The sequence below is a fragment of the Camellia sinensis genome, chromosome 9 (genome assembly GCF_055761805.1).
Source record: "Camellia sinensis isolate YWXY chromosome 9, ASM5576180v1, whole genome shotgun sequence".
Classification (NCBI taxonomy): Eukaryota; Viridiplantae; Streptophyta; class Magnoliopsida; order Ericales; family Theaceae; genus Camellia; species Camellia sinensis.
In genome coordinates, this window is record NC_138969.1 from 45744248 (window position 1) to 45816336 (window position 72089).

Consider the following 72089-nt stretch of genomic DNA (forward strand, 5'->3'; position numbering starts at 1 on the left):
GGTGAATTTGATCTACAATTAAGGCTCAAATCTACTAACTTAATGATGGCCCCATATAGAGAGGATATGTGGCACTCACATCAAAGCTCGGGTTGCTATATAAATAGGGGCAAATGTGCTGTAAATAAGAGAAGGAATAAAAAAAAACAAACGACAGAAAATAAAGGAAAGGAAGAGTGAAAAACCGAGAGGAAGAAACTTATAGTAGGGAAGTTCTGATAGTAAACTAAGGCTAAGGGTTATAATTAAGGTGAGTTATGTTGTACCTTGATTTACCATTATATGTTTTACGAATGTTTTGAGTTATCATAACTTATTTTATACAAGTTATATTTATTAAGTTATATAAATAAAAGTTATGTTTTATAAATATTTTAGTCACGTGGGTTACTTTCTAAACTCTATTTACTTAAAAAGAAACCCATGGATATGTTTGTTTAAATTTTAAAATATATTTGACTATAACCTTATAAACAATTATGTTTTGTAAGTATCACCACGGGAGTCCCATGCCTTGGGAGACTTAAATAACCACTGGCCTTTGTTTGACGACTTTGTGGTCCTCTGTTTGTCATGGATCCGTTGACCTCTGTTCTGACTGTCACTTCTGGGACCTCTGCTCTGTTCTGTTTCATACCGTGGTTGTAATTATTTATTTACATGATTTCTGTATTCTGCTGCGTTAAATAAATTTTCATTTAAATTAAATTATGCAAATATTTTAGCCTAACCAGTTATCCATGGTTATTTTGTATTCCCTACACTCTTGGCATAATATTTCTCACTCTGCTGTGTGCTTATAGCTGTTACCCTTTCAGGTGACGAGATGTAAGGGAAAGCCATAACCCCACAAAATGGAACCTGCACATGGACTGATGTTGAATCACTATTTTATCTTTCTTTTTTTTTATATTTCTGCTCCCTTTTGTTTCTATTTGGGGTTGGTCACTAAATGATAAAATAATGAAAGCCCTAGAAATGTATTTCCTCTTTCTTAAATAGTAACATGACGTAAAATTTCTGTTTACTTATTTTTTATTTCCGCTTGCGCAGCTTAATTTGCTACGAATAAGAATAAGTTAGTAAGTTGCGATTCCAACCCTAAGCCCCTAGGGTTGGGTCGTGACAGTATTTATTTTATGAAAATTCACAGACTGATAGGTGTTCGGTCTAGTGTACAACATAATTTGATATTGAGTTTTGGGTGTTTAGGCCACGACTTGAGATTAGTTTGTTGGGTCTACTTTGATGTATAATTGGGTGATGTTTAACTTATGGGTGAGACCCATGATTTAGATTTAATTTAATTTGAGTTGTTTAGTGATTCATGTTTAACTCTCTGATCCTTTTTAATTATGTGATTTGTAGTAACCACATTGGGAGTTGTTATTATTTATTATATAGGGGTTATAATAAATATTTGATAGTTGATTTTATGGTGTGCAACATATGGTGAAAAATTATATATTTTATAAAGAATGAAAATGTATATATTTCGCAGTGAGTAAAATATTATATTTTGTGGTGTACAAAAAGCATAAGGATCCTCTAGAGTAAATCCCTGCAGTGATCTCCTAAAGTGTTTAATCCAACGGCTGAAAATAAAACTCATCAAAACGACGTCGTTTTGGTGCGTAGTTTGAAAATAAAAATAAAAAAATTCAGTCAGTTCAAAATTCCCTCCATATGGTTCAACTATACCAGATGACGGGAAGAAGAAAACAAAGAACGAGAGAGCGAAGAAGAGATAAAGAGGCCGTTATTTCTTGCATCCCATCGCCCCGCCGTGGCCGTCACCCTATTTGTCTTCTTCTGCTGGAGTTGAATGCCCTGGCATAGCCTATCAATGGACCTATCTCTACAAAAATGAAGAACAGCCTTGCTTAGAAGAAGAAAAGTGTAATAAAAGGTCAGAACATTTTGGTCGATGCCAGTGTAATTTAGATTTCAGCATCTTCCTTTGCCAGATAAATCTAGCCACATTCGAACCATTGGAGATAGAGCTTAGGGGCAAAACGCGTTATTTAACAGCTTCACAATTGTTAGATTATGGCTTTGCTTCTAGAATAATTTTCTTAGACCCAGATCAGACAGATAGCTTTGGAAATAAACTTGCTCATGCAGTACTTTGTGTATTGGAAGAGCATCATCCATATATAGAAGCAATAATTGATAACAGACCACCAGAGTGGAAAGGAATATGGTGCAATCCTGCTAAACATAAGATGTACCTCAGAGGGACCTCTATATTCCCAAGATACCCAGGACTTCTCAATAGGAGACCTTGGCCATGCAAAAGATTTCCGCTCAGAGATCAGCTCAATAAATTGAGGAAATTTGCCAACAATCCTCTATTTGCATATAATGGAAATTATGGACGTCTAGTCTGTGAAGACAGAAATCAGAAGATATATTGTAATTTAGCTATCCCTGGATATCCCTTTAGCAAAGAGACATTCGTCGATGAAAGTCAGTATCCCAACTATCAGCATAGCGTCTCCCATGAGTCACTAGTAATGGGAGAAAATGACCAAGAATGGCACGATGAACCACCCATGGGGGATGGAGATGACTTTTACAACCAACTCTCAGGAGCAGACCTGGACAATCTTTCAGACAGAATGTGTGGGTGATAAATAAATAAATAAATAAATAAAAATAGTGCACCTCGAAATTAATTTTTAAAAAATAAAATAATTAAAAAATAAAAAAATAAAAAGACTGATCTTATAAAATAAAAAGATTGAGCTTATAAAAGTAAAAAAAGAATTAAGATAATTAAATAAATAACATTAATAATTTAAAAATAAAACAAAAATTAATAATAATTTATTAAATTAAAATCAAATTAATAACTGTTTGATGAAAAAGGATGATATGATGTATCACGTCGTGGCTGGCAGTGGCAGTGCACAGTCTGTGTGTGTGTGGCTAGCCTTTTTTTTTTTTTTTTTAATTTCTTACTTCGTTGTTTGATGGGAAAGTGTACCTAACATGAAAGAAAAAAAAAATTATATATATATATATATATATTTACTAAGTTAGAAGGTAATACTGGGCCCGTGGGGGCTCACCACGAGTCCCATTTTGATAATCCGAACCGTACAATATGTAGAACTCTTCCATTACTATATGCCTGTAAAAAATCACGTTAATCGGATATCGCTAACTATATGATCAAATCAATTTGGTATAAAAATGCATGGTGTTATAGTTAATGGTTGACAAAAAAAACTAATCCGATCATATATTTATAGATATCCGATCAACGTGATTATTCACAAACATATAATACTCGACGAGTTGTACACATTGAACGGTTCCGATTAGCAAAACGGGGCCCGTGATGGCTCCCACTGGCCAAAGAGCACCGTCCAAATGGTTGCCCGAAAAGGAGGCAACCATTTCCTAAAACTTTGACATGCCACCATACAGCCCCTACCTACTATTATAGTACCAGCCTAGCCTCAATTTTGAGCCATTGCATTGCAAATTTGCATCTCCTACAACTCAAACGGATATATATAAAATAGTCATAATTCAAACGGTTAGAATTCAAACTACTATAAATATATTTCAGTTTTCAAAATAAATTTCACAAAAAATCATTCTCTCTCTCTCTCTTAAACTCTCTCAATCTCTCTCAACTCTCAATTAATTTTGAAATGCCATCCCTAAGTGGCTATTGCATTTGTGCAACAAGAAACTTTTAGCAGAAGAAGAAAATTTCTATATTGCATTCGCCAGTCGGTAACATTAATTAGTTTAATTAAATTTATTAACTACTCATTTTTTTTCATTAATTATTTATGCACATATATTAATTATTATTTTTTACTAATTAAATTTACACATTATTTAAATTAATTGTTAATTCTTATATATTTTTTTACTTGCATTACTATGGATCCTAATATGCCTAATGTTTATGTTGATGTTGATACATATACTACACCACATGAATCTGTTGATTCTCCTAATATCCCTCTTCCAACAATTGGATCATCATCTAGGAGCAGAAGTAGTAGTGTTTGGGAACATTTTGAAAAAATATCTATAAATAATCCTGATGGCACAATTACATTTAAAGCAAAATGTAAATATTGTGCACGTTTACTTAGTGCTACATCTGTAGGGGGTACTAGTCATTTAAAAATGCATTATAACAAACATTTACAAAGTAAACAACTTGATATTCAAAGTCAAATGCAATTGGGGCTTCATCAACTGGTAATTTGCAAACATTTTCATATGATCCTATACGTGCACAAAATTCTATGGTTGATTATATTATTAAAAAGGAACAACCTTTTAGTACTAGTGAATGTCCTGATTTTACCGAAATGATTCACGAAAGTTTTGCACTGTAATATCAAATTTTTTCAAGAAATATTACTAGAAACAGGATTTTAAAGAAATTTGAGGATATTAAAAGTGAATTATTTGATATCTTTAAAAATTTGAATGGAAGAGTTTGTTTAACATCTGATCTGTGGTCAAATAATGGTTTTGAAGATCAATGTATCACTGCACATTTTATTAATAATGATTGGAAATTAAATAAAAGAATTATTTCATTTAAATTAGTTGAACTTCCATACACTGGTCATTCGCTTAGTGTAGAAATAAGAAATGTATTATATGAGTGGGCTTTACAAAATAAAATATTTACGATTAGTTTAGATAATGCATCATATTATAATCAAACTGTAGCCCATTTAAAATCAACTTTACAATTACTTACTGATGGTGATTTATTTCATATTCGTTGTTGTGCCCATATTTTAAATTTGATTGTTAAAGAAGCTATGCATATATACGAAACTTCTGTACTTGTAATAAAAAATGCAGTTGTTACCATTATGTCTTTTGGTAATTGAATTTCAGAATATACAAAAATTTGTCAACGAGAAAATATGTCATTTAAAAAATTAATTTTAGATGTAGATAATAGGTGGAATTCAACATATAATATGTTAAAAATAGCTTGTAAACAAAGAAGAGCAATAGATTAATTTTTTGCAACAACATCAATAAAAGGAATACTAACACCCACTGAACTTAATTGGCGCTAAGTAGCCTTGTGTAAAGCTTTTTTAAAAGTTTTCGATACTTCAACAAAATTATTTTCTTATATATATATATTCCTACTTCACCATTTGTTTTACATATGTTAGCAGAAATAATTAAAATTTTCATAAAATATATGGGTAATGAACTTTATGTAACCATTATTACTTCAATGAAAGAAAAATTTGATAAATATTTTCATCATTTGCCTCATCTATTAGGTTTAGCTATAATAATTGATCCTAGGTGTAAAGAAGTTGGTTTAAAAGAATTTTTAGAGCGTATTTTCGCTAATCAAATATAGTTTGCCCCTATTATGCAAACATGCAACAGATTATTTCAAGAATACAGGGCAACTGCAACTGCAACTGCAACTGCAGCTGCATCTGCATCTGTAAATACACCTACACACACTACACTAGCAGTCCAATCTCGAGGCGGGAGATTAAGTATTTTCACAGCAATAAAAAGTAGAAGAATATCTCAACATACAAGTGTTAGTAATTCTGAACTACAACGTTATTTGGAAAGCCTGTCAGTGGATGATTCCGAAAATTTTGACATTTTGGAATGGTGGAAACAAAATGAATCTATGTGGCCTGTGCTTTCACAGATGGCCCGTGATATACTACCCTTTCCTATTTCTACAGTTGCTTCAGAAATAGCTTTTAGTGCGACGGGTGCTGAATGACTACAAGAGCAGGCTTTCATCCGAAATGGTTGAGGCATTGATGATATTCGGGGATCATATGCACGCGCTTACAAGAAGACAATGTTTTAGTGAAAATGAGTGAATTCAATATAATTTGGATGACATATCATCGGGCAACGCGACTGAAATGTCTGTCTCCTCCGATGATTGATCAATAATTTATTTTTTACTATTTCATTTCATTTCATTTTTTTCTTGGTTCTTTTTTTTTTTTTGTATTAGATTATTAAGATGAAGTATAATGCAAATGATTGGTAGCCTAGTAGGAGCCAACTTAGTTGGGATGTACTTGACCTATAGTGATGCAATTGCTATACCATCATCAGTAATCTACACCTAATTTATTTAATAATATCAATTTTTGTAATATTTTATTTCATTTTGAAATAAAAATTATTCATTCAATAAATGTTATATAAATAATTTAATATTGTAATATTGAAAGTTTCAATTTCATATATATATAATTATTCATTTCGAAAGAAAAAAAATTACATAATTGCATACTTTTTTAGTTATAAGTTCACAATTAAAAAAACATAAGTCATATAATTAAATTTAAATATCACCATAAAACTTTACATAACCAAACAAAATATCTCATTAATCGTAATTAAAATACTCTAGTATAATTAATTTTTTTTTAATTTTTTATTTCTAATATTAAAAAAAAGCTCGACTAGGCCCGGCCCTAGGCCCTATTACGAGTGGGCTTGGGCTAGGGCTAGGGCCTGGGCCCCACTTTTTGGCCCATGGCTCGGCTCGGCCTGCTAAAAAGACGCGAGCCCACAAAGCCCGAATGGGCTGGGCCGAGCCATTATTACACCCTTAGCTGCAACATGTGGAAGGAGGAGGTATTAGTGGATACCACTGTTGGATATCACCTATTTATGTCTTGTAACATCCCGTATTTTGAGGTATTAATATTTAGTGAGTGGTATTAATGGTTTTTTTATAATAATTTAATAGTGAGATTTTTAAATAAGAGTCTAATTTTAAATTATTTATTTGTATTTGTCTCATCCTTTTTACATCTATCATATTGTTATTTATTCTCATATAATAATAAATCAATTTTTCTTACCATTCCCTATTATGTGGAGGGGAAAAAAAAAAAACACAGCAAAACAACAAAACTGTGGGCAACAACCCACAGTCTTGTCACCTACCACACTAAACCACCCATTTCATTTTCTTATAAATTGAGCCCCCTTTTTCTCCTCCTTTTTATCCGTTCCTCAATTTCATCTTTGTCTCTCATTTTTTCATTTCTCCTACTTTCGGCTCTCTCTCTATTTGTGATGTAAATTTTAAGTTTAGACATGGAAATATTTAAAATGAGAGTTAGTAATTTTACAAGAGATCAAAATTATTTCTGGAGATCCATGGAGCAATTTCAGATTTATGGTAATAGAATTAATTATTTTGAGGTAAATTCGGGTTGTATACAATATGCTCTATTTAAATCTCTTTGCAAAGAGTTCTCTATTTTTAATTATCCTCAATTTGTAATCCACTTGATTATTGTGGTTATTAATAGATTTTGTAAAATCATTTGTTGTCAAATCGTCGATATTCTAATCATTTGGTAAAATTTTCTACAACTATTTCTGTGTTAAAATGGTGATTTGTCTGACTACATGACATGGAAATACTCCGTACATGGATCGAGTGAATCTTGTTGATTGTTTGCACCAATATGCCCGGATAAGCGTGGAGCTTGGGTAAGGTGGGTAAATAAATGAATTTATTCACAGGTCATGTACTGAGTAGGACCGGGTATTTGGTCCTAAATAAATTATGGTTGATTTGTTGTGCAATTTGATAAATTGCTTGATTATCATATCATTGATATAATGTCATAAATTGTTGGATTCCTGTTAATTTATTCTATATCCGAGCCTTGTATTCCTGTCGTATTGTATACTTCCCAAATTAATTTATTTTTCAGGTGCGGAGCAAATTTTAGCAGAGATCAAAATTGAGATTATAAAGATTTATTAATACAGAGATTTGGGACCCACCACTGTAATTATTAAATTTGGAGATAGTTGTAATATTGTTTATTTCGGAGATAAATGTACTATAGAATATTTTGGAGAACACGGTACAACTTGGAGACAATTTTGTAGTTATTATTTTTAGGAGCAACACTTGTATATATTTTTTTAAGGCTATTTTAGCGTATTTAACGACCTAGCAGTGGGGCGTTGCAAAATGGTATCAGAGCATACGGATTAAGTCTTACATGAGATCTATTGGGTGGTGAGTATTAAAAAAAAGAAAAAAAAAATTATTTTTATATCAGAGTGTGTAGCGGAACCGTGTTATTGGGAGTTTTAGTTGAGATTAAATTTTGGAGCATTACGGATTGGAATTTCAAGGAAGAAATTATTTTAAGGGGGATAGATTGTAACATCCTGTATTTTGGGGTATTAATATTTAGTGAGTGGTATTAGTGTTTTTTTTTTATAATAATTTAATAGTGAGATTTTTAAATAAGAATATAATTTTAAATTATTTATTTGAATTTATCTCATCCTTTTTATATCTATCATATTGTTATTTATTCTCATATAATAATAAATCAATTTTTCTTACCATTCCCCATCACGTGGAAAAAAAAAATACAACAAAACAACAAAAACCGTGGGCAACAACCCACAGTCTTGTCACCTACCACACTAAACCACCCATTTCCTTTTCTTATAAATTAAGCCCCCTTTTCTCCTCCTTTTCATCTGCCCCTCATCTCTGTCTCTCATTTTTTCATTTCTCCTACTTTCGGCTCTCTCCATTTGTGATGTAAATTTTAAGTTTAGGCATGGGAATATTTAAAATGAGAGTTAGTAATTTTACAAGAGATCAAAATTATTTTTGGAGATCCATGGAGCAATTTCATATTTATGGTAATGGAATTAATTATTTTGAGGTAAATTCGGGTTATATACAATATGCTCTATTTAAATCTATTTGCAAAGAGTTCTCTATTTTTAATTATCCTCAATTTGTAATCCACTTGATTATTGTGGTTATTAATAGATTTTGCAAAATCATTTGTTGTCAAATCATTGATATTCTGATCATTTGGTAGAATTCTCTACAAATATTTCTGTGTTAAAATGGTGATTTGTCTGACTAAATGACATGGAAATACTCCGTACGTGGATCGAGTGAGTCTTGTTAATTGTTTACACCAATAAGCGTGGAGCTTGGGTGAGGTGGGTGAATAAATGAATTTATTCACTAGTCATGTATTGAGTAGGACTGGGTATTTGGTCCTAGATAAATTATGGTTGATTTGTTGTGCAATTTGATAAATTGCTTGATTATCATATCGTTGATATAATGTCATAAATTGTTGGATTCCTGTTAATTTATTCTGTATCCGAGCCTTGTATTCTTGTCGTATTGTATACTTACCGAATTAATTTATTTTTCAGGTGCGGAGCTGATTTTAGCGGAGATCAAAATTAAGATTAGAAAGATTTATTAATATAGAGATTTGAGACCCACCACTGTAATTATTAAATTTGGAGATAGTTGTAATATTGTTTATTTCAGAGATAAATGTACTATAGAATATTTTGGAGAATACAGTACAATTTGGAGACAATTTTGTAGTTACTATTTTTGGGAGCAAAACTTGTATTTTTATTATATTTTTTTTAAGGCTATTTTAGTGTATTTAACGACCCGGGAGTAGGGCGTTACATGTCTAGCGCTCAAGCGTCAGTTTCCACGCTCGAGCAGACCGTGCATCTTTATAAGGTCGCAGCACGCCGAAAAAGTCACTTTTTACTTTTCTCTCTCTCCCTTTATGCCATTGTTAGGGTTTCTTGGACCTTAAAGCTTGGATTTCATCTAGTTACACCATTTTCCTACCCCTAGTCCTATATAGCAAAACGTAGAGGGTTGCAAGGGTTCCATTTTGATTTGAGTGGATCATGTTTTCGTCGTCGGCGGATTTTCGACTTTTCTACTCTTCGCTTCAAGAGGTAGGGATTCTTGAGCTTCTCCTCAATACTTCCTTATAGATAGACTTGTGGTATTTTCATTATGTTAAAAACCACTGTTGGTGGTTGATTTTGTTAAAAAGCATATGGATGGATTTGGGTTTAAAATAGTGAGTGTGTGGGTTTATATATAATTGATTGTGGGTTACAAATCATGTTTAGAATGTAAATTGGGAAGGTTTGGTATATCGTTTACTAACTTGGAATGTCAAAGAGAAGTTTAATGTTGAATAGAAATGGGGTTGTGATATGGTAGTTTATGAATGATTGAGGTGTCTGGATTAATGTTGGTGGATGTGGCCATTGTGGTGCTTGTTGGGATTTGGGGAAGTAAAGTTTGATTTTCAAAATAAAATGAGCAAGTTATTTTTATAAACCTTGAAGGGTTTACGATGAACGAGATGATGGGATTTCTTATGGGCGTATTTATTATTTCTGAATATATGATTAACGTCTATAGTTTTGTCCGTAGTCATTGGTGGAGGATGGCATTGCTTGTTGCTAGAAATGGCCTATGAGTATTATGGTAGAATGGGTTATGTGATGTAATACGTTGTATTGTCATTGATAAAGGAACATTGTAAATGGACGATTCTATTGTTAAGCTATGAATTATGTTGTTAAGAAAAACGGGCAACTGGAACACTTGTAAATGTTGTTACAATTGAGAAACGAATATTGACTAGTTATGTTTTAGTACCCAATGAGGTCTTTTGGGAACGTTTGAAATTAAAGGAAAACCCATGTGAAACTGTGGTTCGTGGTGTATATTTTTAAAAAATAGAAATAACTTTAATGCAATTAATGGATTTGTGACTATTATGATGATAATTCAACTAGGTGTATGTATTACACCCGTGTAGTATTCTGTTGATTTGTTTGTTATGCTTTTGGATTGTGATGATGTTCTTGACCGTGGTTTCCTCGTCCCTTTCGATTTGCATCCGGTAAAGTGTGAAAAGGGGGTTCGTTTCCCGCCGTATCACAGCCGGCAAAGCATGGCACGTTATATAAGTTCTTCGTTCCCTTCCAGTTCGCACCTCGGTAAAGTATGATCTGCGGAGCACCTCCTTCCAGGTGAGGCCGGTAAAGTGTAATGTGTTATTTGCCATCCGTGCTATAGGCCGGTAGAGATGGAATTCGCAGCATGTATTACTTCTGTTACCTCATTTTGTATATATAGATATATGGTTCTAGTGTTGTGGATCTGCCATCCGTGTTGCAGACCCGTGGAGATGGAATTGGAAGCATGTGTTGTTCCTGTTATCTCGTTTTGTTTTATATTTATGTATTGTCGGTTATTCACATCAAGAAGATGAAATTGGGAGTATGTATTACTTTGATTATTTAGTCAGAAGGTGTATATGTATTAACAGTTTCTTACCGGTCTTTTATCCGTGGGTATATGGTCAAGGAAGGTTGTAGATATCTGTATTGAGATATAAAGGAAGGTGAATGGTTATGGAATATTGAGAGATGGGTTAAGAACCATGAATTGCATGTGGAGTTATATTTTCAGAACGGTTGTTTAAATGAGGTTCCTTTTTGTTAAAGTGAGAAGGTTTATCAAAGAAAGAATGAGGTTTCAAATATTTTCTTTTTAAAAAAAAATGATGGGAATGTGAAAGAGAATAATTGGTTTTCATGCTAAAAAGTGTCAAGAGGAACGTTTTGAGAAACACACAGTTATATGTGTATACTTTTCATATTAAATGTCACATTGCGTATATGGTATGACTTGATGCATTCATGATCATTTTTATCTATGTGTTGTGATTGATTAGGATCTTTGGGATCCCTACTAGGCTTAGTGCTCATCCCATGTGTTGATTAACTTTTTCAGGGGCAAGACTGGAGGGATCATTTATGACTTGAAGTCTTTAATTGTTGGCCACGAGGCCCTTTATTTGTAGGCCGAGTGCCATGTGTTGTACAAGGGTAAATACCTTTTGTCGTATTTATTATTATTCAATATAAACCTAAGGGCATAATACCTTGTCATATTTATATCATCATTGTTGTCGTGAGAGAATGATATTGTTTATTATTGTTTATCCTCAATTAAATGGAATTAATATAAGGGATTTGGTAATGTTATTCGAGTAATAAAATGTGGGGCGTGACATGAAGAGTGTGTAGCAACGGGTTGTTGAGAGTTCAAAGGAACTTCTAGATAGAGAAATTGAGACGAATAAGACGCAAGAGTGCACGCCAAGGTGTGGCAAGTCTCTTTTCTCTATGGTGGTTTCTTTAGTTCCATGGCACAGAAGGATAGAGTTGATGTAGATCTCTCAGGTGAGCTCGATGCAAGGAGACCAGAAGCCATGGATACGAGCACTATGCAAGAAATTGCATAGCTAACGATGCTTTGACAGATGAAGCTACTGTCAACCATCAATCTACTAAACAACAAATCAGGGATTGCAAAGGCACAAACGACAAGCATATGGGAACGCTAGGAGGTTGTTCAGAAGTGCAGAGGGCAAATGTTGATAGTTCAAAGGAAAGGCTCCGAGCAAAGAAAACTGAGGATGTTGATGGGACAAACAACGAGTTTTCTGTTACTCCAATGATTGGCCGTGCGAGGTGATACATGTCAGTCAATGGTATCCTTGGCAGGGAGTGCAAGACATCCAATTAGGGGGTGTCAGATACCTTGGTTATGCAAATTCAAGCATAGTAAGTGAAGACATCCGAGACAGGAAGTGTGGAAGAGATCTGTGAGAGATAGGAGCAGAGGCTCTCTCCAAATCAGAGAGTGGTGTAAGTTGAGTTGAGGATGTAGGATTCTCTCCTCCTCTTGTATCTCTGGTGTGTTATCTCTAGCTTCAAGAAGATGAAAATGTCTCAGTAAGGAGATGCAGACTATGCTGAAATTTGGGCGTGACAAGATTAGCAGCAGTGTGTGCACTAGATCACCTCACATTGGTTGAGGGGGTGATTTGTTAGATATCACCCCATGTGAGGGGTGATCTTTTTTCATGTGTTGCAGCATATGGAAGGAGCTGGCCATGTGGAGAAGGAGATGGCCATGTGTTGCGCCAGTTAAGCTCTCCAGCTTCCTCCATCTTGGTGTATAAATGAAGAGGCTGAGAGGAGAGTTAACAGTAAGAGAAAACTAAGAGAGAGTGAGAGATGTGAGGCAAAGAGACTGTCTCTCTGTGTGTAAGAGAGGAAGACGGATGAGTGGGTGAGTGAGGATGGTGTAAGCTCCTCCTCTATTGTAATCTCTCCATTGTTATAGTGATAATCGGTTACTCTCCCGTAGACGTAAGTATTGAGGCCAAACCACGTTAAATGTGGTGTCTCCTTGGGTGTGTGTGTTTTTCTGATTGGTATGATTTCTGGAAGGTCTTGAGCAGGATCCTCGATCCCCAACAACATGCACTGTACAAAATAACAGCCCACTTTTTACTTATTTCACTGCATTGTGTCTCATAGAGAAGGTATGCACTGTATAAAAAATTTCCTAATTTTGTACATATTTCAATTAATCTCGTCGTGTCGTCATCACTCTACCACTACTAACAAAGGCACAATTCATTGCATTGTGTCTCGTAGTAAAAAAAAAAACCCTAGTAAAAAACATAATTAGCATTAGACCAATTGGTTGTGTTTTTCTGGGGAGAGAAAGCAATTGAATGAGCAAAAGTGTTGTCAAAAACCATTTTGAAACAATTTTGTTATCAGTTCACTTTTTTTTTTTGTAGTAGTAGTCCTTCCAAAACAAACAAAAAAAAGATTTGTAGCAAAATATATACAAACAATTTAAATACACAATTGTGACAAACATTTCATCATGTTCATATCCAAAATTTTGAAAATAAAAGCAGAAGACAATCAAAACAGTACAAATTATTTGTATCTTTTTGTCATTTTTCTCTTATGTTTTCTTTTTTCACAAGTCCCTCTCCAAATCTTAAATTCAAACAAAGTCTAAAGTTTTTTGTTTTCTATTCTCCGTCGACGGTGGTGACACCTGCCCAATTTGCAAAACTATTGGTTCGTGGAATGCTGCGGAGTCTAGTGAACAAATCCACTTGAAACAAAACAGTAGAAATGTTTCCTTCATCGTCTTCCCAAGTAATTGCTCTGATTTTGTTAAGTGGATGATCACCACTCATGTAGATACATCCTGCAAAAACCCAATCCAAAAACACTTTCAGCAATTTTTTTTTTTTATTTTATCATCCCCTGCTTTCTTGTAGACGCAAAGAGAAGAGAATAGAACGCATCAACCCATTTGGTGTTGTTTGAATGGGTGATTATAGGTTTTTTATCATTATTATTTTAAGAGCATGTGAGAAATGTATGATGTAACTTTTAATTATAGCTTATAAACCTATTTTCATCTTCTATATTTACATTATTGGATTTTAATTTGACAAAAGTGTTAAAGATTTGGCTCTGATTCACTTTGTCAACAATAGTTGCTGATTGAAAACAAATGAAGAAGCTAAAGATTTGGGCAAGAGATTCAGCCAAGCTACTCATGATAAGGTAGCTGATCTTGTTGGTGGCTGCCATAAATGTTGTCGGTTGCCATAAATGTTGTTAGTGGCTTGTTTAAGACTTTGGCTCTCCCATTGCATCTATAAATGGATAGTGAATGGGAGGAGTGTGGTGTGGTGAAATCAAAAAGTGTAAGTAAAGTGTAAGCAACTAAGTGAGTGAGTGTGAATTGAGTAAGAGTAGTGTCTCCTCCTCCTCCATTGTTGTAATTTTGTATTTCTCTCCATATAGTGAAATCCGCTGCCCGTGTACTTAGGTGATTTGCTGAACCACGTAAATGTTTGAGTGTTCTTGCTTGTGTGCTTGTGTGATTGTTTTTTGCTTCCTAGGCACAACAAATTGGTATCAAAGCAATGTTGTGCGAAAAACAAAGCGTTTTTTTTGTAAACTGAAAATTTTGAAGTTGTCGAACGGGTTTTCAGCATACCACAACATACGTCTCGATGAGAGGAGTGCAGACCCAGAAAGAACGGTCAAAATGGAGGTTTGCCTAAGTGGTTAAGGTTGAGCATTGCTCTCCCTTGGCCAAGGTTCAAATCCTTGGTGCAACATATTGCAAATTATTTTTGCAACACTGTCACATCAACACTAGGTGTCACCCCAGTCACTGTCACGTTTGAACCACGTGGCTGTCAAGTCATTGCCACGTGTCGAGGCACGTCATCAACAGCTCACCCGCCATGTCATCGCCACGTCAGCACATCTGCCACATCATCACCCCAATCAATCAAAAATTTTGAAATTACAAGGAGGCCCCTAAAAGTTTGGGAAATTATATTTCAATCCCTAATCTTGTTAAAATTATAATTTAGCCCCTAAAACTTCAATAAATTGTAGTTAGGTCCCTGGAGTTTTGGGAAATTGTAATTTGGCTCCTAGATTTGGAGAAATTTCATTTAAGTCCCTGGAGAGGTAGAGAAAATGCTTTCCTAGCTAAATCAACCGTTCTTAACACAAACGCAAATTCTATTTTTGAGATTTGGACTCGAATTTTCAGTGAAGCTTTTTGAGAGCTTAGAATTTACCGTGTTCTGGAAATTTCAAGCATCCGCTATTGTTTGTGGTGGAGATTTTTTTAAGAAATCTCAATGGCAGAATCTACAGAGAGGAGATCAGCTGAGTTTGCAAGCATCCTCGTGGCTGCAAGTAGCTCTGGGCGTTGGACCCCCGTGTCCCACGCTAAGTTTGAGGTAGAGAAGTTTGATGGTAAAAACAACTTTGGCATGTGGAAATGTGAAGTAAAAGATATGCTTGTCCAGATGAACCTGCACTTCACTCTATGAGACAAGCCAGATGACTTGGACGAGATAGAATAAGAGAAAGTGAATCTCCTAGTCTGCAATTCCATCCGACTTTGCCTTGCGAAAGAGGAGAAACACGCATTCACATAATATGATACTGCAAAGGAGCTTTAGAAGGCATTAGAAGACAAATTCATGACGAAGAGCATTGAGAACTGGCTCTACTTGAAGAGGAGGTTGTTTCGTTTCGACTACAAGGTATTTTGATGAATGAATGCCTGAACAATTTCAATAAAGTTCTTGCCAATTTGAAAAACCTGGATGTTCAAATCAATGATGAAGATAAAGCACTGTTATTGTTAAATTCCTTGACTGACACAGATCTCACCACCACTTCACTGTGTGGTAAAGAAAAGATCAAGTATTTTGATATTTCAAACACCTTGGTAAATAATGAGTTCAGAAGGAAAGATAAGTCTACAAGCAGGGACTCAACATCAGAGGCATTGACAGTCAGAGGCAGGATGAATAACAGAAGATATACAGGGCGAGGAAAGTCTCACTTAAAATCCAGAGAGAGATCATCAAATAGAAGACGTCTTGCAAAAGACAAGTGTGCTGCTTGTCGCCAGAAGGGGCATTGGGTAAAAGATTGTCCCAATAAAGACAAGAAAGAGGAAAGGGTGAACGTTGCACGAGATGGAGATAATGGTGAAGGATCAGCCTTCATAGTTTCATCACTTGGCCATTTTGACGAATGGATTCTAGATTCCAGATGTTCCTACCACATGTGTCCTAACAAGCAGTGGTTCTCGAGCTTACGAGAGTTCGATAGAAGAGTTGTGCTGATGGGCAATGACTAAGCTTGCCGAACAAAAGGGATTGTGTAGACACCCCATTTTTGACCGACCTTAAGACTCAGACGTCGCCAGTTGAGCACTTGGTGATATTGCATGTTGTGCTTGTTCAGAAGTCTCAGAGTCGCAGCTGCGAGCCCTGCCTCCGGACTTCCGAACCCTCTTCTGTGCCTTGCCTCGGTTTGCGAACCAGACTCGGTTTTCTCAGTTTCTTTTCCTGAGGGGAGGGAGAGGTCCCGTAGACCATCTCTCGGTGGCCGTAGGCTACATTTCGTGGCCGTAGGCCATTTTGCCCATTTCGGAGTCCGGTTTCCGATTTTTCGGAATCGTTGGCCGTGTGCCTCGGTTCGGGACCTCCTAACCATCTCCGTTTGCCCCGATTTTTGGCATACCTCCTATTTACTCCCCTTCGAGGGACACTGGGGTCTGAGAAACCCACTTCGTGGCCGAGTGCCACTTTCGGTGCTTAACAGCCCATTTTTCGGGATCCCGAACTGCGTGCTTTAGTCCCCGAACATTCGTTTTGCATCGGTTTTTGTTCATTTTTTGCAGGTACCTCTGTTTTATCACCGGAAAGGTCACTGAAGGGTGGGAGGCCAGTAATTGTTGTAGCAACCAGTTATATATCCTCCGACGCCCTCCGACGCCCGTTTTTCACCTTGGGGCCACTTTCTTGAACTTTGAACCACATATCTGTGATGTACACACTTGGGAGGATCCTAAAAGTTGGTGGCCGGCCAGTAATGTTTCCTGACCCTTTTGAACCCCTCCTTCCGGGCTAATGTTGAACACCTTGGGGCCACTTTCTTGAACTTTGAACCACATATCTGTGATGTACACACTTGGGAGGATCCTAAAAGTTGGTGGCCGGCCAGTAATGTTTCCTGACCCTTTTGAACCCCTCCTTCCGGGCTAATGTTGAACACCTTGGGGCCACTTTCTTGAACTTTGAACCACATATCTGTGAAGTACACACATGGGAGGACCTTAAAAAGTGGTGGCCGGCCACTATTTCAACTTGACCGTTTTGACCCCTAGCCGGCCGGCTAGGTGGGGTGGCCGGCCGGCCACCTGGAGCTCCAAAAAGGGGCCGGCCATGTTCCTTGCAACATCAACTTTACAGCTGTATAGCTGTTTCTCCCAGAAAATATCCCAATCCGGGGGATATTTTGTGGGGGAAAACTTGCCTAATTTTCCCCCACCTTTGCCCCTCCTTTACTCCCCCTTTTTTGTCCATATAATCAGCTGGCAACATTGCATACAAGAGTTAGAAAATTTGCTCCTCAAGCTTGAATACAAAACTCCCTCTCCATCTCCCTCATTTCCTTGAAAACCTTCAAGTTCTACACTACCATTTCTTCTACACCACCAAGCTCTACCACCACCACTCCATTCCAGCAGCAAGGGGAGGAATTCCAGCAGCTAAGAGGCAACAAATTTGGTCCAAGAAGCAACAAAAGAATTGGTCTTCAAGGGTGAGTTGCAATTTCCCCTTTTTGGCCCATTTCTTGTATCTTTTGCAAGCCATACATGCTTATTGTTTTGAGCTCCGACCAAAACTGAAAAGGTCATTTTTTTGAGCTCATTTTCATATCTCATTAAGGGCTCAACCCTGTTTGAGCCCTCCATCTTGCACTTGCTTCAATACCCTCTTTGTATGTCAATATTTTGCATGCTTTTTCTAACCTAAGTGTGATCTATTTTGGAGTTTCTCATGAACTGTAAGTAGGCTTATTTTGAGCCCCTCTTCAACATTGAAGAAGGGTTCATCTTTGTTTGGGACCTCCATGTACCACTTGTCTTTATATCCATCTTTGGTCCCCCATTCTTGTATGACTTGGCAGCCTATCTTGGTTCCATTTTTGGTCATTTTATAGAGCTATAAAAGTTCTTATTTTGGCCCATTCTTCATGTTTCATTAAGGGCCTTTCATGGTTTGAGGCATATTTTATACATTTCATGTTATATCTCTCTTTTAATCCCCATTTTTTGCATGATTTGTTAGCCTATCTTGCTTCGGTTTTTGGCCTTTTTACAGTACTAAAAATAGTCTTATTTTGGCCCATTCTTCATATTTCATTAAGGGTCTTTGGCCGTTTGTGGAATGTCTTGTATACCTTATGTTATAGTCACTTTTGAGCCTTATTTTGCATTGCATTCCTAGCATGTTTGTATACTGTTTTGGAGTTTTTACAGTTCTGTAAATGGTCATACTTTTGGTCCCTCTTCAATGTTGTAGAAGGAAATTTTTCAGTTTGGGCTTTGCATATACCACTTGCCTCTTTGGCCACCTTTTGGCCCTTTTTCTTGCATGGGAGTGCAGCCATACCTGTGTTTGTTTTTGGGGTTTTTACAGTTCTGGAAAACATCATATTTTGGGCCCCTCTTCAACTTTGTTGAAGGGCCCTAACCTGTTTGAGGACAGCAGCTGTGAGTTGCTTCTTAATCCCATGTTTAGGGCCATTTCTTGCATGCTAGTTTTGCACTGTTTTTGCTTGCTATTTGGCCATGTTTTGAACTGGAAAAATGCTTATCTTGAGATTACCTTGCTTTTGTATTTTCATTGCATGTCCATATTGTGCATGTTTGGTATGGCTATAGGCCATTTCGGGTGCCAAAATTCATATTTCGGGACTATTCCATGCATCGGGTGTGTTTTCGCCTCATTTCGGGACTGTTTTCCCCCACATTTCATTGCTAAAAATCCATTAGCATGCTTGCATATCATTTTCCATGCCATTGCATTGCGTATGCCATTGCCTCGGTTTGCGTGCCCGTGTGCACGCATTTCGAGGCACTTCATTTTCATCTACCGGCCTCTTATGTGAGTGTGGCTGAGGCTCTCTCATGTTAGTATAAGTCCATGTTGCATTCTATATGCCATTTTAGCCATATTGCATTGCATATGCCATTGTCTCGGTTTACGTGCCTGTGTGCACGCATTTCGAGGCACTTCATTTTCATCCATCGGCCTCTTATGTGAGTGTGGCTGAGGCTCTCTCATGTTAGTGTAAGCCCATATCATATTTTCATGTCATTTGCATTGCGTATGTCATTTTCTCGGTTTGCGTGCCCGTGTGCACGTATTTCGAGGCATCTCATTTTCACAGCATAGTGCATACTAGGTTGTATCTTAGATCGCATTCATGCATTTCCTCGGTTTGCGTGTCCGTGTGCACGCATTTCGAGACATCTCATTTTCATAGCATTGTGCATGCTAGGCTGTATCTTAGTTGCATTTCATGCATGTCGTGCATATTGCATTGTGTTCGGAATAAGAGTTAGCCCGGGCACGAGAAACGAGGTGCGTTTCGTACTCCGAGTGACGGAACGCGTCTCAATTCCCCAGTCACCGACACTCCGGATTATCCATGATGGAGTTAGGTTTTAGCTGTGTTTTCATGTGCATTCATTCTATATTGAGTTGTGCAATTCGACTCCTCGGCCATCATGCCTCGGTATGCGTGATTGGTGGCACGAGGATCGAGGCATGCATATATTTGTGAAAATACATTACTATGCCCCTTTCCTGCTCTTTGTTGCAGCAAAATGAAGAATCAGCAACTTTTTGGGACTTGGCACGCGTTTCAAGAATAACTGCTAAACAGAGGCTAATTGGGGCATCCCGGTGAATTTCCGCGCAAGACAGCCTAAATGTATATCATCCATCAGAAGCAAGGCAGTCCCTAGCTTGCACGCCAGTTCTATTTACTTTCTTAGTTAATTCATTAATTAATTAGGAATTTGTATATTATTTGGACTGTAATATTTGGACTGTAATATTCTTTCATTCGGGACTGTATATTTATTCGGACCCTCTGCGCGAGGGCATAACTGTAATAAGTGTGCGTGTGTGTGTTGTATGTCTTCCAACCCACGTCTTTCTCCCTTTTATTTATCCGCTTATGATGGTTAGATTAGGGCATATTTTAATTAGCATACAGTATGACAGCATGTTTGCATTCATTCATCTGTTTTGCATACATCGGGCTCGGCACATCATACTAACTGCATTTGTATTTCAATTCCAAGTTGAATACATGTTAGCTGTAGCATTCCATATGCCATGTTTAGAATAGCCGAGCCTGCTATAGTTTGCATTCTTGCATGTGTTGCATTAGGCATTTCTGTATACCTAAGATCACGTATGATTTCTAATACAGTTTTTGTTTTGGCGTGGAGTACTCGGTAAGCTTTATGCTTTAGCATCCTTGCATGCATGTGAGTGCTGCCATGAATAGCATGCTTACCATGAGGCTAATTGCTTATGTGATATAACTGCCTGAATGCCTGTGGGTGAAGGTTGACTTATCTGGATTGGAATAAATCATCAACTATTTGTTTTAAACCCACTAGATAGTGGCAAAACCATCTTTTCTAAGCCCACCCGAGGGTGGCAAAATCTACATTTTTAGCCTACTTGCGAGTAGCAAACCACCTTTCAAACAAGCAAACATGAGATGTTTTGTTCCAATCCAGGCGACCTAGTCTATACTTGTATGCTGTGCGCATCACATAGTAACCTAGGCTAATAACCGGAATAAGAACATACAATGTTTTCAAAAATAGATATCATGGTTAGTAGAGGCCGGTCTATGACCGGGCGAGCGGGGGTGCTCACGAAGTGACCTTCCCCAATCGTACCCAAGTTCCCGAGCCGAGGCAACTTTGGTGATGACGAACACGTGGCCTTTGGCAACGAGTCAGGGTTTCCTAAATTTCCCAAAATAAAATATTTAGGTGGCGACTCTGTATCTGGCAAAACAGTCCATGTTTGGCACTTCTTTCAAAAATCTGTTTTCTCAAAACGATTTGCCGGATTTGGACTCTTTGGTTCAGATTTAGAACCGTGACTACAAATCGAGTCCGAGCTGTAGCGAGGTCCCCCGCGGGCTTGTTACAGATTGGAACAATCCAGTTGAAGATGCATGATGGAACAGTCAGAATTCATGAAGATGTTCGGTATGTACTGAATTTGACAAATAATCTCATCTCAGTAGGAGTTTTAAACTCCAAAAGTTACAGAGTAACTGTTGAATATGGAGTTCTCAAAGTGGTACTAGGAGCATTTGTTCCAATGAAGGGTATTTGAAAAGGAAATTTATATTTCCTAAACGGCTCTACAATCACAAGGAGAGTGGTTGTCTCCACTGACTTAGAATATGATGTATCAGACACTTCCAGACTTTGGCATATGCGCCTAGGGCATGTCGGTGAGAGGACTTTACAAGGGTTGGTAAAGCAAGACCTATTGAAAGGCGCCAAAACAGGAAAGCTTGAGTTCTGCGAGCATTGTGTACTGGGCAAGCAAACAAGAATCAAGCTTGGTACTGCCATTCATCGTACCAAAGGGATTCTAGACTACGTTCACACAAATGTTTGGGGACCTTCCAAAAATGTTTCTTTAGGAGGTAAACACTACTTTGTGTCGTTCATTGATGATTTCTCAAGAAGATTATGGGTTTACACAATGAAGCATAAAGATGGAGTATTAGACATCTTTCTTCCGTGGAAGAGCATGATTGAGATCCAGACAGGTAGGAAGATCAAAAAGCTCAGATCTGACAATGGCGGCGAATACACATCAGATCTCTTCTTTGAGGTTTGCCAGAATGAAGGAATAGTGAGACATTTCACAGTTAGTGGAATGCCACAGCAAAATCGAGTTGTAGAACGCATAAACCGCACTTTGGTGGAGAAAGTCCGGTGTATGCTGCCACATTCAAGATTAAGCAAGGCATTTTGGGGTGAGGAATTGAACTATGCTCGTCATTTTGTCAACAGACTACTACTGTAGCACTCGATGGTAAGACTTCCATGGAGTTATGGTCAGGAGCTCCAGCTACTGATTATGATCAGCTACGTATCTTTGGATGTCCAGCTTATTTTCATGTTACAGAATCTAAGTTAGATCCTAGAGCCAAGAAAATTGTCTTCTTGGGCTTTAGTGACGATATCAAGGAATACAGACTCTGGTGCCCTGAATCAAAGAAAGTTATCACTAGAAGAGACATTACCTTTGATGAGTCTACAATGCTGAAGTAGCCAAATCCTTAAGAGAATGAGGAAACATTGAAGAAGTCAATACAGGTGGAGTTTGAGACTCCAGCAAAGACTATTCAAACAGTCAACAATCCTAAAGAACTTTCAATTGATAGCTCTAAAGATCTTGAAGAGAGTTCAAATGAGAATAAAGATCTAGTTCAAGAGGCCTCACAACAGTCAGAACCTATTGCAATCAGAAAAGAAAAAAGGGTTACTAAGCAACCGGGTTGGATGACCGATATGGTGGCCTATGTACTTCCAATCATTGAAGACAATGTTCCTTGCACTTTCAAAAAAGCCGTGCAGAATGCAGAAAGTGTCAAATGGAAGGGGGCTATGGATGAAGAGATCGGGTCACTCTATAAGAACCAGATTTGGGGGTTAGTGCAACTTCCAAACGGCAAGAAAGCAATTGGATATAAGTGGGTTTACACCAAAAAGGAAGGCATCCTAGGCAAAGACAACATCAAATTCAAAGCTAGATTGGTAGCTAAAGGCTATGCCCAAAAGGAAAGAATAGACTATAATGAGGTATTCTCACCTATTGTGAAGCACACGTCTATTCGTATCTTGCTAGCTTTGGTTGCACGGTTTGATCTCGAGCTCGCCCAACTCGATGTCAAAACTGCCTTCTTACATGGAGATCTTGAAGAGGAGATATATATGTCCTAACCAGATGGTTTCAAAGTTGCTGGAAAAGAGAATTGGGCCTGTAAGCTAAATAAATCGTTGTACGAGTTGAAGCAATCCCCAAGACAGTGGTACAAGCGATTTGATTGGTTCATGATAGAGAAAGAATACACAAGAAGTCAATTTGATCATTATGTATATTTCCGTAAGCTTTCTGATGGTTCCTTCATCTATTTGCACTTGTATGTAGATGATATGCTGATTGCATCCAAAAGCAAGTTAGAGATTGACAAACTCAAGACACAATTGGCAGAAGAGTTCGAAATGAAGGATCTTGGCGAAACAAAGAAAATTCTTGGCATTGGAGATCAAAAGAGATAGGAAGAAGCGCATGGTTTGTCTGACGCAAACCCAGTATTTGAAAAATGTGTTCGATAGATGTGGCATAAATGGAAAAACAAAAGCTGTGAGTACACCATTGGCCCCTCATTTCAAGCTTAGTGCTTCAATATCTCCACGCACAGAAGAAGAACAGAAGCATATGGCACAAGTTCCATATGCAAATGCAGTCGGTGCATTAATGTATGCTATGATTTGTACAAGGCCTGACATCTCACATGCTGTGAGTATGGTAAGCAGGTATATGCTTGATCTGAGGAAAGGTCACTGGCAGACAGTAAAATAGATCCTAAGGTATATACATGGCACGGTTAATCTGGGATTAAAGTTCAAGAAAGATAGCCGACTCCAATGTTTTTTAAGGCGAAAAGCGAACCAAGGCGACATGGTCTCCTAACGTCTAAGCGCGAGGCGATGAGGCGAGGCGAGGCGAGGCGAGGCGAGGCGAGCGCTTCATCGAATCAAGGCGACCAGAAAGGATATTTTTTTTAAATAAATGGTATAGACAAGAATATAAATATTTTCAAGAACCATCATGCAGTTATCATTCCAAATATTTTCAAGAAATTAAAGAACATATTTTAACAACATTAAAGAACATAAAGAAATTTAAATAGTTGAAATTAATTGAATTAATTGAATTAAAATAATTAATTGAATAACCAGGATATTTCAATTTTAACACAGAAAAAAATAATTAAATTAATTGAAAAAAAAATTAATTTTAAAATAATTGAATTAATTTTTGCGAATTAAAATTAATTTTAAAAAATAATTGAATTAATTTTAACACAGGGTTCGACAGTGTTCTTCAAGTCGAAGAACAAAAATGAACAAAGGAAGAACAGGGGGGAAGAAAGGGGGGGTCCGACAGTGAACAAAGAAGACCCAGGTGAAGTTGAAGGGAAGAAAGGAGAAAGGAAGAAGAAGAAGAAAGGAAGAAGAAGGAACTAACCTGTAATCGACTGGAACGACGTTTGAAGAAGGAAGAAGAAGACCCAGGTGAAGTCGACTTCGGTATGCCTTTCAATGTCGACGAACGAAGTCGATCTAGGGTTTGAACTTCTTATTTAGTAGAAAGCAATTATAAAACTAATTAACTTTGTCGATGAAGGGCCCAGATGATTCGAACGAAGTCGATGAAAGGCCCAGATGATTCCAACTGAAATCAGGCAAAAATCTGGTGAAGTGTCGCTTCGTTTCGCCTACCGCTTCATCGCCTAAGCCTCGCTTCAGGCGCTTCTCCATCGCCTCACCATTTCACCTCGCCTCAGTGTGAAGCGCTAAAATCTGGTGAAGCGCTAAAGCCTCGCCTCGCCTCGCCTCACCTCACTTAGCGCTTAGGTAAGCGCTTAGGCTCGCCTCTGATAACATCGGCGGCCGGCTCAGATAGAATTTGGTTGGATATATGGACTTAGATTATGCTGGTGACTTGGACAAATGCCGGTCAACAACAAGGTATTTATTTACACTTTCTAAAGGGCCAGTGAGTTGGAGGTCAACGCTTCAGTCAACGGTGGCTTTGTCTACTACAGAGACTGAGTACATGACAGTGACAGAAGCCTTTAAGGAAGATATTTGGCTACATGGCTTGATTGAGGACTTGGGTATTGTTCAGAAACATGTTGAAACAGTTAAAGTGTCATTTGTTTGGCAAAGAACCAGGTTCATTATTCCCGCACCAAACACATTGATGTTCATTTCCATTTCGTCTGAGAAATTGTGAATGAAAGGGATATTCTGCTTCAAAAGATTAGTACTGCAGATAATCCGGTCGATATGCTCACAAAAGTGATTTTTGGGATCAAGTTCCAACATTGTTTGGACTTGGTCAACATCTCAGAACTGAGTACCTTCGGGAGCATGGCAGTGTTGATTGATCACTATGTTGGATAGAGAATCTTCGCCAAGGTGGGGATTTGTTGAAGATTTGGCTCTGATTCACTTTGTCAACAATAGTTGCTGATTGAAGACAAATGAAGAAGCTAAAGATTTGGGCTAGAGATTCAGCCGAGCTACTCATGGTAGGGTAGTTGATCTTGTTGGTGGCTGCCATAAATGTTGTCAGTGGCTTGTTGAAGACTTTGGCTCTCCCATTGCATCTATAAATGGATAATGAATAGGAGGAGTGTGGTGTGGTGAAATTAGAAAATGTAAGCAAAGTGTAAGCAATTGAGTGAGTGAGTGTGAATTGAGTGAGGGTAGTGTCTCCTCCTCCGTTGTTGTAATTTTGTATTTCTCTCCATATAGTGAAATCCGCTGCTCGTGGACGTAGGCGATTTGCTAAACCGCGTAAATTTTTGTGTTCTTAGTTGTGTGCTTGTGTGTGATTGTTTTCTGCCTCCTAGGCACAACAAGAAGCTCACAAAACACAGCCTGATATACAATTAAAGTGGTACACAATATTCTAATTTTCACTTCCTTTTTATCTTATAATAACTAACATTTGAGAAATTTACTTGCACAGAATCCTTGCACAGAAAAAATCATAAAGCAACAAATATTAGGTGAATTCAACTTAGGGTGGGACCCACTCGTAGTCACTTATTAACTTTCATTGTCTTTGTTCTGTGACTCTTTTCGTTAAAAAAATTCCCTGCAAATAAACACAACTCATAACATTTTTCACACTTATTATGTACATTAGTGCTATTCACACTCTCCTTTTAACCTTTAATTTGGTTTATTAGACAGTTACGAACAATAAAGCCTTTTGTACTTCGTTAGGTACCTAAATTTTCCCTCCTTCAAAGCTTTACACTTGTCATTTTTTCATCTCTGACGAGGGGCAATTTTGTAAGTTACACAAAAATTACATACTAAGAGCAAAATGCAGAATGTATTGGGTGAAAAAGAGAGGGAAACCTGGAGGAAAAGGGGTACAGCAATTTTCACAAGCCTCTGCAATGACATTTGGATCATCAGAACAGACCAAGGACCCATCTCTAGCCATTCTCCATTGAAGTGGAATGCAACCATCACAATCCTTCAATAATTAGCAAAATGGTCAAGATTAAGCCTAGTAATTTTTCCCCCCAAGTCTAGCATTGTTGATGAATCACTCAACATTGGGAAAAATGCAGTATCCACAATTTATAAAGCATTTAGCATAGAATGAGAGCTTCGGAATAAATATTAGAATTTAAAAAACAAAAATATTATTAACACAAATAAATCACAGAATATGGGAGCATCAACACTCACATGCCTATGGGCCACACACAATAAGAGACCTATTGACATATGAGTATTTGTATTCCATTCTGTGATTTGTTTTTGTGCTGTTGATAACGTCATTATTGTAAAAATTAAGAATGAGGCTTTCCACCTATCTGGATAGGAGGAAACCTCCTCATGTACCCCAGTATATGGCGAGCGATTGATTAAGAATGAGGCTTTCCTCCTATCTCGATAGGAGCAAACCTCCTCATGTGGCCCAGTATGTGGCCAACGGCACATGGGTCATCTTAGACAATGCAACTTTAGGAGTTACAAGAAAGACTCGACCCTTTTAAAAATATCAAAAACTTCAACCAAATGCAATGAAACATTTCTTGAAGACATTTCATGAAGTAAGCAACTTTAAGCAAACTCACTGTAAATCATATCAAGAATACTACCATTGAGTGCAACCAAGAATACTACCATTGAGTGCAACTTTGAGTTGTGTTCAAACTCACCCTGGCTAAAAAAAGTGTGTGGGCTCAAACATCAAATAGAACAAAGGCAAATTTTCCTTGGAGGTCTCTGACAACTTGGTCAGGAGGATAGGGTGCACGATCTCTTAAGACTTTGTAAGCTTCGACCACTACCATGGCTTCTGTTGCTTGTCTTGAGAGACCTTAGTGACTACGCAAGTCACAAGTGTTCTCTAACATTCCAAGGAAAATGCAATACACATCGTCCACGACAACAATAGACCTAATACAAAAAATAGAAAACTTAATTTATGCAATGCTACAAACACACAGAAAAGTGCATAGAATGCAGTGTTTCATGTGCATTTTTATGTATTTTTTTCATTTACTAATAACAAAAGCAAGAACATTACTTTCCAAATTCCAATAGTAAAAATAGTGAATTTATTTATTTTTGTGTTTGTGTGTGTGTGAAGAGACATCATTCTGATCATATGCATCAATTTTGATTATCACTCATTTTCTTTTCTGATCACATTATTGACAACCAGGATTTACATTAGTATAGATCAATTCAGTTTCGAAATTCAAAAAGGACATTTATACATCTACACATTAAATTACTCGTAGAGAATGGGCTTACAGAGTATTGGGATTCTCTATCCCCAAAAAAATGTTTGTCCTTCTGTCACACGAATCTGTTTATGTTTTTATTTAAAAATTAATTAAAAATCGCATACTTATGATTCTGTAAATGCATAGGACAATGGTCGGAAAGCACCTTTTTTTAAGGACAAATGATCTTGTGCTGAAATAATAAGCAACATGTTCCAGTTCTCGACATAACTTGCATAGAAAAAAGTGTATATCACCCTTAATTTTTTTACCATTTTATATCATCTTATATTATCGGAATACATGACCATATTTATATGTTCTTTCTTTTCTTACTAATTGATTGTAAACAAAGAAATAATCATGAATAACCACATAAGCAGTGATACAGACCGATTAGATAGAAAATTAACCATGCATGACAGTTCAAATCATAGTTGGAGATCCAATCCAGTACCTTGGATGCAAAGGACAGTCATCCTCATGTGACAAAACCATGGAATTCCCATTTGGGAGGTTGAACAGCGTTGAATGAAGCCACCATGAACAGAAAATCTCTACAATCTTCTCCCCGGTTTTCGAATCCGGCATACCCTTCAAAGGAAGACTCAGCTCCTCTGGCGGTTTTCCAGTGGATTTCTCAAAAACTTCTAACATTTTGCAACAAACACTTCAACAGTTTTAGTACTGCCAACAATAAAACTGGTTTCTCGACATATATATTTCTCTGCAACAAATATAAACTAGGGTTGAAGACAAACAGCCCATGCTTATCCTTTGTATATAGTTAGAACAGAACAGAAAGCAAATGGGAGATGCCAAAGGGTTACGTGGCACCAAAGATGGTGATTATGCATGCATGAGGTGGTGCTAAGTGTAATATATGTTATTTTCGTCATGGGGTTGTGTAAATACAACCAAGAGAAATTTTGTACTGTATCTGGAACAGATTGCCAGTCATTTTGAGCTTTCCAAGAAATTGTCAATTGGGATTGATTTCAGGAAAGTGGTGGAACCTTGTCATGATAGGACTAAACTCTTCCTTGCATTTTTTTTTTTTTTTTTTTTTTTAACAGCAACTCTTCCTTGAATTGAACCCCCCACATATACATAACGTTTTTTAAACTTGGGTATGTAGATCATGCATGAAAAATAAATAAATCGATTCAAAAATTATACTTATATAATTATATTATATTTATCTTTAGAAAAATAAATGATCTAATTTCAAAATTCTGTTTGTCGTCTGATTTTTTTTAAAACAAATATAATAAAATTATGACTATGATTATTATTTTTTTTTCTTGAATAACCTACACAGATTGACCTAAAATTGAATAGATTGGATAATTGTAATGGGACCTATAATGAGCTCTATAGGTTTCGACAGTAAGATCCATTAGATTGGAGACAACCTGCCCTTTTTTTTTATTATTATCATTCTAACCTGAAATTTTAATTTTACCCTCATATCTAACCTCCCCAATCCCTTCCCAACCCCTCTTCCCCCCCAACCCATTGGCACCACCCCTAGCCCATCCCCACCTATTGACGCCACCCCCTAGCCCCTCTTTTCTCTCTCTCTCTCTCTCTCTCTCTCTCTCTCTCTCACACACACACACACACACACAATAGTTGGTAGTGTGACAAGGGAAAGGGGGAGGTTGGGTGGTGGTGGGAGAGGGTTGGGGAGGGGTAGAGCTAGGGAAGGATGGGGAGTGGCGACCAAAACTAGGGAGGGGTAAGGTGCGATGTCCGAAGCTAGGTGTGGTGCCAAAGCTGGGTAGTGACTGGGGTGGGGGATATGGTTAGGGTTTGAGAGGGTTAAGGTCAATTTTGGTATTAAGTGGAATGTCTAAACAAATTTTATAAAATTTTAAATTTGTCGGTAGGAATTTATAGAAGGGGTCCAAACTATTATGTGGGTGATATTAAGAGCACCCTTATATTATCTGTCAATTTATGATAATCTTGTAGGCTTTATGGAGGCCAACCTTGAGAATACATCAATCAGTACCGCCAGCTACAGATGATAAACAAACAACAGGATTACAATGTTTCAGGATCAATCAAACTGTAAGAGCATAATATTTACATCACAGCTTTTGATAAGTTAAAATTGCAGTCGAAGTTATATAAGCAGTTTCACGCTATTGATGAAATTCCCAAATTGCGAGTTCAGGGCAAGGATGATGATGATTTACGTTTTGCGGTTAAGCTACATTCCACATCCTTATCTTTCAAGGCCATTAGAATACTCAATTCATTTTAATGGAGCGTATACTCTTCATCCAAGAGCAACCTATGTCATTTGGTATCAGAGTCGATCATTTTGGTATCATAGTTGGTCACGGCACCTCAAAAGGAACCAAGAGGGAGAATGTGGAAGCCCGTACTAAAGTAAAGAGACACATTGTACAAAAAGCACATATTATGGCTAAAGATTCCCTAAATAGGGCAGGGCAGGCTGATTTTGTATGTTTTCTATGGTTTCTTTAAATATTTCTTCATTATAAGAAAAATAATAAAAAGTGGAGTCATAGTAGAGTTTTAAAAGCTTAAATGTCCATACTTCAATGGTCATGATTGTTTTGCTTTCCTTTTCTCATTACATTAAGCATGTAAGTAAACATCATTCAACCCAACTTCATTGATTATGGAGGATAGACGTGAGTGACAATGAACTCAGAATTGAGATGACAAATTAATCTTAGTAAGTTGTGATCTTTTTTAGAATGATTGAAAATCCTGCAGTGAAATTTTCTAGGTTTCATTTTTTTTATTTTTTGGCTCGGTTTTTGTAGGTTGCAATATGTACATTTCTCGCACATGCATCCAAATATACAACCTATCAACAGTAGGTCCATAGCCAAAATCACCTGATGGCTTGAAATGCCAGGTCAGATTAACAGATCAAAGTGATTGGTATTCTCTTACATTGCCCCCCAGACCCCCCCGCAATTGGTGAACCATCTTAACTGAAACCTAATTCATCAAAAAAAAAAAAAAAAAAGGTATGCAAAATGATCACAAAACAGGCATGTGAAAAGTCAAGACACTAATAAAGAGAATAAATATGTAAGCCAAATTCATAAGACAATTGAGAACTACCTACAAGTTCATCTCATTATCTTGCAAGGATGGGGACACCATAGGCAGCAAGAGCGTGCTTCCCTTCTTTGTAGACGAGGTTGCCTCTCACGAAAGTCGCCAAAACTTTTCCAGATAGTCTTGATCCCATGTCGGCTGAGATACTCTATGCAAAGACAAGTAGGAACATTTTCAAAAGGAAAGCGAGAAAAGGGAGAGAATCATCTTTATTGCCTATAGTAAAAATATAAAAACAAAAAAGCAATATTTCTTCATGTTGAAGTTTCGAGCCATTTATGCACGTAAATGTTTGATATTTTCTAAAGCCAAAATCACACCTAAGGTTGGAAAGAAGACGAGTTAGCCCATTAAGTAACTGAATAAGGTCTCCCAATCATCACATATTAACTCTTTTGGTCTCTAAGAGATTATTTCCGTTTAATTGCTTCCCCTTTTCTTTTTTCAGATAACAAAGAAGTGGTGAAGTCGTGGATAAATTTGGAAATGTATCGGTAAACATCAAAGATGTGGCAGCAAATAACACTGTAATTTATTTCATATGAAAAACAGATAAATCATTGTAATATGCAGTCTAAATAACACCAAACGCACCTTAATATGGCCAGCATTTGTCATGGGAAAGTCATTGATCCCCGAAGGACACATAAAGGACTACAGCAAAGAGCAAAAATCTCAGATTTAATACATAATTCTCCAACAACTTCAGGCAACAGTAATCAAAAAGCTAGGATGGCGTATAATAATGGAAAAAGGGTATGTACGCAATTGTGATGCATGGGAGAGAAAGGGGGGGGGGGGGGGGGGGGGGGACACATACACACATTATCAAAGAGAATTGGAAATCAATCCAATAAAATAAAATTAAAATTAAAATGTTTTCTGAGATACCAGGTGTTGAGCAACAATGTTTGAGAGTAACAGCAAGTAGTAACAGCAAGTTTTGCTACAATAAGAATATGAACTCAAAAACAATTTGGGAGCTTGCTTTTAGAGTGCTTAGTTGTCTCTGAAAGATTCAACCAAGACTGACTTTTGGTGCTACAATAATACAAAAGAATATAAACTCAGAATATAAACTAAGAACATAAACTTCTGTTCATACTTATCAAATTTAAAAATAAAAACTCTGAACAGACTTCTAAGTTTCTAACTACCTAATTAAAAAGTGAAGCTAAGTTCCTCAGAAGTTCACTTTTTGAGTGTTCAGTATTTTATGGAAGATCAAACCAAGTCTGATTTTTTAATTGTTCCAAATTTCTTTGTCAAAAATTCTCTTTAAGTGAGTTGAGATAAGATTATGATGATTATTGCAAGCTTACTATAATGATTTTAAAGAAGAAAATTGAAGAGTTAAACAGAAAGATATAAACGGGCTTTAACTTCAAGCAGAGCCTCCATGGTAAAAAAATGAAAAATTAATGGTGTTAACCATCCATACCTTGAGTTCAAAAGTTTCTTCGGAAGCTGTAGATGGAAAACTGTTAAGAGGCATGTCAACCAAAGTTGTTAACCCACCTGTATAAACAAAGTTAATTAAGTTCGTAGTTACATGTGCAGATAAAAGTTTGATTTACAAAGCCAACAACCAGATATAATTAGATATAACAAAGAATGAATTCTTATTTCTATATATAAGATAACCCAATAGGGTTAGGTATTTATGTAAATGAGACATGTACTCAAAAAGTTTTAAAGCATTAGCATCTGAGAAATCTATGAACTCTTCTCCTAAATATGATCGAAGCAAGACTAGATATAAAGAACCGAGATCTACAAACTAGCAGCAGCTGCTCTAGTCCCTGAAGGAAATCCTTCCCATTCTGTTCTTCCAGGATCATCAAGATATGCATGCCTGCCATAAAGGTAACTTGTGAATCTCATATCAAAGAGAATTTAAAACCCTCAAAAACTACTTGATCAATGAACCTAACTATATAAGTTTTTCAGCAAATACATGAATCAGATGTATGGAAAATCCAATATCATTTTTTAATCATCCATGACATGAGTAAACCCATAAAGATTATATCCCACCATTTAGGACCCAATACATAACTCAAGTACTAAAGCCCAGCATGGCTGAAGCCCCACGTAGCAACGAGAACCAATGACATCAAGACACATGGCAAGAGAAGGGCAAGCCACATAAGCAGACAAAGATCTGCAAAGTTATTGCCACTGCACATCGCCATTAATGAAGCCCCTTATAGCATTTGTTGCGATAACCCCTCTCCGTCGGGACAAAACGACTTTACCATGAACAAGGTAAGCTAGAGCATAGACTTTCGGCCAAGGTGACAGGTCGGAAGGGACAACGAAATGATTATGTTAAAATGTACCTACACCTACCACCACCTACTACCACACCTACTACACCTACCACCAATGTACCCTCACCTACTCCTCACCTACTACCCAAATCCTCTCCTATATAATAGGAATCCTTGTAATATCAATATCACAACACATCAACATATATCAATCAATAATACATATATTTTAACATGGTATCAGAGCAAGGTTAAACACTTAGTATTTTTCGCTTCACCGGCGGGCGGCAACCTCGCCTTGGCCGCCCGCCGGACCTCAACCTAGTCCGCCCGTTTTCTTTCTCTTTTTCTGTCTCTAAATTCCCAAGGAACCGTTACCAAACACCAATGGAGGCTCCGGAGATCTTCTTTGGCGGCTATTTTTCAGCCCCAGGAAACAAGGATTTCTCGCTGGAAAATTGTTTCTCCGATCACAAACCGTTTGGTAATAACCAATTCACCATTGACGACCTACTCGACTTCTCCAAAGACGCTCAAGTTATTATGAACGATGCTTTCTTCGACAATCTTCCCTGGAATTCTGCTGATTCTTCGACCGTCATGGTCGTTGATGGCTGCAACGCGTCGATTTTCGGCAACGAATCTTAGTTCTCCGTCAATTTTGTTCGCCGGAGTTTTACTGATGCTCAATTCTCTGGCGAATTCTGCGTTCCGTACGACGACGTGGCTGAGCTGGAATGGCTCTCGAACTTCGTGGACGACTCATTCTCTACCGACAATTTACAAAATCTCCGAAGCTCTCTCTCTCTCTCTCTAGCCCGAGACCAATATATCGAATCTGTCATCTCCGAACATAGAGGGAGAGAGAGAGAGAGAACAGTGTTTTGGTACCAAAGGCAAAGCGCGGTTTGCTACTCCAAATCTCATTTTTATCCTCGCACTTTAGAGAGAGAGTAGAGAGAGAATCTCAATCCATGTTTGAAGCCCTTTCTCTGATGTTCTCTCGACTTTGGAATGATTGAATCTGGAAAACCAACATTTTCCATGCATTTCTCGCCGATTCCGCAACCATGATCCCCTGACCAATCGCCGTTCGCTCGTGTTGTTGCCATCATGAAAGAGCTTTATCGACAAGACAATTATGAATCTCTCTGTCATATTTCCACTTTCAAACCCACCATCTTTTTTTTTTTTAATCAACCTTCTCCACTCATTTCTTTTATTATTATTTTCTACACACCCTTTACAACCACTCTCTTTACACCACCCACGTGATGCTGAGAGAGAGAGCCAGCAACAACTTTTTTCCATTACTACTTTGTTTATTTATTTATTTATTATTATTTTTTTTTATCTCTTCCTCCTTTTTCTTTTTAAAACCCATTCTTTTTATTATTATTATTATTATTATTTTATATTTTTTTTTTTTCTCTTTCATCCCACCGTTTCAGAACCCATTACAGTCTGTTCCCCACTCCCACCTTTATTATATTTTTATTCATCATTATATATTCATCATCCCCATGCTCCATTAAAAAAAAAAAAAAAAACAAAACAAAACAAAACAAAACAAAAAAAAAAAAAAAAAAAAAACCAAACATTTTACCACTTTACACAACACACATATTTTATTCATGTTGGGGCTCACCCCGATCACCATTTTACACACCAAAAAAAAAAAAAAAAAACAACAACAAGAAAAACAACAAAAAAACAACAACACAACAACGGCTTTGTTTTCTTTCTGCAGACGGCCACACACCGACATCCCTTCTCTACTCTGCCGCCGGTCTCTTCTTCTTGCCTCCGTCCTGGGCGGCCCTTGACGGTGCTGCCTCTGTGTTTTCCACGCCGCCGAGCACGTTCACTCCCCCATACTCCTCCACTACAGCATATGGCGGACTTCCAAATCGGAACATCACGGTGGCTTTCCGCTTCAGCTCCTTGTTTTCTGCTTTCAGCACACTTATCTCTGCTCGCGCATCCTTATACATGCGTTGGAGCAGAGCCAGCTGAGAGTTTAACTGCTGCACCTCATTTGCCCTACTCTGCAGCCGGTTCGACAAGTTTGTAACCGCAGTCATGGTTTCCACACATGACTTTAATGTATACTGATTGGCTTCCACATCCGACTGCACTGCCATTCTTTGCTCCACAGACCGCATCGGAAAGTTCAGCGGAGTAAACTCCGGGGCACTCGGTTGAGGTTCCAGTGCCACCGCTCCAGTTCTCTCTCTTGTTGACTCGTTGAGGTCGGGAAAGAGGGTGAGCAGTCCACGGGAAGACGAAGCCATTTTCTGGGCAACAAAGTGTTACAGACTATCTCTCTCAGCACAAGGAACTCTCTTTCTCAGCAACACGAAGGATTTTTCAGAGGTTTCTCTCAGTTTTTTCTCTGCCTCAGCCTCTGCCTTCATCTTGGTTATATAGCCAAGGCAGCCACGCGTATCGCGCGCCACTTCGCCAGACGACAAACGGGCGTGCCAGCCAAGGCACTCACGTGCCTCGCCATCATGTCCGGCACATCTTTTTATGGATTGGGCACGCTTTTTGATGGCACGCCTTTTGATAGATTGGGCACACCTTTTGAGGGTGCGACTTTTTAGGGGTCCGACAAGACTCTGTAAACTGTCCCGACATTGATTCCGGTTAGCTCCTTTATGGGTCCGACAAGACTCTGTAAACTGTCCCGACATTAATTTCGGTTAGCTCCTTTATGGGTCCGACAAGACTCTGTAAACTGTCCCGACATTGATTCCGGTTAGTTTCTACAAGGGTCCGACAAGACTCTGTAAACTGTCCCGACATTGATTCCAGTTAGTTTCTACAAGGGTCCAGCAAGACTCCGTAAACTGTCACAACAACTGTCACAACAGTGTCTGCTACAACGGTCCGACATGACCCCATAAACTGTCTTCTACATGGTTATGACACCCCCATACAGTGTCCTCTACAACGTTATGACACCACCATCCAGTGTCTTCACCAATGGTCTGACACGACCATACAGTGTCTCTTATCCTCTTTTATTTTTATGTATTTTCTTGTTTTGTAACTCTCTCCAAACTCAAGTTGGTTAGTTCCTATCCTCCTTGAGTTTGCGGGGGGCTGTTAAAATGTATCTACACCTACCACCACCTACTACCACACCTACTACACCTACCACCAATGTACCCTCACCTACTCCTCACCTACTACCCAAATCCTCTCCTATATAATAGGAATCCTTGTAATATCAATATCACAACACATCAACATATATCAATCAATAATACATATATTTTAACAGATTACTAGAGGATATAAGCAGACGTCGAAGACGGGAAGAATTTTCTATCTCTAATCCAACTCACTACAACAAAAAACACATTTGGCGACCCACAAATTTCGTCGCCAAAAGTACTAATTCCGTCGCCAAACGAATCGGCGACAAAATATACAACTTGTCGCCAAAGCCCTGTCACTAAAAGTATTGGCGACGAAATCAGAAATTGTCACCGTATGTAGACATTTAGCGACAAGCAAAATTGGTCGCCAAAAATCATATATTTTGTCGCTATAAAATTACAATTTGTTGCTAAAAGGTTAAAATTTGGATAGGCTATGTACTTTTAGCGACAAATAAATGCGTCGCCAAAAGTACTATTTAACGACAAAATTAATTTGGTCGCTAAAAATCACGTTTTTAGCGACGAGTAAGTTTTGGTTGCTAAATGTTCCTGGAATAACCACTAACTTTTAGCGACAAAAACAATATGTTGTCGCCAAATATATTAACAATGACAAAAACACCACCTGTTACTAAAAATTCACTACACAAATTTTGATTTTAATAATTTTCCTGTTCAAAATAATCCAAAACACCTATTTTCCTGTGCACAATATATAAACAAATGTAATATAAATAATAATGCACCTGTGCAAGACATTCATTCTAATTCAAAATTAATAGCTATGAAAAATCCCAATAAACATAATTACAATTCTCTGACAATCTAAAACATGCATACCAAAGTACTTACAAACTACTAATATCAAACCCATAAATACATTACCAAATCCTATGTCAAAATATTTTCAAAATTACAACCAAATATTTTGATGTTAAACATCTAACCAACAAGTTATTTACTAAAATCCTATGTCAAAATATTTGCAAAAACACAACACCAAATATTTTGATGCTAAACATTTAATCCATAAATCATTTACCAAAATCCTATGTCAAAATATTTCCAAAAACACAAAATCAAATCTTCTGATGCAGCCCAAACTATTTTCCACCATTGTCAATCTGTCACATGAAAAAAGAAAAAACAATATTAGATTGACAAAAAAAAAAAACTCGATATGAACTTCACAATTTTGATTTTAATTTTGTAACGGGAAGTCCAATCGGGTGCTGTTTGCTCATACAACTCTATTTAGGCTTGAACAAGCTACCCGTGCCAAGTTTCGATAGTTTCAGTGGTCATTTTGCAATTTTGGCCCCCGAACGGGCCTTTTAAGTCTTGTGTTTTACATTTTTTCTTCTAATTTTCTAACCGGAAATCCAATCGAGGTCCCGTTTGTTCCTACAAGTCTATTTAGGTTTGAACAAGCTGTCCGTGCCAAGTTTTGGTGGTTTTGGTTGTCATTTCGTAATTTCGGCTCCTGAACGAGCCTTTTAAGTTTTGTGTATTACAAATTTTCCTTCTAATTTTCTAACCGAAGATCCAATAGAGGTCCTGTTTGTTCCTACAAGTTTATTTAGGCTTGAAAAGGCTATCTGTGCCAAGTTGGGTGGTTTCGGTGGTCATTTTGAAATTTCGGCCCCCGAACGGGCCTTTTAAGTCTTGTGTTTTACATTTTTCCTTCTAATTTTTTAACCGAAAGTCCAATCGATGTCCCGTTTGTTTCTACAAGTCTATTTAGGCTTGAACAAGCTGTCCGTGTCAAGTTTCGGTGGTTTCGGTGGTCATTTCGCAATTTCAACCCCCGAACGGGCCTTTTAAGTCTTGTATTTTACAATTTTCCTTCTAACTTTCTAACCGGAGATCCAATTGAGGTCCCGTTTGTTCCTACAAGTCTATTTAGGCTTGAACAAGCTGTCCGTGCCAAGTTTCGGTGGTTTCGGTAGTCATTTCGAAATTTCGGCTCCCGAACGGGCCTTTTAAGTCTTGTGTTTTACATTTTTCCTTCTAATTTTTTAACCGGAAATCCAATCTAGGTCCCGTTTGTTCCTACAAGTCTATTTAGGCTTGAAAAATCCATCCATGCCAAGTTTTGGTGGTTCCGGTGGTCATTTCGCAATTTCGACCCCCGAACGGGCCTTTTAAGTCTTGTGTTTTACAATTTTCCTTCTAATTTTCTAACCGGAGATCCAATCGAGGTCCCGTTTGTTCCTACAAGTCTATTTAAGCTTGAACAAGCTGTCTGTGCCAAGTTTCGGTGGTTTCGGTGGTCATTTCACAATTTTGGCCCCCGAACGGGCCTTTTAAGTCTTGTGTTTTACAATTTTCCTTCTAATTTTCTAACCGGAGATCCAATAGAGGTCCCGTTTTTTCCTACAAGTCTATTTAGGCTTGAACAAGCTGCCTGTGCCAAGTTTCGGTGGTTTCGATGGTCATTTTGCAATTTTGGCCCCCTAACGGGCCTTTTAAGTCTTGTGTTTTACAATTTTTTTTTCTAATTTTCTAACTGGAGATCCAATCAAGGTCCCGTTTGTTAAACACAACCAGAAATATTAAATGAAATGCTTGTAGTGATTTGAAAAGTAAATTATGAAAAATATACTTACAAAAGTGTTTGTTAATAAGATTCCTCTGATGTAATTTGTTCTTGCTGGACCTTGGACAAATTCTTCAATGACTCTAGTTCTTTTTGTAGGCTTGAAACCACCTCAGTATGTGCTTGTGCAGTAACAGAAGATCTAGATGATGATGGTTTTGGACTAACTCCAAAGCCTTTTTAGTATCCCGATTTCTTTCCAAGAATCTCGATTGACAGCTGCTCTTGAGTTAAAGGTATTGCCCCAGGCTCTAAAGACTCTTCATGTCGCTTTTTCAAAGCTTCCTGTCAATTTGTAAACAACTTCAAAAGAAACAATAAAACAAATTTTTAAATGAGATCGTTATTATTCATGTAGTAAATATAATACACAATGTTAAGAAACAAGACTTACTTGCAAGAGAAACATGTCACTCTAGGCATTATTGCATCTTCAGGATAATGGCCAACACCTTCCAACTTAATGACCTCCAATAACTAATAAGGACAAATAGAGATGTATAATTAATGTCAACAATTGAAGAAAACCATTACAATTCAACAGGTCAATTTGAATTAAAAAAGATCAACCTTATAGTGATTTCAGCAGTAAATCAAGAATAAATAACTTACCTCTTCGTGCTCAATAGTATGAGCTAGTGGAAGAATTACTTGGCCCCCAAAACTTCCAGCTCGAGCCCTTGGTAAAATACAGGGACCAACTTTGACAGCTGCAGCTAAATAAGCATCAATACTGTTGTCTGCCCATTCTGACCTGTGCTCCCGCAAGAACCTAAGAAGTATTGCAGGGGGCACATTCTGAAAGAAAGGACAATGTAGAGAAGAAAAAGAAATGCTAAACTTGAAATGAGAAGATGAATCCAAATGACAAGTAGGAGTGTGAGAAAGCATACATTAATAGACCACAGTATGACAATAATCTGAAATTTACTTCACTTACTAAGATGCTTCCATCATTAATTAAATCCTGAAAGTTATGTGGGAAAAAAAAAAAAAAGGAGCCACATAAAAATAAACATAATATTTGTAGATATTATACAAATGTGTGATAGCAGCGTGACAAAATTTTTGCACACTCAAGGGAAACCTAATAACAATCATTGGCATTATTGTGGAACAGATCAAGCAATTTAACCATTGCTTACAGCATACCACTCTGGATATGTCTGATCATTTCCTGAAAACCAAAGATTAAAGTAGTGCAGCAAAACTCCTATGCTGCAGAGACACAGAAACTAGTCACTTAAACATCCTGATGTACCTGCACTGTATGTTTGAAACTACGAGATGTAGAAAGCACATGCCAAAGATGAGATGAATAAAGTGGAATGTTGAAAAGAAAAAAATTCTGGGCTCTCTAGTGGTTGTATGGTATCAAACCATCTAGAGGCTCCTGATCATATAGACATGGGAATAGTGATAACCTATTTCCAGCAGTTGAACTTAACTTTAACTAGCAGGATTGGGTGCAAGTGTGTAGTGTTTGTGAGTCGGTGACACACAAGGTAGATATCAAGTCTAACCAAGCTAGTTCATTAGTTTAATCCCTTATTCATTTCTTTTTCCAGAAGGTGTCATCTATATACTATTATATTTTTACTAATGCAAATTACCACTGCTGAATACAATACACTACCACTGCTGAATTTGTTCTGCACAATTCCTTGTTGGCTTTAAAGTTTAAACTACCTGCCAACTTTTCTCTTTGGGTTGGTATCTCAAGGGGGCATGGGCAGTTTTACAACTGAATGGAAGCTAAATCAACTGATTGGTAAACTAATCAAACTCATAGTAATGAAAACAAACATCTATGCTGTGTTTGAGCTATGCACAGTTTGGCTGATTGACAAAGAGGCAGAATCAGCCTCATACAAGCTGAGCCCTAGCATACACACCAAAAACAAAAGCTGCATAACAAGTTGACAGCATTTGTCATCCTGGGATAATTTAACAATCTATGCATGAGAAACATAATCAACGAATGAAGTACTCCACAATTTTTTTAATAATGTTTTCCCATGGACTATTCAGATAAATGAAACACTTCCAGTACTAATACCCATGTTCTGCCATTTGTCCTGATCATGTAAATAGGCATGGAACTAGTAAATAGCATGCTGGTATAAATGAAAATCATTCAATAGAAAACATGAGCAAACTAATGATAATTCCTGTTTCAATAAAAAAAGACAAGAAACACAGAAATTACATGGATTAGCAGCTGCAACTAAAAACATTCATATACTGGTAAAAGAAACAGACAGAATCAGATGCAAATAAAACCATCATCATAGCAGCAAATGAAGCATCATCTTTAATATGTTAAAGAAAACTTGCACAAGCATCATCTTTACCACACAAGATGATTAATAATCCACTAACTACAAACTGAAATCCACCTAAAAAGGGCCCACAGCATAATGGGTCGTGTGAGGAAATATGGACCGAGAAAGGGCCCACAGCAGAACCTCGCAATCAGCCCAATATCACTTCCAGTGCCCGGTCCACCAGCACTCTGCAAACAGAAATGGGTCTAGGCCCAAAAAGAAAAAGCTAAAAATAAGGTTACATATCTTTCAATGTACTTAACCAGATATTTTTCAAGATAATACAAGAAGAAAATGGAAATTTGAATTACAAGCTACAATGACCATATATGGTTTTTATGAATGGTCTACTACTCAATGTGAGTTTAAAATTTTCTTCAACAAGATTGTTAAGAATGAATTTTGCCAAGATTGAACTCACTTTAAGAATGGTTAATTAATCCAATGCTATTCACGCAAACAATTGTGCAGGACTCATAGGGAATTTCAGATCAGTTGTTGTCAAGAGTTCATTATTTGAGACTCCTTAGCTTCCCTTTGCCAACATACTTCCGAATGCCATAGATACTAAAAATGCAACTGCATTCCCCACTTGTATATACCTACAAATTAGATGGAAATAGACAAATATTAGACACCAAGGAAACAATTTAGAGTGCTGCTATTTGCCTCAGACCTTTTTTCTTTTGGACCCTCATCTTTTAATATTGATAATTATTTGTTTATTCACCAAAAGGGTCGGTCAAGTCTTAAAAAAAAAATAAAAAAATAAAAAAATAAAATGCAAAACGACGTAGTTCGACTTCTAATTTATTAACTCCAAACTAACAAAATTTAGAATGGCTCAAGAATTTATAGAACTTACTGATCAAAGATCAAGTTCAGAAGCTTCCTGGGTAATCAATATATTGGGGTAAAATTGAAACAAGTATTTGTGTACACTACGTGAGCTTTTACAACACAAGCACTATTTGAAGTTATCCCATGTTGAATATACAAATTACTTTTAGTGCCATAATGCTATGATGATTACATCTATGTACCATGTTTTGTTTAGAATTTTGTGTGACACCACTCTATTAATTTAATAGATCTCATCAATCATGTCTGTTGCTAATTCAAAGGAAGTTTGGCTGACCCTTAGTGGGGGCACTTTATTGCTTTGAGGATTTGAGAGAAAAACTAATTAAAAACTATACAGAATTATCTGAGAATGATGATCCATTTTATGTACATTGCATTGCTTATTTTAATAGATCTCATCAATCATGTCCATTGCATTGCTTATTTGAATTATCTGAGAATGATGATCCGTTTTAGAAGATGGTGTTTTGTGTAGTTGATGCTGGTTTACTATTTACTTGGGTGACATTTGTTCTTTATTGAGAATATGATTGATAATTTAGTCAAACCTTTGGCAATTAAATTGTGCAAATGTTCATGAACAACTGTTGTTTTCTTGTCTTTTCGTGCATATTTCTTCTACAAGGCATCTCATGACATGGATACACGATTTGGGATTAACAAAGAGCAAAGCGATTCTACTACTAAAGCATGGCTTGAGAAGATGAAAACCCTATTTATCAGAAAGGGTTGTGGATTCTCCTCACGGAGTGTTATTACAGGTGATGCATATAAAGGAGTCAATAAGATTGGACTACCTTTTGAAATTGCTCAACGGATAACATTTGAGGAGAGAGTTACTCAATATAACATGCAGTATCTGCAGAAGCTGGTTGATGAAAAGTTGTGTTTAACCTATAGGGATGGTTTGTCAACCTACTCGCTGAGGGAAGGTTCAAAGGGGCATACTTTTTTAAGACCTGGTCAAGTGGTACATCGACGGATAATGGATGGGGATATTGTTTTCATCAATAGACCTCCGACAACGCATAAGCATTCCCTGCAAGCTTTGTCGGTTTATGTTCACGATGACCATACAGTCAAGATCAACCCTCTTATATGTGGGCCACTTAGTGCTGATTTTGATGGTGATTGTGTCCATATATTTTATCCTCAATCCCTTGCTGCAAAATCAGAGGTTTTGGAACTGTTCTCTGTAGAGAAACAGTTGCTTAGTTCTCATAGTGCAACTAACGAATGTATTTTGGACTCTTTTTAACTCTAAAATTAGACAATAACCATACAGAGGGAAACATAAAACTTAAACCTTCATCTCCGCAATACAGAGTAAACTCATTCCCCGTGTAGTGTACACAACCAAAGACCAACAAGAAAATAATAAAACAAAAATAACATGTGATTTTTGGCAACGCAAAATATACATATTAGCCATAATGAGATACACAAAACTTTTGTGACTAATAAACACACACAAATTTCATCAACAAAATTGTTAGTTATATTCTAACACAAGCACAAATCACTAGTCCCACATAAATCAACTTATAAGAATCTTCTTCTAACAAGAAAACTATTATTTATATATATGTGTACGTACCTTATCGGGATGAAGATAGACTTTGTCTCTGAAGAGAAGAACAACACTGGCCTCATCAAGAACACGGGTGAAAGCAGCGACTGAGTGTTCCTGAAAATCAAATAATTGTAGTATTTCAAATAATTCATGTACAATTACAGACTCTCACTGAAAACACTATAACTGAAATACATGGAGTGACAAATACTAAAAAATGATTAATTAAAGATCCTAAATTTACTATATATACATACTTCCACAACTTCAATTTGTAGATAAACACAAAAAACAAACCCACCAAGAAAACTAAATTATATTCTCCTAAATTGTATTTGAGTCCAAAATTCTCCTAAATTATATTCTCAAAGATCCAAAAGTCAAAAAAAAAAATGGATCTAATAAACAAAATCACAGTAGGCCATCATTGATGCATTTTATCGAACATTTGACAGACAAGAAAAATGGGATTTGAACTCTAATGAGAGAAACCAAACATCACAACAACACCCCTAAAAAAAATTCTAAAAAGGCACTTGGCAAGAAAAAAAATTCAATTAGGGCATAGAAATTGCAATTTATAGGGCAAAGAGAGACAAGCACAATTTGCCAACAGAAAAAATAAGAAGCTGAAGAAGGGGGGAGAGAGAAAGAGAGAGTCCCCCCCTCCGGCGACCCTTACCCTACGGCCACGCCTAACAAACCCACGGCCACGCCCCTCCTTGCCTCATCTACGCCAAACACCTCTACCGCTCTCGCCATTCGCTACCTAGCTCATGCTTGACAATCGTTTGAGTATGCTATTTGGACTCTTGAAGTCTACTATTTGGATGTTGAATGAGAAGAGAAGAGAATAGATGAGTGCATACCGTTGATTGACAACTAGACTTATTAAATTTAATAAGGTTATATAGTTTCAAGATCATAGGTGTAGAAACTAAAATGACTAACTTGATAAATAAATTTAAAATGCCCTAAAATATAGTCAAAGCTTACTTGATGTAGTAATTGCCCCCAACGAATGATTGCAGCTTTTTTATCTCTTCGCATTAGCCAATAACCTATAACATTTGAATTGTAAATCAAAGTTTAAATTAAATTGCACTGTACATGAAATTAACGGAGAGTGGACATGAAATGAATGTTATATGATGAAATTATTAAAAGGGTCACCGATACACAAAATATCTATAATTTTTTGGGCAATGAATAGTTGTAACTTGTAAGAATATTCAACACAAAACTGTGGTCCACCCTCATGACACACCACTTGAATAAAAATACAAAAAAAATGCAAGTTCCCTGGTTCATTCACATACCCAACAAAACAAAACAAGAGTCATATTTTGCATACTCCATCTAAACCAATGGCAAAGATGATCTTAGCCAATGCTCTTGAATATCCCATTAACATATGCTTCTTAATGCCATGTCATGCTGTGTGCTCACAATCGATGGGCCTCATCGACACACTGACAGCGGTGGCAAATATTAATCCAAACAATATTTTTTCACTTTTTAACAATGAAAAATATTTTTCACCCAAACAAATTCTTTTTCATTGACTATAAAAAATATATTTTTTTGTTAACTTTTGTTTTCCTTCATAAAAAACTATAGAAAATACAGAAAATAAAAAATAACTTTCACTTAAACAAACGAGCTTAAGTTTGATCTCTGTTTTCTTGGTAACATCCATTTACCTTTTTGCCTTCTAATGCTATATAATACATCACCAAGAAATAAAAAAAATAAAAAATAAAAAAGAACAGAGACAGAGACAGACACCAAAATTTTCACAGCTCCAAAATCAATCACAAGAACAGAGATTATCACAGCTCCAAAATCAATCACAAGAACAGAGAAGACACCATAAATTCTCTATAAAGTCTTATATAAACCATCCTTGCATCTCTTGAAAAAGCTCTAGATTTTGTTTCTTACAAAAATCAGTCCAAAAATTCCGAACATACCAGTCCCGAAAATTAGTTTCAAAATCAGTCCAAAAATTAGAATAGATCAATCCCGAAAATCACAATATCAGTCCGAAACTCACAAAATTAGTCCGAAACTTTCACAGTGTGAGTGAGTGAGAGTGAGAGGGAGAGGGAGAGGGAAAGAGAGACGAAGAAGAGGGAGAGAAAAATACCTGTTTGTGCCGCTGCAGATTCGGAACTGAGAAGATGAAGAAGTCTCCTTTTAGGTCACTTTTGTTTATTCACTTAAAAGTCATTTAAAAAAAAAAAAAAAAGACAGATTCGAAACTCTCACAGTGTGAGTGAGTGAGAGTGAGAGGGAGAGGGAGAGGGAGAGGGAAAATGAGAGGGAGAGGGAAAGAGAGACGAAGAAGAGGGAGAGAAAAATACCTGTTTGCTGCCTCTGTTTGTGCCGCTGCAGATTCTGAAATGAGAAGATGAAGAAATCTCTTTTAGGTCAGTTTTGTTTATTCACTTAAAAAAAAAAAAAAAAAAAGATTCAAAACGACGTCGTTTTGATAATAAATTTATTGGCGACGAAAATAATTTTGTTGCCATAAATAGCACTCACCTTTCAGCGACTAGTTTAATTCTGTCGCCAAAAAGTCGAAAATTGGCGACAAACAGTTTCGTCGCCATATATTAATTTCGTCGCCAAAACGTTTTTAGCGCTCCCGCGCGAAAAATTAAATTCGCGCCAACCATTTTTCGCGACGAATTGAAATATTTGTTGCTAATGGTGTATTTTTTGGCGACCAACACGTATATTGTCGCTAAAAAAATACAATTGGCAACCAAATTCAATTTTGTTGCTAAAAAACGTCGCAGAAAATGCTTTTTGTTGTAGTGACTCTACATTCTACTTCTCTCTCTAACTTGCTCATCGGAGGGTTCGCTGGGGGACTCCCCGTTCCCCGTTGAACTCTTGTGCAGGTCTTCTGGTGGACTTGGTCATTTGGACATAGGCTTGAGGAGCGTGGATCAGTCCGACCCGTTCCACCTGGTTCAAACGGAATCATCAATCCAGGTGGGAATTCAAATAGCGAAACCATGCCCCACTAGTTGCACGTTGTAACGCCCTCAAAATAATAACATTAAACCCATCAATATAGACATGCATTGATACATAAAAACTCCACATTCTTCTATTCATCAGAGTTCCCTTACAAAAAGTATTACATGTTAACGACAAAAGCAAATGCCCTACGGGCTTACAGCTTTCCAAGTTAACACTTGGTTACAATAAAAGAGTACTAACTCATTTACACATTAAGCCCTTGACTTGAATTTACATGTAATACATCAAAAAGAAATAAGACAACAAAAGTGTGTCCGCTTCTAGCCTCCCAAGCTATGTCCTTGGAGGTGGCATGCTACCTGTACCTGAAAATGATATTCCCATATAGGGTGAGCCACAGCCCAGTAGAAATACGCTAAACCAAATATGAACAATGACTAAAAGATTAGCAGTTGATAGATGGCCAACAGTGATACTTTCTCTTATCACACTTTACAATTTCATGACATACAATTCCATGTTACAATTCATTTTCCAGTTCCTTTCAATTCTCATTTTATAACCATGGCTCAGAACCTGGCCAAACAACTCATATGAAACTGTAACTCATATCAAGCACTTCCCCATTTCATAATAGATAAGCATACTAGCTATATCACATACCAACAGATAAGCATACAAGCTATATCATCAATTCCACAGATATGCATATAAGCACTATCACACTTCCAATGACAAGCATATGAACTCTGTCAATACATCACTAGATAAGCATATGAGCCCTATCTACGGAGTCCATCCCCTATCTCCTCCCAACAACATCCGGTTTAGAGGTCCATCCCCTATCTTCCCCTAAACCGTGGAGTACATCCCCTATCTCCTCCAACACAACACAATGCATATAAACAATAATTATACACATCATCACACAACACATAAATTTAACGTGTTCTTTCAATCATCATACTCAATGACTCATTCCAGTGATTAGTTTCTGTTTGCCTAATCATCATGCATTGTCTACAACAATCAAGACTATCCTCCACCGATAGCCCAAAGCAGTTATTTCTATACAAAAAATAAATGCAACAATGGATATACAATCAACATTTCAACCAGGTGAGCGATACATAATCCAACTACACCCCTTAACGCCTTTCCCTTTCCAATTTCCACATTCTCAATTCAATTCCTCATTTCCAACAATTAATTATACAAATTAATCAACCGATGCAATTAGGACATTTTCCATAATTAACATTAGAACCCTTAGGTTCCATTTTCATTAATGTTTTAACATTAATTTCACTTTTTTTCCATGCCAAACATGCATCTAGGCTTTATATAGCTAAAACCCCAACTTTTGTAAATTTACACAAAAGTTCCAAACTTTCACAAAATTACCAAACCAACCCCAACATCTCAAAATACTAAAATTTAAAGACAAAGCTCATAGTAAGGAGTATGTTATCCCTACCTCAAAGAATGACACCCAACCAAGAAGATGATGGAAATGAAAATGCTCCAAACCACGAACTATTCGGATCAAAAGATAGCCCTCGACGATCAACAACTTTTTTGTAAAGGCCAAAGGTGAGGAAATCACTCCTACTAGATCAATACCTAGAGAGAAGGTAGAGCTCTAGAGTGAGAGGCTCAACAATGGTGTTTTTGAAAAAGTAAGAGAGATAAGAGAAGTGGAAAAAATGATTTAAAAGATCAAAACACGGAGCTTTAACCCAGTTGCCCCGTTCGAGCGTCCAACGCCCCACTCGAGCGTTACTCACAGACTCCCGCTCGAGCGTCAACAATCCCGCTCGAGCGGCGGATACACACTTCCAGAACTTTTACAGAACCAGGTCTCCGCTCGAGCGTCAACTCTCCCGCTCGAGCGTCACACACAACATCCCGCTCGAGCGTCAAAAATCCCGCTCGAGCGTACAACACTGCAGAGGAGATACTGGAAGATGGAAAACTACGCTCGAGCGTCGAAAACCCCGCTCGAGCGGACAGACAACAACGAAGGGCCCGCTCGAGCGTGAAGGCCAAAATCTGGGTAACTACTCTTGGTTTCCAAATTCAACCAACCTGTTTCAAACCTGCCCAACACAACCCAAGACTCGAACACAATGAGTAAAGGATGTAAATAAGACGCACACAGCAACTAACTCCACGGAACCTAAGTCCGAATACAACAATTAAAGAAAAGGGAAACCGGGATCGCTATACACGTGCTGTGTACAATCTGGTTCACCAGAGAACAATGATGTAATCTAGGAAAATTGCAACATTCCAGGAAAAATTGTGAATGAGACCTCCATCCAGTACAATGCAAGAGAAAATTTTACTGCAGAGAATTGAGTGTTGAAAATAAAAGATAGGTTTCAATTGTTTACCAAACAAATTTAAAAAATAATAATGAACCACGAGTACTAACAGAAATGTGCCCATTCTGAAGAACTACCAGAAAGAAAAAGAAAAAAAGGGTCATCACATTAATTTTTCGGTTCAAAAAGAAACAAATATATTAAAATATAAATCAAATGCTAGAGTTTTTACTAAAGAGGATTGTTCCCACTGTTAAAATCTTTTCTCTAAACTCCTTTGCAGGTCATAGGGAATAATATCCTGCTTTAGCAATCATTTAATATGCAACCAATAGATAATTCGCTTGCTAACAAACTTAAATTTTGACGGTTTTTCAACAAATAATTCAATAATAAAGAATTAGGAAGTCTGTAACCATGAAGTTGTCATTTTTTTCATTAGGGAATATCAAAGACTTCTTGCATCTCAAAATTATTTTCCTATCATGTTTTGCCATCTTAATAGCTTTGGAAGTAATGAAATCTTAATCCTAATCAAAATTCCTACTATCTATTAATACATTGACTTGACATTAAAATATTCCTGTCCTACATGCATATATCATGCTATATTTTCCATGCCCTCACTTTTAAATTTAAAATATCAGCTTTTTATGGCTCTCTTATTATTTATGTCGAGAGTATTTTTGGTCCCTGGCCCATTTTCAACATCTAATGTATGGCAAAAGAAGAAAGAAGGAAAAGTAAACACAAAGATAAATTATTCTTTCATTTTATATAAGTCAAAGAAATAAAGTAAATTCATAAGAAGATGGTTGCCTCATCTTACACATCGATCAGACCTGGCATGACAACAGCCTCCCCATAATCTATCACTTGTCCAGTCCCGACATTCTCATGCCAATCCTCTTCCATTACAGATACAATGTTTCCTCCTTTGACCTCAACTGATCATTTACAGCTTTGATTAAAAAGTAAGAAGTACAGACGATCATTTACAGATGATCATTTACAGCTTTGACCTCAAGAATTACAGCTTTGATCATTTACAGCCTCCCCATAACATAAAATTAATCAACAGCACTACAGAAGATTGTTGCTTGAAGAAATTGTTTAGTATTGTACTAAATATAATGGGTATACTATAATGATGAAATGGAATCTAAAGTTTGGCAAATGCATACTTATGTAGTAAATAGTAATTATAGACTTTTTAAGTATTGGTAATGATTCATATATCTATCTACTATGATGTTTCGTGGTATTGTGAAAATTTATGAAAAATGACCTTTCTTAATACAAAAATCACTTATTAGACGGACTTGCACCAGAAATCACCCCTTTTGGTGTCACAATACGCTTGCTGGATATCCAGAAATTGTTGTGATCAAGAAGGCTGCACTCGCTGTGATATGGCTGTCACAAAAATATTTGAATTTTATTAGCATAATGTTTACATTTGATCAAATTATTCAAATTGTAACACCAAAAAGTGATAAAACACAGCTAAATCTCCATATAATTAACCACAATGAGAACATATATATGAATAAACCTACACACGCCTGCATGCATCAATGAATTAAAATATAATTAGAATTGAAATCACCCGATAATCATCCTAAAATTTTGGTTAGTATTTTTTTATCAGATTTTTGTTTCTTTTTCTTGTCTATTTGCACCTTCCTATTGAAATATGACTTGGTAAGCTCAATCAGTCAATAGCCACCATGATGAAATGAAACTATGCCAACAACCATTAAAAAGAATAAAGATCCATCATCTACTGAAATCCCTTTAATTGATTAAAGAAAAAAACAATAAAAAATTGATGACTAGATTCCAACAACCTTATTTAAATTACTCTGTTTCATAAAAATATATTGCTAAAACTCATTGGCTCTCTCCATTTTTTGACACACTCTATCCGACAAGTTAAACCCATCACGCAAGAAAATAAAAAATAATAATAAATTGATGATTAGATTCCAACAACCTTATTTAAATTACTCAGTTTCATATAAATATATTGTTAAAATTCATTGGCTCTCTTCATTTTTTTGACACACTCTATCCAATAAGTTAAACCCATCACGCAATAAAATAAAGAGAAAATATACAAATACTATTTGATTTCAATAAATTTTTGGGGTCCTACATGGATTCCCTGGTAATGGTGATTACCAGAAAAGAATGTCAAGATGGTTATGGTCCAATATCATTTTTTAATCATGATTACAACTTTACAAGTGTGGAGTTGAGCCTTGCTTATTTTAATTTATCTACAAATGTCATGTGAAAAGACACTAAGGGGTTGGCCTCGTAAAGCGTTAAGTGATGCAGTTTTCCATTTCCTATACTCCTCCTAGTGATTTTTCTGTTGATTTCTTGTAAAATACTATTTATTTTGGTTCTGAAATTTTTTGCATCAATACTGACCGAAATATTATATTTAAATATTTTTTATATTTTAATTTTTTGCACATTAGAAGATAAGTAACCAATCCTATATGTTTTGGAATAAAAGTTAGGGAGAGAGGCATTTATAGAGCATCCTCACACTCTCTTTTCATTTATTCTTGAGATGGGATTCCATATGTTTCTACAAAACCCTTAAATTCTCTGAATCACACATTTATGTTAAACCGAAAACTATAACATGTGGTCGGTTTCGGTTCCTCAACCGACAAAACCAAAAGGGTTCGGTTCAATGTTAAATTTTGCCTTAAACCCCTACCGAACAGAACAGAACCGAAAGCTCTATTTGGTTCATTGGAATGAGATAGAATGGAATGGCACGATGATTCCTTAGGCTTTCTCATGGAATGATTAACCTAGTGAAATTAATGTATTTGCCATTATATTTTTAGTGTAATCAAACCCGAGAATAATTATTTTGATGAATAATCATTTCATTCCGACTTAGACCCTAACTTTAATAAAACAAACATTATGAAATAAAACACATTTCCTTTATCAGATCATCAGATGAATATACAAGCATAATATATCTTATGCCACAGACAGACAGAGACATCCAAAATCATGTATACATATGTATGTATACGAGTGAATTTATCTCTGAAATGGGACATACAAAAACGGGTATCTAAAAATCAAGTTTATGTATTCATAGGGTAAAAAGAGGGAACAAAAATCAAACCTTTTGAGGGCTTTTCATGTAGAAGAGTATAACAGATGCAAGGAGTGGTAGCAGAGCTAACAACCTCCATTTCAGACCCTCTATCTCTCTCCCTCTCTGCCATCACTATCACTCTCTCTCTCTCTCTCTCTCTAAAACTTCACTAGTGCTATAAAAGCTAAAAGCTAAGGAATGAAGGGTCAACTCCATCTTATGAGAATCAAACAAGCAATGGGCGGCCCAGATATTCTCCTCACACTCACACCGGTTCGTGAATTTTGTTAAAATGGTTACCGTACCTCCTTCGTCGCCCGCAGGGCAGCTCTATGCGTCGAGCATGATTCCCTCCTTGAATCTCTTAATTAACTTCGAGCTGATTTTGTGGTACAATTTTAATGATTCCAATTATTTATATTTTTAAAATTTGTCATGTATATTATACTTATTGTGTGGGTGATTTTCTGATTACACTGTCTGTTTAGTAATCAGCTGGAGAACACTGGCAGAATAGATGACACCTGGCTAACCTGTAACAGAAAGAGAAGATTCCGGCGGTGGTTCGTCCACCCGGGGCACTCCGACGATCAAGTCAGTATATCTTTCAAAGATAATCAATAATGCTAAACTCAATGCTCAAAGGATAAAATTGCGTACCTTAGACCCATGGGGGTCCTCTCTTTTATAGTTATCTCAATCATAATCCCAATAGAAGCCTAACTTCTACGGATTCCTGTTCAGTACTTACTTTGGACTCCTTAAGAGATAAAGATAAATTCTCTAAGAGCTTTATCCTTATCTTGGCTAAGTCTCTTCTTTATTCTAGGACTATTGTCCCTTATCCGCTTATCTCGGATTCCGATATCTTTGAAGATAACCTCGGCTTAACCGAGATGACCTCGGCATAACGACCAGGACACATGGCACCTCGGCTGACACGTCGGCGTCACTTTGCCACGTGTTGGTACTCAGAAATATATCCCCACAACTGCCCCCTAAGTTCTATTACCTTGGCATTCTGAGGTGATGTAACCTATATCATTCCTTTCTTTCAGTACATTAGTTCACAGTATTTTCAGCCGAGATCATTGTGTTGGCCGACATGTCTTCGTTAAAGAACAAGAATTTCTAATAAGCGCCTTCATGCGTATGAGCTATCAAACATTACTTTTCAACCGTTTATTCACGCGTTTCATTTTTATTGGATCGTGCTTATGACGCGCCAGAAAACCGTCTTGTTTGCGTGCGCCGTCTGGCGCATTCGTTGCTCTAGGTGCATTTAATTTCCTTTTGCCGCCGTTTCAATTTTTTTTTTTTTTTTTTTTGACAAAAACTTGTTTGCCCTTTTTCATCTTCTTCACTTTTACATCAATTCCTTTGCTTGTTCTCTCTCTAGCCTTTGAATACACCATTGTTCCAAACTTCAAGCTCTGCAACTGCCTTCATTCTTCCTTCTAGTGAAGCTTTCTACCGTTCTACTACTTCTGTAACCATTGACTGACTTCAGCGATTTTTACACCGGCCTCTTTTCTTCGATGAGTTTACTGTTCCTTCCGTTTTCAATTTCTTGATGCTTTCCATTACTTGCCACCACTACTGCATTTGTTTTAAACTTTTTAATTTGTGAATCATACACCTGAATGTGTTTTTCCCACTATTTTGCCCTTGCCCATGTCTTGAAAACACGCACTGTTTCACCACTTCCCTGTATTGTTGTCACTGTTCTTGGCCCTATACTTCTGTATTCTTTATGCTCTTGATAGATCATCTCTGTTTTTTATTCTGAAACTCGTTCTTGTTTCTGTTTTTTGTGTCTTTCCAAATTCGTATCTTCAACTTTGTTTCCATAGACTTAGGTTTGGGATTTGTTTGTAAAACCCACAATTTCGGACAAACTGAAACATCCCTTACAAATTTCTGCACCAACTCAAACCTAGGTTTTTGCCGAGGTCCGAATAACCTTTTTGGAAAACATCTTCCTTCTGAAATCCAATACCTTTAGTTATCCTGATATTATGGGTATGTGGAAACATCAGGTAAACACCCCCTCTAAGATAGACTTTTTTAGGCAAGAGTTTGAAATCCCAGCCGATGTCAATCTGAGGTTGGCTGGGGATGATGACTCCATCATGCCTACGGATAACTCCATGCCCTTTCTTGTGGTTGCTGTTATTGAGTGTGGACTTCAGTTTCCACTTGACCCTTTTTTTCGTCAAATCCTTCACTTCTATAAGTTGAGCCCAATGCAACTCGCCATCAATTCTTACCGAGTTATTACTGGTACCATAGCTTTATTCAAATAAGAAAATGCCAAGATTACACTTGCCGATTTCCACTACTGTTATACCATGTGTCGTCTTAGAAAAGGCACGGATTATGTCTACTACCTCAAGCCGAGATCCACTGAATATAAAATCGTAGCCGACCTCCCAAACTCCAATAAGGGAGCTGGAGACGATTACTTCATCATCTCGGGCAATTGGGAGTTTCATCCAAACGATGACCTTCATCTTTATCCCTTAAGCCGAACAGTTCTTGGGGAAGGAGCTGGTAAGGGCCACCCTTCATAAGTTTTCTTATCTTGCATAAAGTTTTTAATATTCTTTTCTAATGTCTGTGCTGTTCTATCTTTGCAGTTCTTCCTCAACCTCCAAAGAACTTTCGCCAATCCTTCTTCCCCAGCAGGGATTTGAAGAAGCTACTGAACCTGCCAGTCCATAAACGGAATGCACCTTTGCTTCTCAACTTTATCCCAACCTATAAGTCAGCTCTGCCTGACGTCCCTAAGAGAAAAAAGAAAAGCCTCTCTCCACCTTCTGCCATAACTCCATAGACTGCGTCCACATCTCAGACAGATCAAGGGTCAAATTCCGATCCAGCTGATCAGCCATCAACCTCAGCTCCATACTTGATTCCAATATCACAACGTCGCCGTCGACGCCGAACAGTTTCTACTGCCGAGATGGGTCGCGCAAAACCAATTGCGAAACACCTCTTGGCTAGCATCCCTTCTGATGTTGATGCACAACCAACACAAGCCCTGCCTCCACCGAAGCCGAAAAAAATAAAAAAGGCTCAGCCAAAGGCTAAAGTTACTAAAATTGAGTCTGAGAATGCTCTGCCAATCTCCAAGTTGGCTGAGAGTGACAAATCTCAACCTTCTGCTGAGAAGAGGCACTCTGAAGCCCAACCATCCGAATCGCCTAAATCAAAAAAGCCGAAGTCATCTTCTGCAACGACCTCGGGGTCTAAGAAGCCTGCTGTCCCCTAGGTCCCCGAAATTACTTTGGAGGATAAGCCAATCATGGCAAATGATAGTGCCGAGGATATTAATGTCGACGTTGCACTCAGTACTGCTCTGCTGTTACCAGGCGATCTGGAGCGAAACGCCGGGTTGAGCGAATACGAAAACTATGCGTTGATGCTTTAACGCTCTGTTCAAGTAAGTGTTTTTCATCTAACACTTTTTCCTTCTTTCATATACTTAGAAATTTTTGTAATAACTTTTACCTTGTGTTTTCTTCAGGCTATCCAGCATGCACACTCTTTTTTTGTTCAATCTTTCGAAAATCGGCAGAAGTTGGCCGAGATGAAGAAGGAGTTCTCCAGCCTTCAAAAGACCAATGAAGGCTTACAGTCAAAAATGAAAAAGTTAGAAGACCAAGCTGAGGCCGCCATCAAAGCCCAAACTGAAGCCGAAGAGAAGGCTGAATCTTCCGAAGCCATCAGAAAGATTGCTGAGTCCCAAAGAAAAGAGGCTGAGGAGAAGATGGCCCAAGCCGAAAGAGGCTGAGGAGAAGATGGCCCAAGCCGAAAAAGAGCTTCAAGAAGCCTTGGCCACCAAAGAGGCTAAAATCTAAGATGCCGATGAAAAGGCGTATGCCCAGGGCATGGCCGATGTTACTGAGGCTTATGAAAAACAGGTGAAGGAGGCATGCAACAAGTGTTTCACCCTTGGTTAGATGTCCCTTCTGAAAAAGCTCAACGTTCCTGAGGACTCGCCCTTGAGAAAAGCGGACGTCATTCTTCTTCCATTCCCTCCATCTCCACCTCCAAGTCAAGATGTCGGCGAATCTGAGTCTGAGGATGGTGATGAGGATGAGGATAAGGCCTTGGTGAGAAAATCCAAGGATGCTGATGGGGCCAAGTCCCCTCTTCAGAAGGAGAAGTCCTAGACTTGACTCAAGATGAGGAAGGTGATGAGGTTCCCAAAGATGGTGCTCATGATAAGGTATCAGCCGACGTCCCCTTTGCTGACAAGAGTATTGAAGAAACTTTGCAAGAAATTGATGTTGAGCCAACGGCGGAGAAGGCGGCCGAGGTTGCTTCTCAACAATCTTCTGAGGTCCCAACCCAGCTCACTGTCTACGCTGAGGAACCTTAGTTTTCATGTCTTTTCTTTTGTACTTTGTTTTTCTTTGTTTTTTGAAACAATGTAAGCCCTCCATATGGCCGATGTGCCTCCCTTTTGTTGAATGCTAATACAACTTTCCTTTATTGATTGCTTGTACTTTTGTGTTCTCTTTGAGTGCTTTTGCATGATTCTATACTTAGAATATTCTGCATATTCTTCCTTCTTTGTACAATCTTATCGGGGTGACACACCTCGGATAGACAAACTTCTTGGTTTAACTTAGCTTGTAAACTTTTAACAAGTGTTGAACATCATGCTAGTTTAACTCAACTTGTAAATTGCTACAAGTTTCAACAAGTGTTGAACAATGACTTCGGTTTAACTTAACTTGTAAATTATCCACAAATTTCAACAAGTGTTGAACAATGACTTCGGCTTAACTTCAACTTGTAAATTGTCCACAAATTTCAACAAGTGTTAAGTAATGATTTCGGTTTAACTTAATTTGTAAATTGTCCACAAATTTCAACAAGTGTTAAGCAATGATTTCGACTTAACTTTAACTTGTAAATTGTCCACAAATTTCAACAAGTGTTAAGCAATGATTTCGGTTTAACTTAACTTGTAAATTATCCACAAATTTCAACAAGTGTTAAGCAATGATTTCGGCTCAACTTCAACTTGTAAATTGTCCACAAATTTCAACAAGTGTTAAGCAATGATTTCGGTTTAACTTAACTTGTAAATTGTCCACAAATTTCAACAAGTGTTAAACATATTCTTCTTCTCTTTGCCCCCTAATGTGAACCTGCGTTCCACTTGGGTTCTCATTATGCATGTATTCTAGAGACAATGTCAAGTATCTTGAAAAGAGAACTAAATCTTTATTTATTTATTTCAACAAATGGCAAAGGAACAAAGAAATTCTAATGATAGAAAAATTTCAAATTACAAGTGTTCCAAGGTCTTGGCAACTCTTTGCCCTCATTATCTTTAAGCCGATATGCCCAATTACCCAGTACCGAGATGATTCTGTAGGGTCCTTCCCAATTTGGGCCAAGTTTGCCCTCTCTAAGATCCTTCTTGTTGCCGACGACTTTTCTTAAGACAAGGTCACCAATCTGAAATTCCCTTGGGTTAACCTTCTTGTTATAAGCTCTGGCAAGCTGTTGCTGGTATGCTGCGAGCTGAATTGTAACTTTCTCCTTTCATTTTTCTAGAAGATCTAGATCTCGGGCTAAGAGTACATCATTAGTCCCGTTCTCTACCCCTTGGGTTCTGATCCCTGGGATGCCGATCTCCAGAAAAATGATTGCTTCTATGCCATAAGCCATGGCGAAGGGAGATTCTCCTGTTGATCTTCTTGGCGTAGTTCAATATGCCTAGAGTACATTGGGCAATTCGTCTACCCACTTGCCTTTTGCTGCCTGCAGCTTCTTCTTTATTCCATCCAAAATTACTTTGTTGGATGCTTCTGCTTATCCATTGCTTTGTGGAAAGCTTGGGGTTGAAAAGTAGTTCTTGATCTTGAACTTTGCACAGAAGTTCTTTATTAGCTTGCTGTCAAATTGAGTTCCATTGTCTACAACAATTGCTCTCGAAATCCCAAATCTGGTGATGATGTTTCTCCATTTGAAGTTCTTGACATCCACATCTCGGATCCTGGCTAGAGGTTCTGCTTCTATCCATTTTGTGAAGTAATCTGTTGCTATCAGCAAATACTTTCTTTGTCCAGTTGCTTGGGATCCATGCCCCATTGGGCAAATGGCCAAGGACTGGATACAGGATTCAGGTTAGCAACTGGCTGGTGTATCAAAGGTGCAAACCTTTGGCATTATTCACACTTCTTCACGTAGGCTTCTGTATCTTTTTGCATGTAAGGCCACCAATACCCCTAGGTAATGGCCTTGTGAGCTAGTGATCTGCCCCCAGCGTGGCTTCCACAAATTCTTTCATGGATTTCGTATAAAAAATCTTCAACCTGCAAAGGGTGTACGCACCTTAAAAGGGGTCCAGTGAAGGATCATCTGTAGAGGTGTCCTTCTGCTGTTAGACTGAATCTTGCTGACTTCAATCTGATCTTGTGTGCCTCATTGCGGTCGTCTGACAGCTTTCCTTCTTTTAGGAACGTAACAATTGCATCCATCCAGCTTGGTCCCATGTCTACGCACATTGCTTCATGCTCTGTGGTTGCTGGCTCAATGCTCGGGCCCGACAGGTAGTCAATCATTATTGTCCTTGCTTTTCCAGGTTTTACTGCACTAGCTAAGTTGGCCAACGCATCGGCGTGGCTGTTATCATCTCGGCTTACCTGAAGTAGTCAGCAGTTCTGAAACAAGGCTGACAGTCTGATTACTTCTTTTGCGTAGGCCGACATTCTTTCATCTCGGGCTGCAAACTCGTCTGTTGTCTGGTTAACTATCAGTTGTAAATCACAAAAAATTATTACCTCATCTGCTTGCACCGTTGCTGTCAACTTCAGTCCTGCAATGAGTGCTTCATACTCTGCTTCATTGTTTGAGGCCTTGAACCCCAAACGAATTGACTGTTCTAGTACCTGCCCATCTGGTGATATTAATACTACTCCTGCCTCGCTCCTTGTCGGTTTGAACTCCCATCAATAAACAGTTGAAAAGAGTCGCCAATGTAGATGCTGCAGGGTCTGAGTTTTTCTTCTTTCTTTTGTTCTTTTGCCTTTGGCAGTGCTTCTCCTTGCTTGGTTGGACATCGCTCATCCTGGCTCAACGGAGCCCGATGTTCAATGTATTCTGGTGTGAACTCGGCCACGAAGTCGGCCAGAACCTGGCCTTTGATTACTGTCCTTAGCCTGTACTCCAGGTCATACTGGCCTAGGGTGACTGCCCATCTAGCTATTCTTCCAGTCAGGTCTTCTTGTTGTAGTAAGGACTTCAAGGGGTGTTCTGTTAGCACCACAATTTTATGGGCCTGGAAGTAATGGTTCAACTTCTTTGAAGCCATTACTAAAGCTAGTGTCAATTTCTCTAAGGGTAGATACCTCGTTTCTGCATTGGTTGGGGTTTTGCTTACATAGTAAACAACCCTTTGCTCCCCTTTTTCTTCTCGAATCAGTACTGCACTTATCACATGTTCTGAAACGGCTAAGTACAGAAACAGCTCCTCCCTAAGTTCTGGGTTTGAAAGAACTGGAGCTGTGGTCAAGTACTTCTTCAGGTCGGCCAAAGCGACTTCGCATTCTTCTGTCCATAAGAAGTCTGTGGCTTTCTTCACCAAGTTGAAGAAAGGTCTGCACTTATCTGAGCTTCTACTGATGAATCTGTTTAGGGCTGCGGCCCTTCCAGTTAGCATCTGCACTTGTTTTGCCGACGTCGGGCTCTTCAACTCTAGGATGGCCTTGATTTGATCTGGGCTGGCCTCGATGCCCCTTCTAGTTACTAGGTATCCTAAAAACTTACCAGATCTAACTCCAAATGCATACTTCAATGCATTGAGTCGGAGCCGATATGTTTTAAGGATTTCAAAAACTGCTTTTAGATCGGCGAGATGACCCTCAGGCTCCTTGGTCTTAACTACCATGTCGTCGATGTAGACTTCTACTGTTTGGCCAATCAGGTGTTTGAACATTTTGGTTACTAGCCTTTGGTAAGTTGCTCCGGCATTTTTAACCCAGAAAGGCATTACTCTGTAACAGTACAGGCCTTTTGGGGTGATGAACGCTGTCTTCTCTTCGTTTAGGGGGCACATGGCTATCTGGTGGTACCCCCTCTAGGCATCTAGGAAGCTCATTCTTCCATGCCCTGAAGTGGCATCTACTAGCTGGTCAATCTTGGGTAGAGGAAAGCTGCCTTTGGAACAGGCTTTGTTGAGGCTAGTGAAGTCTACGCAAACCCTCCACTTACCGTTCTTCTTCTTTACCACCACTGTATTGGATAGCCATGTTGGGTAGTGTACTTTCTAATGGCCCTGGCCTCCAGAAGTTTATCTATTTCTTCTTCTACTGCTTCAACGTGCATCAACGTCCGTCTTCTGGCTCGTTAAATTACAGGTTTGGCCGACCTGTCAACATTCAGTTTGTGGCAAGTGACCTCGGGATCAATGCTAGGCATTTCGTAAGGTGTCCAAGCAAACACCTCAATATTTGATCTCAAAAAAGTTTCCAACTCTTTTTCCTCTTCTTCGGCTAAGCCTGAGCCGAGAAGAAAGAAGCGTTCTTCATCCCCATCCTGGACAAGGATTTTCTTCCATGCCTCTTCGCTCTTCTCGACTGGCTCCTGCCGACGTCTTCTAGGACTTCCACGTCTTCATCTTCAATTTCTGCCTTCTCTGGCTCTCGTATGCTGCAGGTAGATTTCATTGCTTCCATGGAGCATTTTTTCGCCTGCAGCTGATCGCCTCTGACTTCCTCTATCCCATGCTCTGTTGGGAATCACAATAGTTGATGCAATGTTGAGGGAACTGCCCCCATTGCATGCAACCATGGCCTTCCCAAGATGATGTTGTAAGGGGAGGGTGTGTCGATGATGGTGAACCCTGTCTTGATCTTCCTGGTGCCAGCCTGTACCTCCAAGCTTACTGTTCCCAGTGGCCATGTCGGCGTTCCATTGAACCCGACCATTGGGCCATTGGATTGTTCTATATCATCTGGGTGAAGACCGAGCTCCTTGTAACATCGGACGTACATGATGTCACAAGAGCTGCCTTGGTCAATCAGGATGCGTTTCACTTGGCACTCCCCAACTTGGAAGGATACTACCAAGGCATCATTGTGCAGATGCTGGACCATCTCTAGGTCGGCTTTAGTAAAGGTTATCATTGGTCCCCGGCACTCTTTTGTCCGATGTCTTTTGTCCTCGACTTGGTAGACATGTTGTAGGTGTTTTACCTTTTGGGTCTCTCCTCGGATTTCGTTTTCGTTGACCTTTGAGTGGATTACGTTGATTATCCGAGGTCCTCCTGCCTGTGGCTGTTGTGCTGGGGGAGGTGGGGCTGCTGCTGCCGGAGGCAATCTTGCCCGTTCTTCCCTTGTTCTGGTCTCATCGACGAGGTCTCTCAGATGTCCTTGTCTCACCAGGTCTTCCAAATATGTTTTCAGGGCTCTACAACCTTGAGTTGTATGCCCATCTTCATTGTGGTAGGCACAATACCTGCCAATGTTTCTTCCTATGAACTCTCCTGGAGTCTTCTCTGGCGTTCTGAAATAGGGCTGGTTCCTAATTTGATCCAGGACTTTGGAAATTGGGATTCAGAACACAGTTGTTACTACTTGTGTGGCCCTCAGTTCTGTCTCTTGCCTGCTCATTCCATTGTTACCTCGGCCTCGCATCGGCGAGCTGTTTCCTTTCTCTTGTTTTATCTCCCTGGTTCCCGACGTGTCTTCTTCGGCTCTGGCATACTTCTTGATTCTCGCCATGAGTTCCTCCATACTTTTTGGCAATGTCTTTGCCAAAGACTTTCGTAGTGGACAGTTGTCTTTCAAGCCGTTTTTTAAAGATACGACTGCCACCTCTTGATTACATTCGGGTATTCGATTGAACACCTCATAGTATCTTTTTGCATAGGCCCTAAGGCCTTCATCCTTGCTGATCTTCAGAGCCATCAATGCGTCCACCCTTAATGGCTGTAGCTTGTTTGTCACGAACCTGGCCACAAACATCTTGGCCAGGCCTTCCCAAGTCTTCACACTTCCCTTCGATAGTTTATGGAACCAATCTGATGCAATCACCCCGAAGGATGAGGGGAACACTGTGCAGAGCAACAGCTCGTTCCCACTATATAATGCCATTGAGTTCAAATACAGTCCAACATGGAAGTTGGGGTCTGACTTACCATCGTATATTTGAAACCTCGGCATACTGAATCTCTTCGGTGCCTCAAACCTGTCTAATTCCACCGAGAATGGTGTCCTCGGCTTATCTGGGGAGGTTACCTCGGCGTCGGCATTCTGTTGCTTCCTCTTGAGGTAATCTCTTAAGTCTTCTTTGCTCCACCCAGGAGCTCGGCTATCTTTCGACTTCAGTCTTTTTGGTATACTACTCTCGGCCTCGTGGTGAGCCCTTTTCGACCCTTCTCCATGAGTTGTGTCGAAGCATAGTGCCTGCCCCTGAACATGCCGATGTCCTCTGGGATCTGCCTCTTTTGTGCGATGCGTCCTCCGTGATTCTTCTCTTCTTGATTCTCTTTGTCCGACTTCCCTAGAAGGTCGGTGAGAGTATCTTTCGCTCCCGTTGTGCTGGGGGCTACGGGGGTTGTTTTTTGCCCTCCCTTCTGGGCATTGGCCGCTGGAATCGGCGTGTCCTACAGCGGGTACGGTGGCTGTATGACGTTATTTTGCATCATGAAATTGACGACCGACTGCAGGTTTGCCAATTTGTTTGCCATCTCTTTTACCTATTCGTCCCTCTGTAAGCACCTATCCTTCCAAACCTGGAGGTCGTCCTCCTTGTAGTACCTGCTTTGATCAGGTTTCTTTGGTGCGTCGCCAGTCTGGCCGACGTCTTTCGCTTCGTGATTCTAGTCATGAGTTTCTGCATTGCATTCGTCTCCTGTGATATCAAGGTCAATAGGTCTCCCACTCCCAGCAGGAGTGTCGTCCCCAATCTTTTCTTTCTGTCTGTTACTGGCCATCTATTCTACTTTCTTTTCCACAGACGGCGCCAAATTGTTTGGGTGATTTTTTGACCACACTTCCCGCTTAGTAACCAGCTGGAGAACACTGGCAGAATAGATGACACCTGTCTAACCTGTAACAGAAAGAGAAGATTCCGGCGGTGGTTCATCCACCCGGGGGCACTCCGACGATCAAGTCAGTATATCTCTCAAAGATAATCAATAATGCTAAACTCAATGCTCAAAGCATAAAATTGCGTACCTTAAACCCATGGGGGTGCCTCTCTTTTATAGTTATCTCAATCCTAATCCCAATAGAAGCCTAACTTCTACGGATTCCTATTCAGTACTTACTTTGGACTCCTCAACAGATAAAGATAAACTCTCTAAGAGCTTTATCCTTATCTTGGCTAAGTCTCTTCTTTATTCTAGGACTCTTGTCCCTTATCCGCTTATCTCAGATTCCGATATCTTCGAAGATAACCTCGGCTTAACCAAGATGACCTCGGCATAACGACCAGGACATGTGGCACCTCGGCTGACACGTCGGCGTCACCTTGCCACATGTTGGTACTCAAAAATATATCCCCACACTTATAAAAAATCAAGTCAATCGAATATCAAAAACTATGTAAACTAAAAGTTTTATTAAACAATAAAACTATTTATTAAATTTTTTTAATAAATAATTTTTAGTTCTTCCGATATTCAATTAATTTAATTTTTTACAAGTATGATGTACATAAAAAATTCTAAAATATGAACAGTTCAAATCATCAAAATTGAGCCCACAAGTGGACCCATTGACCCATCAAGTAGGGAGTCGAGGAAAAAATTCAATAAGGGAATCATTGCTCTTATGCGTCATCTCCCTCTAATAAAATTGCACTAATTTTGCTACAAATATGTAAAGTGGTCACAAAATATAGAAAATTGTTAAGAATCCACCGACTCAGCGGTCCAAGATATTATGGCGGTGTTAGGCAACGGGTTAGGCAAGTTATTTTAGTCTCAAATAAAAAAAAAAAAAAAACCATGTTGCCTGGGAAAAAAGCCACGTAGCTTGGGTAGAGAGGTTGAGTCTAGTTGGATGTCATTAATTGAGTAAAAAGACAATTTTACCCTTTGTTGCTCATATTCAAAAACTCAAAAGTGATGGGCAATTTGGTTAATTTAATTGATGTCAAACTAACATCAACTCAATTAATTTATTACAAACAAAATTTTCAACCCAAGTCAACACATGACAAACGATGGTAGTGTCCTTGCCATGTGGAAATCTGCCTTATGTATTTTATTAATTTTGTATGGGCAGTTTGGTCAATTTACATGCTACCATCATTTCAAACACATTTTTCAATACAATAACTCAAATAAAAATCCATTCTATCTTCCCAAACACAAAAACTAAAATAGCCCAAAAGCCTAAAAAATAGCCACTTCCCAAACACCTACTATGTAAGGTTGGGTACAGGATTATCCGAATCACACAACCCGCTTAACCCAAACTAATCCACATACAAATGGCTGGCTTCACAAACATAATACTGGCGGATACGGTTTGGAATATGGCATTATTGCGGGTTGCGAGCGAGTTATGAGTTTTACTTGCACCCGCAAGAACCCATCTGCACTTAGACTTCCTTCTTTCTTTTTTTTTTAATTTTAAAACCTGGACCATTGATTTCATTCATTCTATCCTAGATATTTTTTCTAACAAACCAAACCCTAATCTCTTAACAACAGCAACAATGAGCAGTCTCTCTCTTCTCATCTCACTCACTCTTGTTCATACTCGTTCTTTCATCTCTCTCTCTCTCTATGGTGACTAGCAACGGTGATCGAAACTGAAAGAAGTTGATGGAACTAAAAGAAGCAGCTCTCTTTGTGGCGACTAGTGACTGGTGATCGGAATTGAAAAAAGTTGATCGAAACTGAAGGTAATGCAAAAAAAATATGAATTTCGTTCTTTTCAATTTTTCACATGTTCCCTTTATATGTTGATATTTGAAAAGTTGTTCCCTTTATTAGGGCTATTGATTTTGAAGCACTGATGTAGGTGAACTTTATTTAGTTCATTTGTATGTGTCGTTGATTTTTTAGAATAAAGATGGTAAAAACCAAATTGTGTTGCTTCGTGGGTGTTGTGAAAAATTTGAACTACAATTATTTTGCTTCGTTGATTTTTTAGAATAAAGAATGGGGAAAAACAAATATGTTTTGAACTAACTTTCTATTTATCTCAGTTCTTGAAATTAATTTGTATTTTCTATTAGATTATGAAGGTGCATATCTTAAAATTAATTTGTTTTTATTTAATGGGTTTGAATTGCAAGAAATTTGACAACAATTTATTGTTATTTTATTATTGTATTTTGAATGAATGTAAAAATTAATGATGAATTACTTTTAGGTAAGTTTAGGATTTTGAATGATTTTACTTTAATTGTATTGTTGGATAGTGAATGATTTTGATGATTTAGTTTAGGATTTTGAAAGATGGGTTTGTGTTAGTTTATGATTTTATTTAAAAGTTTATGATTTTGAATGATTTGCTTGTGTTAGGAATTGATTTTGTTGTGTTTTTAATTTTATAAGTTTCAATTTATTAATTATTAATGTTGAGCATTTCAGAAAACAGGGGAAAAACGGTCCAAAATAAATATTTATAAAATAGGAAAAAAGGTTCAAAAATAAATTTTTAAAGAAAAAAGTCTAATTCGCAAATCGCCCACAACCGCCCACACATCCGCGAATCCTATCCGTACTGCAGGTGATTGCAGGTTCAATTTTTTTCAAGCTGCACATATGCAGGTAGGTCCAAACCGAACCGTCTAAAACCGAACAGCGAGCACCCCTAATATTATGATTATTGGAGAAGGTAGGGCTTATAATTATATGTCAAGTGATTAAGAAATATAAGAGAATATGGTGTACGATGATTAGTAGAGAAGGTAGGGCTTATAATTTTATGTCGTGTGAATAAAGAATATAAAAGGATATGGTGTATGATAATTAGTAAAGGAGTATGAAAACGTGGTGCTCTACGATCATTAAATAGTGTTTCCTTATGAGTCCATAACTTACCCCAATGTGTTTGTGTGATAGACATGAAATTAATGAGGTGTAGCCTTCATGAATAAAATGAATTTAAACAATTAAATTATTTTTCTAGATATATTCTAGGTTGATAAAGACAGATTTATATTAGTGTACAAAATATATACATGAACAGACAAAATTATACGAAGACCTTCCTAAGGCGGACTCAAATCTCAAGACCTCTATACCCAGAGTCCTTCTCCCTCAAAGCCTTTTAAAGAAAATCCGAAGGCCATGGAAGGATTGCTTAATTGTTAAATTAATGGGCAAAGCTCTTCTGAATAGGGTCAAGAGGCTGTGGGAAATCCAAGGTGATTTCGAAGCTGTTGATCTGGGATTAGGCTTTTTCCTATTCAAGTTTGACGTAAAGTCAGATTTCACAAAAGTATTCACAGGAGGCCCATGGGTTATTTTAGATCACTATTTGACTGTGAGAAAATAGAAGGCAGATTTCAAGCCATCTGTAGGTGAAGACATCTCCACAGCTGTGTGGGTGAGGTTCCCATAATTGCCTATTGAATACTACAATGAAAAGGTCCTCTTCCACATAGCCAAGCTAATTGGCAAACCAATCAAAGTTGATCTCAACACTACTATAACAACCAGAGGGCGCTATTCTAGAGTTTGTGTAGAAATCAACCTGGGAAACCCGCTAACTTCGCAATTTGCTATAGGTAAATATGTCTATAATATAGAATATGAACACTTACACCTTTTTTGTTTTTCTTGTGGCAGGGTGGGTCACCAGCAAGAACACTGTGAAAGGACTCCGACTACGAACCCAGACAAGTCCACAGAAGCTTTTGACAACACCAAGGCACACCGGCGCGTGGAAAACTCAGCCTCTGCTGAAACTATGGAGCCCGGATCAGACGAAACCAGGTATGGGCCATGGATGCTTGTAGCTCGAAAGCCCAAACGACCAAACCAAGGGAAGAAACCTATAACCAACCAACCCAATTTGGAGAAGAACAGATTTGGTCCGCTGCAAAATGCTAAAGAAGGCCCATTCAAATACAAACATTCCAAACCTAAACACAAAGCTAAAATGGCCTAATCTCAACCCTCTACTTCTAAGCCCAACACTGTTTATACAACCACAGAAAATCAGCCAGATTCCTCTTGTATGGATAGAGATATGTTATTGACGTTGGATATAGACACAATCCCTGAAGTTCAAATCACCACCGTCAATGCCTTATCTCCTTATGAGAAACCTACAATAAAGAGTAATAAAGTTGATGCTGCAATGAGAAGAAAAAAGGTTGATGCTTCTATCAACCCTACGTCTACTTCTACAACCTCAACAGGGATGAAAAATTATCATAACTCTTTTACCTCTCCAAACCATAACCAACCAGCAAATGGCCTAAACTCCAATCCTTCTACTCTCACCCAACATCATCACTCTCATTTATCTCCAGTTCAATCTAACCTTAAAGAAAGACCCCCTGATACCTCAATTTGTCATGGACCCAACGGAACCGACCCACCATTGCATGAAATACAACAATGTGAGTTTGTTCATCGAGCCAGAGACCGAAGCAACTCACCTAGTCGTCATAGAATGGTGGGTAGAACAAGCAAGGATGAGTATCGAACCAACATGGACATGCCTCTCAGGCCACATTCAACACTTGGTGAAACTAGCATCAATGAAGTCCACTCTGGACGATTACAAGAGATTTAATCACATCATGGGTCAACCAGACTTCAACACTCCCCTAGATCTTCCCAATAAGGGATCAATGAATTTGCTTATCTGGAATTGTCGGGGGGCTAGCAACAACACCTTCAAGAGAAACATGCGGGATCTCATTCGAAATCACAAACTTGATATGATAATTCTTATGGAAACCAAAGTCACACTTAGTTCTATAGGCACATTCTTCAACAACTTGGGCTTCACTACCTCGTCTAGTGTTGATCCGAATGGTAGAGCTGGAGGAATTTGGCTCTTATGGAAGCCCTCATAGGTCAGTATTAATGTATTCGAAGCCAACCACCAAGTAATACATGCCACAATCAACAGAGTGGATTATGAGAAATGGGTTCTTTCAACCGTATATGCTAGTCCTAATCCCAGAAATAGAGATGCTCTGTAGGAAGGCATTGAAGCTAGCTTTGAAGACATTCAAAGCCCATGGCTAGTGGCAGGTGACTTTAATGATTTTTCTAATCAAGAGGAAAGAAGAAGTTTCATCCCCAACACTAATACGAGTAGGAATTCAAAATTTCTTGAAAGACTTAGCAACTGTAATCTCATAGACATGGGTTATTCTGGCCCAAAACTCACTTGGACCAACAACCGTCAAGGATTAACCAATACCAAAGAAAGACTTGATCGTGCTCTTTGCAACACTCAATGGATGAACGCATTCCCTAAAAGTTGTGTCCGAAATCTTCCCCGAACATACTCAGACCATGCTCCGTTGGTGGTCTACATTGAAGATATGAACTCTACCTCTACTCCAGTAAATAGACCTTTTAGATTTAAAGCTGTTTGGATTACCCATTCTAATTTTAAAGAAGTTATTCAAAATGCTTGGAATGAATGTGACTCTTCCTTGATTGATAAAACCAACTTCATGATGTCTAAAGCTAAAATTTGGAACAAAGACATTTTTCGCAACATTTTTCATAAAAAAAAAAGAGACTTTTATATCGCATTGAAGGCATTCAAAAACCCCAAGACTCTATGTTTACTCACAACATGTTTCTCCTTGAAAAAGACCTCATAAAAGAATTCAATCTTGTTCTTCGCTAAGAGGAAATCCTTTGCTATAAAAAATCTAGAGTTAAGTTGCTCACCCAATGGGAGAGAAATACCAAGTATTTTCACATGGCTACCATCACTAGAATAAGAAAACTTAGAATCTGCATGCTTTGTGATGATAATGGTATCTGGATTAACAACCCTAATGACTTGAAATCCCTTGTTATTAATTATTTTCGCAATCTCTTTAGTCATGAAGATGTCCTAACTCTTGAGCATTATAATAACATTGCCAAAGTTAAAATCAGCGAAGAAGAGAACCATCATCTTAAGCAACCTGTTAGTGATAAAGAGATCTGGGACACTGTTAAGAACATTGGGGCCTTTAAAGCCCCTGGACCTGATGGTATTCAAGGCATCTTTTATCATAAATTTTGGGACATTGTTGGTCCATCTGTTTGTATGTTTGTTAAAAATTGTTTTGCCAATAAGGAAATTCCTATTAAGGCTAATGAAACCTTGATCACTTTGATTCCCAAAATTGATAACCCTGAGAATATTAAGCAATTTAGGCCTGTCAACCTTTGCAATGTTAACTTCAAAATAATCACTAAAATTATTGTTAACATAATTAGACCTCTCTTTGACCAAATTATCAGCCTCAATCAAAGTAGCTTTATTTCTGGTAGATCAACCACTGATAACATCATCATTACCCAAGAAATTCTGCACACTTTGAGACATAAAAAAGGCAAACTTGGCGGTATGATTCTTAAAATTAACCTTGAAAAGCTTTTGATAGGATCTCTTGGGACTTTATTTTGAATACCCTTGTTGAATTTAATTTTAATAAAAACTTGCTTGATCTTATTATGAGTTGTATCTCTTCTGTGAACACTGTTATTTTATGGAATGGTGAAGCCTTGCTAGCTTTTCACACTGGTAGAGGCATTAGACAGGGTGATCCCCTTTCTCCCTATATTTTTGTCCTTTGCATGCAAAGGTTCTCTAACATGATCAATCTTAAGGTTGATTCTGGTGATTAGAGAAGGATTAAAGCCTCTAATAACTGCCCTCTTCTCACTCACCTTTTTTTTGCTGATGACCTCATTCTTTTTGCTTAAGCGAATATGGTTAATTGTGATGTGGTGATGGAAGTTTTGAATGATTTTTGTGATATTTCTGGCCAAAAAATAAATTTTCACAAGTCCAAGCTTTTTATCTCTTATAATGTCTCTAGGAATAAGGCTTGAAATCTTAGCCACCATTGTGGTATTCCTCTCACTCATGATCTTGGTAAATACCTTGGCGCTCATTTTCTTCACAACTGTGTCAATAGAGCTCAATTCCAATTCATCATTGAAAAAATGCACAAAAAGCTCTCTTGTTGGAAAACCAATACTCTCTCCTTGGCTGGTAGAGCAACCTTCATCCAATCTGTCACCTTAGCCATGCCCTCCTATGCTATGCAAACCATTGAGCTCCCCAAAAACCTTTGCAATAACATTGACAAATTAAATAGAAACTTTCTTTGGGGCGACTCTACTTTCAAGAAAAGAGTTCACCTCATTAATTGGGATCAAGTTTGCTTACCTAAAAATAAAAGGGGGCTTGGCATTAGAAAGGCTAGCCACCATAATCATGCCCTCATTGCCAAACTAGGTTAGAAGATCCTTAATGATGATCATAGCTTGTGGACTGATATCTTGAAAAAGAAGTACCTCTATAAACACTCCCTTTTTGACTGGCCTTTGGGTAAGAGAGGCTCTCCCTCGTGGAAAAGCATTGTCAAAACTAGAGATACTCTTAGACTAGGTACCAAATGGTCTATTGGGGATGGTAATAAAGCTTCTCTTTGGAATGACTGGTGGTGTGGAACCCAACCTTTAACTAATATTTCACCTGGCCCTCACACTACCACTCATAACACTGTCAACATTATTATTAATGAGGAGGGGGTCTGGAATTTGAATCCGATTGCTTGTCACCTTTCACCTACTGATATTGCTAGCATCCATAAAGTCAAACTTCCCCAATTTGTGACTTTTCCTGATAAACCCCACTGGACAAGTTCTCCCCAAGGTAGATTCTCTTCCAAATCTGCTTATGACCTCATCTTTAATGTTGAAGATCATAACTTTTGTTGGAATTGGATTTGGAAATTAAAAATTCCTCAAAAACTCAAAGGCTTCTTATGGCTTGTTATGCATGGTAGACTCCTCACAAACCAACTCAGAGTCAGCAGAGGTTTTGACAGCAACGATCTTTCTCCTAGATGCCATTCTAATGGGGAAAGCATGACCCACCTCCTTAGAGATTGCTACTACTCAAGGGAGTTGTGGAAAACTTTGAAAAATGATCAATGGATTAGGGATGGCATTGATAAGCCTCTAGATGCTTGGCTTTCTTTTAATCTTTGTGATAAAACTAAACTTGCAAGTATCAACTGGAACATATGGTTCACTGTCACCCTTTGGTTCATTTGGAAAGGTAGGAATAAAACTATTTTGGATAACTGTGATGTTCACATAAGTGACAGCTTACGCCTAGTGCTCCAGTATACTCAAGAGATCCATGAGGCCTTCCAATGCCCCCTAAGCTCTGATCATCAAAGAATTAAACTAATCAATTGGTTGCCTCCTCTTACAGGTAATATCAAGCTAAATGCTGATGGATGTGCCAAGGAAAGTTTGGGTAAAGCTGGTTTTGGAAGACTCTTTAGAGATGCAAAAAGTTCTTGGATTCTAGGATGCTCTGGAAAGTTGGATGTAGCAACAAGCCTCGAAGCAGAAATATGGGCTATTTATCGCGGAACAACCATCATTCATGAAAAAGGTTTAAGAAATGTGATAATTGAAACAGACTGTCAAGATGCTGTCAACCTCATCAACGATGGAGCTCATCCAAACTGCCCTTACCGTGTTCTTGTGGAAGATATTAAAGTCCTTACTTCTCGTATTGACTGCATTATCAAACAATTTTTCGAGAAGCCAATCAGTGCGCGAATGCCCTTGCTCATGTGGGTGAAAACCAAGTGGAAGATTTGAAGATTTATGAAGACCCCCCTTTTTTGTTAAGGCCCATTTTAGTGGCTAATATGGTTAGAATTGTGTATGAGAGGGATTAACCCTCTCTTTTCTTTTTTTCGTTTTTTTTTTCTATTGTTTAACTTTCTTTATTACCTAAAAAAAAAAAAAAGAATGGACAAAATTATACTCGACTT

The 72089-nt window shown here is 38.0% G+C and overlaps 2 protein-coding genes across 19 annotated transcripts; both read right to left on the minus strand.

Moving 5' to 3' along the window:
* Positions 1-13540: 13540 nt before the first annotated feature.
* LOC114285171 (allantoinase) lies at positions 13541-52498 on the minus strand. 18 transcript variants are annotated; one of them, XR_014340944.1, is made up of 12 exons: positions 52134-52498; positions 50293-50386; positions 49813-49917; positions 32621-32698; positions 32285-32361; positions 31438-31497; positions 30847-30991; positions 30615-30720; positions 28193-28462; positions 27163-27403; positions 26348-26468; positions 13541-13933 (listed from the first exon to the last, which is right to left on the minus strand). XR_014340944.1 is itself a non-coding variant. In XM_082888537.1 (8 exons), the coding sequence occupies exons 1-7, from the start codon at positions 52149-52151 to the stop codon at positions 30863-30865; spliced, it is 570 nt and encodes a 189-aa protein (XP_082744663.1). In that variant the 5' UTR covers positions 52152-52498; the 3' UTR covers positions 28246-28382; positions 30851-30862. The 18 variants fall into 18 exon arrangements, 2 of the variants coding, with proteins under 2 accessions (XP_082744663.1, XP_082744662.1); XR_014340937.1 differs by having other exon boundaries at positions 28193-28382; positions 30851-30991; positions 32625-32698; positions 49800-49917; XR_014340936.1 differs by having other exon boundaries at positions 28193-28385; positions 30851-30991; positions 32625-32698; positions 49800-49917.
* LOC145798571 (homeobox-leucine zipper protein ATHB-14-like) lies at positions 37062-45014 on the minus strand. Its single transcript, XM_082886758.1, has 7 exons — positions 44646-45014; positions 43674-43763; positions 41285-41418; positions 39498-39657; positions 39280-39362; positions 38896-39188; positions 37062-37410 (listed from the first exon to the last, which is right to left on the minus strand). The coding sequence occupies exons 1-6, from the start codon at positions 44697-44699 to the stop codon at positions 39161-39163; spliced, it is 549 nt and encodes a 182-aa protein (XP_082742884.1). The 5' UTR covers positions 44700-45014; the 3' UTR covers positions 37062-37410; positions 38896-39160.
* Positions 52499-72089: the final 19591 nt, after the last annotated feature.

Excerpts from the sequence above, each read along its gene's own strand:
- LOC145798571 (XM_082886758.1), bottom strand. The coding sequence starts at position 44,699 with ATGCGAAGAGATAAAAAAGCTGCAATCATTCGTTGGGGGCAATTACTA. Across the intron at positions 41,419-43,673 it reads TCTATCTTCATCCCGATAAG|ACCCATTTCTGTTTGCAGAG; the intron begins GTACGTACACAT and ends TTTTGGGCCTAG. Across the intron at positions 39,189-39,279 it reads GTGACATGTTTCTCTTGCAA|TTGTTTACAAATTGACAGGA; the intron begins GTAAGTCTTGTT and ends TTTCTTTTGAAG.
- LOC114285171 (XM_082888537.1), bottom strand. Across the intron at positions 31,498-32,284 it reads AAGAAACTTTTGAACTCAAG|TCCTTTATGTGTCCTTCGGG; the intron begins GTATGGATGGTT and ends TCTTTGCTGTAG. Across the intron at positions 30,992-31,437 it reads CAAATGCTGGCCATATTAAG|AGTATCTCAGCCGACATGGG; the intron begins GTGCGTTTGGTG and ends GTCTTTGCATAG.